Raw genomic sequence first — 62,280 nt, 5'->3', positions numbered from 1 at the left:
ACCCAGGCCCACGTAGGAGCCCAGGTCTAGATGTCCCCTGCGCCGAGCTGACAATGGGGTCAGGGGGAGGGGCCAGGGTCCTGAAGTGGCTCCAGGTGGAGGAGGACAGTTGTGCAGTGGGCGCTGTAGCATCGGCCCTGGGGCTGGAGATGCTGGAGAAGATGCCCCTCCAGCAGTGAGCGAGTGAGGGCCAGCTTGCTGCAGAGGGAGGTTGTATTTCTCAGTCAAAAACCAGGACATTGTGGAGAGTCTGAGGGTGTCCCATGTGTATGAAGTGAAGGTTCCTATATAAAACCATCATAGAGTCCTAACTCAAACATCACACATGGCAGGAGGTGTGTCTGAGGGTCCTTGAGGGGCTAAGGCCGTGGTCGGCAAACTGCGGCTCGCGAGCCACATGCGGCTCTTTGGCCCCTTGAGTGTGGCTCTTCCACAAAATACCATGGCCTGGGCGAGTCTATTTTGAAGAAGTGGCGTTAGAAGAAGTTTAAGTTTAAAAAATGTGGCTCTCCAAAGAAATTTCAATCGTTGCACTGTTGATATTTGGCTCTGTTGACTAATGAGTTTGCCGACCACTGGGCTAAGGGATGGAGACATGGGGCTCAGAGTGCAGCCCCGAGAGGGGCTTGGCACTCTGGCCCTCTGGGAGGTTGGGGCTCCCAGTGGAGAGCTCAGTGGACACCAGCATGGCCTGCACTCTGTGGGGCTCAGAGTTGGCCTGCACCCCCCCAGGGCCCAGCCACCCACTCATGGGTGTTGTACATCCCTTCCTAAAGGACAGAGGTTCTAGCCTCCTGAGGGCCAAAGGCTGGACATGCAGGGGCCAGTGTCAGAAGAGGACGTCTTTTCCCTACGGAGGGGACCCTGGGCAGGGTCTGGTGGGCAGAACTGCAGACACACGGAGGGAGGGGCCTGTGCCTCCCGCCTCCCTTCGACCTGGAAGTCCACAGGCATGAGTGCCGCGGGGAGGCTCTGGGTGGCTGCAGGTCTCTTTTTCTTTTGCTGGCAGTTTGTACGGTTGTTTGGTGGCAGGAAAAAGGGGCAAAGGAAGAGAAAATGCTTGGTTTCAAGTCCTGCTCCAGCTGCAGGCTGTGTAGGCAGATGATGAGAGAGATGGAAGTACCTCCAAAGGAACGTCATCCCCACATGGGGACGGGCAAGGTGTCAGCATGTTCTGGGCTGAACTGTGTGTCTCCCTCTGCCCCAATTCACATGTTGAATTTCTAGCCCCCAATACCTCAAATTTGACCTTATTTGGAAATAGAGTTTTTGCAGATGTAATTAGTTAGGTTGAGATGAGGTTGTACTGGAGTGGGATGGGCCCTAGTCCAAAATGTCCTTATGAAAAGGGGAAGCATGGGCACAGACATGCATGGGGGGGAACAGCACGCGAAGATGGAGTGATACTGAGAAACCCAGGAACTAGCAGGAGCTGGAGGAAGCCTGGAGCAGATCCTTCCCAGAGCCTTCGCTGGGGCCTCCAGGCTGAAACAGTCGGTCTCTGTGATTTAAGCCACAGCCTGTGGCACTGGGTTAGGGCAGCCCCAGGAAACTGTGAATGGCGAGAGCAGAGCATTGGCCTGTGGGAGCCAATGGTTTAACAGGGCACTTCCCAAAGGGTGAGCTTAAAACACCTGGGAGTGGAACAAGAAGTCACCGAGGTTGCCAGGAAAAAAAAAAATCCGTCTATCTAGCTATACACAAAACATCCTCCTGCAAACCAACAGACATTTTTAAGCACTTTGGCCCTGGTTTGAAGATAGAGGGAGGCTTCATTGACCAAGTAACATTGTTTCCAGCCTAAAGCTGACGAGACAGGTGTGGTTGAGGCTGTGAAAATGAACAAAGGAAACCTCATTAAAATTGACGTGGGGAAGCCCTGAAGGTGGAACTCTCACGCAGGACCACCCACTGCCATCTGTAGACTCCAGCAGGAAGAAAGCTACCTTGTACTCCGCAACAGGAAGTCCATTTTACTATCCAGGAAAGAGGAAGATTTTCTCCTTGCCCAGCAACAGCCTGACCAATGAGAAGCCACCCGAATGCTCACTCTCCTCCAATGGACTTCCACTCCTAATTGCCTCTCCCAATTCCTCCTTTTTTCTCTATAAAGTAATGCTCCTCTCCTTTGTTCTCCAGACTTGCCTATGGGTTTGCCAAAGTTTGCATGTCCTGAACTGCTATTCCCAAATAGACCCATTTTTGCTGGTAAAACGATTATTTTAAGGTTGACAAGACCATTCTATGCACTTGGGGACGGTGTGGACAGTCAGTGCTGGAGGCAGCACCTATTCTTATGAGAGGGGGCCAGGCCAGACATCATCTCCATGCACAGAGCAAGTGTGTGTGGGTGGGTAGGAATGGGGTTGGGATGATAAATGCTGGTGGGCATGTGAACGGTCAGAGAGTCCAGTTGGTTTCTTGGGGGTCCCAGTGGGCACAGACACATGGAGGCTGGAGAGCAGGCGGTGGTTCAAAGCCTTTATTGGACTGAGGTGTGTGCATACAGGGACATGGAGGGCCTGCTGTCACAGCTATGTCTGATGGGGACATGACCCTCAGAGGTGAGGCGGAGGCCTGGGAGCTGGCCAGGAGGGCTGGCAGAGAGCCTTTGGGGGCCCTGGAAGGTGGATGAGAGCCAGGGATGACACTGGGCTGAGGGGGAAATGGGCCTGTTGATGAGGGTCTGACGCACGTCCTGGGAAGCCTCTGGGGACCAGGAAGGGTGTGGAGAGTAGGGTGTCACGGGATAGAGAGAAGGGGTGGAGGGCAGCAGGGCTGCAGGACCCTGGGAAGAGCTGGGTGGGGAGGGGAACTCCACTCCTGACTTTATACCCACACCTGGAGAGGTCGAGTCTGCAGCGCTCTGCACCTCTCTGGGCGGGATCTGAGTAGCACCACGGACAGGAGGACAGAGCCTGCAGGGCTGGGGGGTGCGCGCCGGGGCGGGTGGGGCGCTAGCAGATCCAGCGGATGAACCTGTCGAAGAAGCCGGGCTGGGCCAGGCTGTCATAGTTCTTCTCCCGGAAGACGGCAGCCGTGTCGCCCAGGCTGATCTTGGAGAGCACATCCATGTCCACGTCGTCGCCCACGGCCACCACGGTGGGCACCACGTTCTGCTTGCGCATGGAGTGCACGGCCTCGTCCAGGCTGTCGTTGCCCGTGACGCCGTCCGTGAGGAACACGAAGGACAGCTCGGCGTGGCGGCGCGCCCCAGCCCGCGTGCCGAGCACCACCTGGTTGATGGCGTGCACGATGCCCGAGCTCACGTGTGAGAAGGAGTTGAGGTAGCGTGCGCTCTCCAGTGCCTCGTGGATGACCGTCAGGTTGGAGGTCAGTGGGAAGGCCACCTGCTGCTCGCGAGGGCCCCCGAACTGCAGCATCGCCACGCGTGCGTTGAGTGGGTCATCGTCCCTGCGTGCCAGGGTCAGCCGCCGGGACACCTCCTCCACGAAGTGCCGGGCCTTGTGGAAGTTCTGCTCACCTAGCCGCTCGGAGCCATCCAGGAGGAAGACGATGTCCACGGGCCGCTGGGTGCACTGGGCCACGTACAGCTCTGGGGGGGAAATAGGGGTGGTGGGCAGGGGCGACCCAGGCGGGGCCCTCACTAGCCCCGCCCTGGCCAAGCCCCTCTGTGCCACAACCCACCCAGGCCGTATCCCCTCTCGGGCCGAGCCTACTCTGCCACACCCTGCACCGCATCCCTTCATGCGCCCGCCCACTGGAGCAACGTGAACAGCTGGAGCTTGGGGGGCTGTACCCAAAGTCACCTGATGCTGGAGCCCCCCCCACAGCCCCTGGGTGGGGGTGCAGAGCCCCACACTGTCTCCTCAGACCCCCATTATCTTTCTTGGTTGTGCCCCCACGAGGAAATGTCTCGAAACATGAGGACGGAAGGCCCTTTCCACCCTACAAGCACCATCTCTGCCAAGTGCCTCCTCCAGGCCCTCCAGGCAGGCAGGGTCAGCAAAGCCCCTTCACTGGGCCCAAGAACTGGACGCCCCCGAAGGGCCACCGTCCATGGGGCGCGGGGAAGTGGGGGTGGGAGAGAGGGGCAGGAGGCTGTCATCAGGTCTGTAATTAGGTAAAAAGACCTCGTGAAGACCCTGGCCCTGGAGACCTTGGACGCAAGGACCCACCTATAGCTGTGACCCCCGTAGTCCCCCCTGTCCCAGAGCTGCCTGGTGCTGCCCAGGCCACATCTCTCCTGGCCCTCGGAGCATCGGAGAGAGAATGGACTGGACAAGGCTTTGGTGGGGGTGGGCACAGGTGTGGCCAGACCCCTGCGGTAGCCTAGGTCCGTGGTCGGCAAACTGCGGCTCGCGAGCCACATGTGGCTCTTTGGCCCCTTGAGTGTGGCTCTTCCACAAAATACCATGGCCTGGGCGAGTCTGTTTTGAAGAAGTTTAGAAGAAGTTTAAGTTTAAAAACATTTGGCTCTCAAAAGAAATTTCAGTCGTTGTACTGTTGATATTTGGCTCTGTTGACTAATGAGTTTGCCGGCCACTGGCCTAGGTGACTCACTGTGACCTGAGGAGACCCTTGTCCCCTTCCGGGCAGTGGACAGTCCTGGACATGCTGGATGACATGGGGGCAAGGCTGCAGCCGGGACTGAGGCCAGGCCTCTGGGGGGTCATAAGCACCAGCCTGAAACCCACTCCCCACACACGTGGACCACCTGCCACAGACACGCAGCCCGGCTCCGGCCTCAAGGCCTCACTGGAGACCTCCGCCCCACGGGCACCCCTCCGGGACGTGGGCCAGCAAGGACTCTCTCACAGCCCAGGTTTGCCCACCGCTGGGGCTGGCTGCTCAGGGATCCCATCGGGAAGGCGGTCCTGACTCGCAGCACCAATGCCTGAGGCCTCAGCCCGGGACCTGGCTCTGGAGCGGCGCCCACCCGTGCAGGTAGGTGGCTGCTGTGGACCAGCCCAGCCAGCAGCAGTCCCCAGCACATCACTCAGCCACAGCAAGGCGCTCACGATCTGTTTTTCAGCTTTTATAGAACATTGAACATGTGCTCAGCACCTGAGGGACGCCCCCTCCCGGGGTGTGTCACCACGCGGTGCCGGGCGCCAGCGGACAGGAGGATGCTTTCTTCAGGAGCTTATTAATGATGTAGCTTATTTTGGTGGCAGTGCAAACGAATAGCAGCTTCTTCTCTAAACACACCCAGTTCTCTGGGCGCCTGACTTCAAGTCCTACAAGCAGGCAGATGTGGGGAGGGCTCTGGCTTTCGGGAAGTTTTCCTCAACAAGGGGTGCCTGGACACAGAGGCCGGAAGCTGAACCAGGAGTGGTGGGGTGTTTAGGGGAGCTCTGCTGTTCCCCTTCTTTCCCTCTGCTGACCCCCACCCACGGCAGGGAGCCTGTGCGGCAGGGAGGTGAGACCCTGCCCCTGGAATCGGGTGGGGGCACAGGCAGGAGCAGTGACAGGGCCCAAGGACGAGGGCTTCTCCGTATTAATCCGGCTTCTGGGGAGCGGGCACGCATGGGTCTGAACATGCTCCGGCCGTCCTTAGAGGGCGCCCCTGACCTCCCTGAGGGCCCGGGGCAGGAGGAGGACGAGGAGGTGGTGTCTGCGGTCCTTCCCTAACTGTCGGCCAGCTGCGTTGGCAGGTTTGCCCTAATGGGTGACTCTTACGTCCCCTAAATGTGTGAGACAGCTAGATGGGGGAGGGGGGTTGTCAGCTGAATACTGTCCCCCAAAGACTTGAAGCCTGCAGATGTGACCTTATGTGGCAAAACGGGGCTTTGCAGAGGGGCCTGACGTACAGACCCTGAGATGGGAGATTGTCCAAGGCTCTCTGCTTGGCCCTAAATGCCACCAGTGTCCTTACAAGGGAGCAGAGGAAGGTTAGGCTACAGAGTGAGGCCATGTGACCATGCAGGCAGCTGGGAGCTGGAAGCTGGGAGGGCCCTCCCTGGAGCCCCCGGGGCGGGGAACGAGGGCCTGCCGACACCTTGATTTTGGTGCCTGACCTCCAGCCTGAGAGATTCCTGTTGCCACAGCCCCCAGCACGGCGGGCAGCCCCGGGGGCAAATGCGGCCCAGCTGGGGCAGCCCGTGGCTTCAGCAGAGCGCTAGCACGGTCTCGGGGTCGCCCACAATGTCCCTGTGCACCAGCTTAAAGGTGTCAATGAACAGCTCCATCCAGTCCTGCCGCTCGCCTCCTGTGGCGAACTTGGCCCGCTCAGCGGTGTAGACCAGCACGGCCACCAGCCTGGAGTAGGCGGCCGGGTCCTGCGTGAGCTCCGTGGCGTTTAGCAACTGTTGGATCTGGGGGATGGTCGTGGGGAAGGAGGCGTCCGGGCCCTCTTCCGTGCGGAGGAAGGTGACCGGGGGCGCATCGCCAGGCCGCGGTCCATCTGCGGGGCATCCAGAGAAGGCTTTAAGGGACTCGGTCAGCGTGAGCGGGCCTCCAGCCGCCCTCCTCGGGCTTCTCTCCTCGGAGATGACTTGGGATCAGAGCCAGGAGTGAGGCTGAGGCTCAGCCGGGGTGGGACGAGGAGACCGGGACGCCGCGGTGCCAGAGCTAAAAGGGCTTTGGGGCCAGCAGCGGGCACATGCCGAGGAGACGGGAGAGACGGCCTCTGGTCCCCACAGGCCTTAGAACTACAAGACTCTTGGCCCCAACAGCTGCACTGAGACTTGACCAGATGCCAGTACGGCTGCTGACCGCTCAAGGCCGTGCCCTCGGATGACCCAGCTCCTTAAAATGCTCCACGCTGCCATGAGAACTTAGTCTGTTGCAGCCCAAACCTGGTGACAGGACCCTCTCAGCACAGTTACGGTAGAGAGCTTGCAGTTACAAAACCTTCTCTGTCCTTGGGGACATAGATCCCCCCTCCCGAACTGTCCCCTCGAGGACCCAGAGCAGCAAACACTCAGGGATGCTCTCGCTCTGTCTCGCAGGGCCTCACTTTCTTGGGCATCTTACAACAACGTGCACCCTGGCCGCCGGTCCTAAAGGTTTGAGAAGTCTGTTTCTCTCCTGCGTATGTGCCAGTCAACACACCCAGGGGGCCTGGTCACAGGGACCCCCTCCCCACCCCCCAGGCCACTGTGCAGCAGCCATTAGCCAGTCCCCTGCCTCTGTTTGGGGTGAGTGGGGCTCAGGTTACCCTGGACCGCCTCTCTTGCTATAGCAACCTTGGAATGAGATCTGTCTTTGTTGCCTTTACCCAGAGCCCAGCTTTGCTTCTCTTTGACAGCCTTGTGGTCCTGACACAATCAGGCATGGCCTCTGGGTGGACGGGGCCACTTGGCCTGAAGGTGGCAGCCTCACCCCAGTGCCTGTCTGCAGCCCCAAAATGCCAAGGTGTGAGTCTCACCCGCCCGCCCCGCCCCCCCCCCCCCCCCCCCCCCCCCCCGCCGCCCATGTCACGGCACATTCTATAGTTATGTCTGCTTTCTTTTCTCTGGTCACAATGTCTATTTCACTTGGAAATTTCTAGTCGCTTTAGAGGAGGGTGAGTTTGAGTTTAGTTCTGGGCGGGGGGGGGGGGTAGTTAAAAGAGGGCGGGGAGGGGTCTCCCAGGGGCCCCTTCCTTTTCTCTGTCAGGTCCTCGAGGGAAGGGAGATCACCATCTTGGGGGCCAGCGTTGAACGCTGACACCAGACAAGGACATCACAAGAAAGGGAACTGCAGCCAAGATCTCTCATGAGCAGAGATAACAAAAACCCACAAAATATCAGCAAATCGAATCCAACAACATATAAAAAAACCGGTACTCCGTGACTAAGTGGTCTGCAAGGCTGGTTCAACATTCGAAACCAGTGGCCGCATCTGTCACAGCAACAGGCTGAAGGAGCAGCTCCGATCGATCGTATCTACAGACCAGACAGGCCACCACACATAGCCGTTCCCTTAGGGACCCCACGCCCAGGCAGTCTCTGGATGACTCCACAGCGGGGTCACAGGTATGACTTCCATGAGCATTTCCTCGAACGTTCTCTGTCAGAATAAGTGGGAACCCTGGCCCCCAACTCAACACGTTCCTTTCCGCAGGCACCTCAGCACCTTCAAACCTGCCTGGTGGGCCCTGGCTGCCGGGCCAGGAGCCTGTGCACAAGCCCAGTGCACATGCAGATGTGGGCGCCCTCTGCCAACCTGCCAGCACGGCCCCGCCCCTCTACGCGGCTCCGCCTTCCAGAGCCAGCTCCAGTCCCACCTCACCGCTCCCGGGAGGGCATAGGCAGGTGCCCATATCCCAGCGGGAGGGGCCGGCAATGGCTCCAAGACCCAGGCCGGCAGGACGCCCGGATTGCCAACGGGGGCTCAGCTCCTGCCACCCCTGGGGCAGAGGTGGCCGCATGATGCCCAGAGGAGTGACAACGCTGTTTTGAGGGACCCCTTGGGGACAGCCTCTCTGTGCCTCCAGGGCCCAGCCACGCACACAGGGCACCAGTTGGGCGGGTCCCCTAAACACAGGCTGGAGTCCTTCCCAGAGGGAAGATGGATGAGCCCTCAGGGGCCTCAGGGAGCCATCAGCCTCTGTGCTCACCTCCCAGAAGGTTTGAAATTAGCCATTTCCTTTACTGGATCCAGGGCTTTCACCTGCGGCGGCCGGGGGCATGACCCTGGGTGTCTGTCTCTCCCCTGGGCAGGGCGATCCGCAGGCCCGAGCACCTGGCACCAAGTGCAGGGCCAGGCCCTTAGCACCCCCGCCCCACACGTGCCAGGTGGATGGGACAGCAAAAGCTCTGGAGATACCAAACCCTGGGCCCCCCCAGCCCCCTTCTCAGACATGCTGAGGCCCAGGGGGCTGAGAAACCCACGGCCTCACTAAGGAGGGGCCCCCACAGTGCATTCCTTGAAAGGTCCTCTGGGCCCCCGTCACTGCTAGTCTGAGGGGTGCTCGGTGGCTCCCCGTGTTACCTGTTTGGCAGGGAAGGTCCGGGCACACGATCTGGGGGTCTAGGAGAGAGGAAAGGAGGCCAGGGGTCCCGGTCAGGCTCCACTGTCCAGGGCCCACAGACGCCCAGCCCCTGCCCTCCCGGGGTCCTCTTCCCTCCGGCAGGGACAAGGGCTGGGCAGGCCGGGGAGGCGGGAGGCCCAGCGCCGCTCACCCGGGCACAGGACGTCCTCCATGTCGTCGATGAACTTCTCGGCCACCAGGTCGGAGAACAGCGTCATGTTGCGCACCTGCTGGGGCTTGTCGCACGCGATGGAGTTGAGGTTCTCGCTCTCGTGTTTCTCATGGAACATGTCCCCGATGCCGATGGCCGTCACGGTGACCTCGTGGTTGCACAGCGCCCGCAGGTTGAGGTCGTCGTCCCGGGGGTCGTGTCGGCCGTCCGTGATGACCACTGCGAACACGCGGGTCTTCTTGCGCCGGCTTTCCTTGATCAGCTGGTTGTAGGCGAACTTGAGGGCGGAGGGCGTCCAGGTGCCGCCCGCGATCCACTCGAGGTTCTTGACAGCCTCCTTGAAGCTGGACAGCGAGTTGATGCGCTCGTCGTCCAGCTGGATGGCCTCGAAGGTGCCCTCGTGGCTGTACTGCACGACGCCCACTCTGGTCCCTGTGGCGGCGGGGTGCGGGCGTGAGAGGCTGGCTGCGTCACCCCACGCGCTCGCCACCTTCAAGTGGGGGCCTTGGGACCCTTGGCCAAGCTAACATCCCTCCCAGGACTGGGTGTCAGGGTGTCCTGCCCAGGGTCTCCTGCCCCCGCCCCCGAGGGTGCAGCTGACCTGTCTCGGACTTGGGGTCCTTGGCGATGGCCCCCAGCCTGTTGACCACGTTGATGACGAAGTTCTTCTCCAGCGTGAAGTTGGTGTAGCCGATGCTCTCAGAGCTGTCGATGACAAACACCACGTCCAGGGCGCCACACCGCTTCTCACAGTCTGCGGGCCGGCAGAGGGGTGATGGCTGTGTGCGCTGGCCCCAGCCCAGAACACCCCCCCACACAGCGCACAGCCCGGTGCACCATGGGAAATGATCACCACCAGGGGGAGGGTGGGATTCTGATGACCCTGACCTCTGGGCGATGACCCCAACCCCTGGACGATGACCCTGACTCCTGGACGAGGGCGGGGGGGGGGAGGGGGAAGGCAGCCCAGCAGCACCCCCGTGTGGGGGCTGAGACTCACCACAGCACCCGCACGTCTCCCGCACGTAGGTCATGACGTCGCACTCCTGCAACACAGTGGGTCAGTCCAGCCAGGACGGCAACCCGAGAGGGGCCAGGGGTCTGCAGCCCTGCTCCCCTCGCCTCTGACCTCGCCCTGCTGACCTCCTGCTGACCTCCCCCTGCTGACCTTGCCCTGCTGACTGTGACCTGCTGACCTCATGCTAACACCCCTGCTGACCTTGCCTGCTGACCTTGCACTGGCCCCACTCCTTCTGACCTCGCCCTCTGACACTGTCCTTGCTTTTCGGTTTTAGGAGGGAGGACACTGATTCCATCCCCAGCTGGTACCTACCGTGAGGCCGGGGTCTCCGGGGGGTCCGGGCTCTCCCTGGAGGAGAAGGATGACAGTGAGAGGTGACCACTGAGGCTGAGCAGGGTCCCTGCACCTGACCCTGGGCTTCCACCACAGGCAGAGCCCCGTGGTTCAGGGTGTGTGTTGGCCTGACTGGCCCAGAGGCTATGGCCTGAGGGCCCTATGGACAGGGAACTGACCTACCTCGGGTCCTGGGGATCCTCTTGGCCCCCGAGGGCCCGGCTCACCAGGGGGACCAGGATCTGCCTGAGAAGGGAAAAAAGCAGGTCGGCTCAGCAAACACCTATACATCTCCCTTGCTTCTAGGATGAGGAGAGATGAGGAGGAGAGATGACGAGAGAGGAGGAAAGAGGAGGAGGGATGAGGAGAGAGGAGGAGGAAGAAAGGAGGAGGAAGAGAGGAGGAGGGATGAGGAGAAAGGAGGAGGGACGAGGAGAGATGAGGAGAGATGTGAGAAGAGGAGAGAGGAGGAAGAGGGATGAAGAGAGAGGAGGAGGAGGGCTGAGAAAGGAGGAGAGAGGAGGAGGGATGAGGAGAGAGGAGGAGAGATGAGGAGAGATGAGGAGAGAGGAGGGATGAGGAGAGAGGAGGGATGAGGAGAGAGGAGGGATGAGGAGAGAGGAGGAGGGATGAGGAGAGAGGAGGGATGAGGAGAGAGGAGGGATGAGGAGAGAGGAGGGATGAGGAGAGAGCAGGAGGGATGAGGAGAGAGGAGGAGGGATGAGGAGAGAGGAGGAGGGCTGAGGAGAGAGGAGGAGGAAGAGGGCTGAGAAAGGAGGAGAGAGGAGGAGGGATGGGGAGGGAGAATGAGGGCTGAGAAAGGAGGAGGGAGGAGGAGAGATGAGGAGGGAGAATGAGGGCTGAGAAAGGAGGAGGGAGGAGGGTCAAGGAGGACACTTACAGGCTCGCCCTTTTCTCCTTTCCGCCCAGGTGGTCCTTTCACTCCGAAGTCGCCTCTGCCCCCCTGGGACACAGGACACAGGTTAGCCCCGGCGGAGGACCTCGTGGGAGAGCTCTGCTTGCCCCCCGCCGCCCCCAGTCTCCCAAGACCTCCAGTGGGTCTTCCGGGGACACAGACGTGTTTGTCCAGGAAAATCTGTGCCTGGCTCTTGGGGTCAGTGAGGTGGCAATAGCACAGGGCGTTCTGGGCGAGCACGGGTTTTGGTGTGAGAGAGACTAGCCCTCAGCCAGCTGGCGACCACACTCAGCACTCAGCATGGGGCAGCGCTGGTGCCAAGCCCGGTGAGGGGTGCGGCGCTCCAGCCACCGGAGCAGGGCACTGACCACCCCAGGCAGGTGCAGAGGGGCCCCTCCGTACCTCGGGGCCAGGTGGGCCTGGCTCGCCTTTCTCTCCCTGGAAGAAAGCACAGGTGGGGGTTACTCAGCACAGACCCCCGAGAGCTGATGTGCTGACCCCTGGGGCATAGCTGGGGACCTGGAGGTTTTCTGCTGCCTCCTCCCTTCCCTCCTGGGGGTCTCAGTTGTCACAATCTGTGGGCGAATGCTGTCTGGGCTGCATCCCAGACAATTTCTGGGGACCTGCGTCTGCACCCAATGTGTGACTCCTGAGCCCCTCGCACCCTGTCCCCCGTGGGGAGGCCCTCCAGGGAACTAGAGGGAATCTTCAGGGCCCTCCCGGCAATGCCCACCCCTCCCTGGGGGCTCCAATCCCACGCCAGGACTCACAGGCGCTCCTCGGGGTCCTGGGTAGCTGAATCCAGGCCTGCCAGGGTCTCCCTGGAGGAAGGGGGAGGCCGGTCAGGGAAGGTCCAGAGGGAAATGTGAATAGTCAGCATGGACCGAGGCCCAGGGGTCTGGGCGGCTGGTCTGCCTGGACGGGGCTTTGGGGAGGGTGTGCTACCCCCCAGGGTGAGGACGGGAGGGCTGCCTGGCCCCCTGCCGTCCTCCCACACCCAGGACTGGCAGGCACACTCCAGGCGGTCTCATGCTAGAGCTGAGAACAGCCTACCCCTCCCCCACCTCTTCCTAATCCAGGCAGGAGGGGGTGTACCTTTGGGCCAGGCTGTCCGGAGTCTCCGCGGGGACCAGCATCACCGGGGTCTCCCCGAGATCCCTGAGGTCAGAGAGAAAGCGGGGAGTTGGCACCAGCAGACTGACTACGTCCAGCTCTGACCACTAGGCAACACTGCCCTGCTCCCCTGCTGCCCTCAGGGTCACTGCCCGGTTCCTCCTCTTCCACATGCCCCCTCGGGGCTCCCAGGCCACACCCCTGCCTCTGGCTCACCACCACCCTGACCTGGTAAAGCTGGACCCCTCAGGGCAGGGCCAGGATATGAGGGGCACAGGGACCCTTGGCCTGAGTTTGCTGTGGGGACAGTGTCCTGCTGAGGACAGGAGGACTACAGAGCAGGGGAGTGAGACACTGAGGTTGAAGGACAGACGGGGGCCTGAGTCCCAGAACCACAGGCCCCTCCCAGGTGTCCTGCCACTGACCTGCTTTCCAGGCTCCCCCAGAACCCCAGGGGGGCCTCTGGGTCCAGGCAGGCCGCGGTCTCCCTGGAAAGAAAGGGCGCTTCAGAGATCCTGTCATCAGCACTGTAGACGGCGAAGGGTGGGGGGGGGGGGGCGGGCGCTGCCCCCCAGGAGGTCCTGGCATGGCCTCGGTCCTCAGCCCTGACCACAGACCTGGCAGGGTCTGCAGGGAGGGAAGGACAGGGGGTCCCAGGCTCAGCCCCCTCCAGCCAGGGTGCTGGGTGCCGCCTGCCACCCCCTTACCTTGGCTCCTTTGCCGCCAACCTCTCCAGCCAGGCCCCGGGGTCCCTCGGGACCAGGATCCCCCTGTGAGAAGAGAGGCCCAGTTATCTGTGGTGTGTGTGGGGGAGGAGGTGGCCATTAAACTGCCTGGAGAGGACCCCAGGTTGTGGGGGGTGAGACTGAAATAGCAACCCTGCCCGCTCAGCCCCTCAGGGCAGGGGTCCCCACACATTCCCAGAGGAGGGGGCCCCTCTTCCAAGCCCTTCTCAGACCTCACAGGAAACTCAGATTTATCACCGAGACAGGACCCCCTGCACCAGCTCCGGGAGCGCGTGTGGCGGGTGCTGTGAGGAGCAGCCCGCAGCCTGCACAGCTGTGCGCGCCCTGCCCGGTGCCCCAGCAGGCAGTGCAGGTGGGGCTACCCTGGCTGCCGCCTGCTTTCCCCGACCGCGCAGAGGGTGTCCCCCTGACAGAGGCCCCGGGTCCCTTCTGTTCTCCCTTGTCACGGGGTACCATCAGCACCACCGTGAGAACCCGGTGCAGAGGCCGACGTGGCTACGGCACCCCGTTTCCCCGACACGAACACTCACCTTCTCGCCTTTGGGGCCCTCGCTGCCTGGGCTGCCCTTGGTGCCAGGGTCTCCCCTGCGCCCCTGCAGAGAGTGGGTGTGTGGGTGGGGGCCCTGATGGTGGGGGCCACAGGAGGACCCACACTCCACCCATGAGGGCTCTGGCTTTGGGGTCCGGAGGCCCCTCAGGAGGGCTTCAGCTCAGATCCTCATTCTCTGCCGGGTGGTTTGGTCCCGGCCGAGGGTTTAGGAAATGAGGGAGGGCTCCTGGTCAGCTGTCAGTCCAGGGTGAGTGTCAGTGGACTGACTGGGACCTGGCTCGGACCGGCTATCGGTGTAGTCACTCAGCCCCTTCCGGGCCGGGCCAGGCCTCAGGACACATCCCCTGGAGGATCAGCCCTGGGCTGGGCCCTTCCCGCCCTGAGGCAGGACACTCCAGGTTGGCGGGGTGTGGGGGTGTGTGGGGTGTGGTGGTGGGGGAGGGTGGTGGGGTGGGGGGGGGAGGGTGAGGATGCTGTGTGGGACCCATGGAGCATGTGTCCGGGTTTACGTTGATCCCTCAGAGGTGCCCTGCCAGGAGGGCAAGGTGGGGACGCTGGGCCACTTCATGGGCACTGAGTGTCCGGCAGGGAGATGGCTGAACCCTTCCTCTGCTGCAATGGGGTCATGGAGGCACTGGAGACCCCTCGGGCTCAGAGAGGCCCCGAGCAGGGCACAGCCAGGAGGGCTGGGCAGGCGGCTAGAGGAGACATGCTCTGGGCCCTGGGCTTGAGGGGCCTGAGGGGCCTGAGGGGTGTGAACTCACAGCCTCGCCTTTGGGTCCCCGGGGCCCGGGCCCGCCTTTGGCTCCTTTCACGCCGGAACTTCCCGGGGCTCCGTTGTTGCCTTGATAGCCCTGCGGAGAGGTGACAGCTCAGCCAGGCAGGATGGCCCGGGCCACCTCAGCAGGCGCGGCCTCCCGTGGTCTGGCAGTGGGACAGAGGCTGGTGGCCTGCTCAGGGCCTGGGCTGTCCCTACTGCTTCCCACTGCGGTGGGTCCAGTGGGCACTGCCGGTGTGTGGCTGGGGCAGGACACAGGGACCCTCAGGGGCACTTGCCTTGCTTCCCTTGGCCCCGTCCTCTCCTGGGGGCCCTCTGCGTCCTGGGCGGCCAGCGTCCCCCTGGAAGGATTTGGAGAAATCAGCGTCACACCCTTTGGATGCTGGCCATGGGGCAGGACTCTGGAGGCGCTGGGGGCCCGTGCCTCTCCTCCCATGTAGGCGGAGCACACTCTTGGGGCAGGGCCCCCATGCAGCTCCAGGTGAATTAATCAGACATGGGCCTTGTCTGTGCGTGCTGGCTTCTCGGGGGGACAGGCTGCCGTCCTGGTCCTCCAGGGTCCTGGGCAGCCAGGGGAGTGGCTGCAGGCAGGCACAGCGGTGCCTCAGGTGGCCTAAGAGGCAGAACCCCAAGGCATCGGAGAGCCTTGCACAGAAGCCCCCTGGAGGCCTGGGAGGAGGTGGGCTTGCTGCTATGGCCATTCAGGCACCCCGCAGCAGCCTGAGCCGGGACACACCGTCCTGAGGTAGACATGAGCTGGTGAAGCTCCAGGAGGGCACCCCCTCAGCATGGGCACCCCACAGCCTCCCAGGCAGGACACCCCTAAGCCTCCCCCCCCCCCCCGAATGCCTGGTCTGCGGGGACAGGTCCCCTCCGCTGTGCTTCTCGGCCCAGATGCCTCCCCCAGAGGCTGGGCATTGCAGCAGGGAGAAGGCCACCTGGAGGGCAGTGACCCCGTCTGCTCTGGCCGCCGCCACCCTGGCTAGGCCGCCTACCTTGGCACCTTGGTCTCCGGGTTCCCCAGGGCTGCCTGCGTCCCCTGGGTAGCCGTCGAGGCCCTGTGAGGGAAGGGGGAGAGAGGCTGTTCTGGGTCTCTTGCTGCAAGCTGCACTTGGGGTTTCCCCGTTAGCCCAGGCTCAGCTGACATGGGGAAGGTGACCAGTGTCCCCCGCAATGTCTGAACTGGATGCTCTGCCTGGGTCTCAGTGGCCAGAACCCACCGGGGCTGGCCAGGACGCTCAGACAAACCTCAGAGCCGAGCTCCTCGGGACTCTGGGAAGCCCCAGAGGCCATTTTGTCCTGCTGTGGCCCCAGCCCAGGCTGATCCCTGGGGGTCGGGGATGGGCAGGGCAGGGCTGAAGGAAGAATCCAAGTTCAGGGACTCCCAGCTTCCCCACGCCCACCTGGCGCCTGGTGCCTCTAAGGGATTTAACCTTAATGTGAGGAGGAGCAAAGGCCATGCTTACCCGACTCCCGGGGTCTCCCTTGCAGCCAGGGGGTCCAATGCGCCCCAGCTTGCCCTGAAAGACGAGAGGGGAGCAGATGTGTCAGGGGCCAGATTCAGGGGACGATGCACCAATGACAGGTGTAAGTGGCGGGCAAAGTCCATGCTGGTCTCTACCCAGTGGGCACATGCGTGCGACTGTGTGCTTTAATGGCTTCAATGTTACGATGGCATCTCTATGGAGGTGGGAGAGTCCCTGGCTGCAGCTGTGAGCACGAGTGTCCACAGTGCCCCCTTCATGTGTGTGCATGCCTGTGTGCATGTGAGACATGTGTGCATGTGTGAGTGCACTTGATGCTTGTGTACATGTGTGTATGTGTGTGAACTACCACTCAGGCCATTCTGAAGTTCTGCAGAATAGATTTGGAAGTTCCTGCAAGGCTTGGCCTTGGTTTTCAGAAGCAAATGTCTATTCATGCTCTTGTAATGCCCTTATTTGTCCTGCATCCCCTGGACAGGTAAAACTGGGGTGCTGAAGCCACAACTTGTGGGCAGTGGCCAGTGGGTCAGGTCTAGGGGCCCGGCCCCAGGGAGGGAATGAGAACGTTCTGCTCATTCTTCCATTTGAGATGCCGCTGTGCACGACCCTCATGCCCAGCCCAGGACGCAGACCCAGGAGCACTACCTTCTGTCCATCGGTCCCGTTCTTGCCGGCCAAGCCGGAGGCGCCCTGCGGGGAGAAGGAAGAGGAGAGTCCCGTCAGCCCTGATCGTCATCTCCTTAGAGCAGCAGGAAGGGGGGGTGCCCTGCTCGCCCAGCCCACCACCTGGCTTACCTTCCGCCCATCAGCTCCGAATTCTCCCTGCAGAAGGAAAGTGAGGCCTTTAGCTCAGGTCTCCAACAACACAGACCCGCTGCCTTAGGGACCCAAGCCTGCCCTTGGCCAAACACCAAGCCAGAAGGACCCCAGACCAAGGCCACCACCAACACGAAGCCCATCACGCCCCCAGCAGGAGCCACAGGCAGGCTCGCTGAGGACACTGGGGAGTTGGGGCCGAGGCTCACACAGAGGCCGTGGGCAGTCTGGCTGCTCAGACTCTGAATCTCACCTTCTCTCCTTTGAAACCAGGAACACCCTGAGGTCGGAAGGAAAGAAAAGCAGCATTATGGCGGGGCGTGTGCACGGGACCCAGCAGGCCACCAGAGCGGGCGGTGGCCGGTGGCCTCGGGCAGGGAGGCCTGACCGGGGCTCAGGCTAGACGCTAGGTTTGGGGACAACACTCAGAGTGGTGCTTCACGTCCCTGGGTCGGGGGGGAGAGAGAGGGAGGGCTTGCTGGGCCAGAGACATCTGGATCCTATGGGCTGGCCCCACCTGGAGCCAGGCAGCCCTGGGTTTGTCCCCAAGTCCCCCGCCACTGGGGCAGGGCCAGGGCCAGGGGCAACTTGCCTTGGGTCCTGGGAATCCGATGGGTCCTTCAATGCCTGGATCCCCCTGTGGGAAAAGAACAAAGGCCGTGGGTGTAAGCTCAGCCTGCAGAGCGGGAGCGGCTGCAGCGGGTGGGAGGACACTTACCTGTCGGCCCTTCTGTCCCGGCTCTCCAGGCTCCCCCATGTTGCCCTTGGCGCCCTGCAAGCAGACAACACAAAAGGGGTAAACCAAGGCAGGGAGGGGCAGGCTGGGCCACCAGGGACCCTGTCACTGGCTTCTGGGAGGTGGAAGAGTAAGCCTCAGGGTTAGAGTGACTTGGCTGCTGGTCCCACCCAGGTGACAACGGCAATGCCACATGGAGACGTCCTAGAGTAGGGCCAGCTGCCCCTGAGGACCCTGGCCTCTGTCAGACCAGGGCCCGTTGGATCCTGTTTCTCTGAGCTCTGACGGACAGCCCCGGGGTGGGCACCCGCCAGGCCTCTGCAGCAGCGGCACCCACCCTTGAGGGCACACTGCTCAAGACACCAACTTGTTTACTTTATAAGAGTATTTTAATGGGAAACCTTAACTTAAAAAGTATCCCTACTTTTCTCAAAATGCCATTGAAAAGGAAGTAGATAAAAATGGAACTTCAGTTCCTTCAGGGTCAGAAGTGTTGAGCCCGTGGAGGTTTAGTTGGCCCTGAATTCATAGTTCAAGAGGGGGCGGGGGCTTCCTGGCAGGGCAGACCCCAGGGAGGTCTGGGTAGCTTACCTTTTGTCCGCGGTAGCCCTTGGGGCCAGGGGGCCCGGGGATCTCCAGACAGCTCACCTTGTAGCACTGAAACAAGAAGGAAGTGAGGCCAGAATGATGGGTCCCAGTTGAGAGGGAGGGAGAGAGGGAGGGAGGATACTGCCCAGGTGCCCGGCCTGCTGGGGGTGGGCCGTCCCGAGCACGGGGCTGGATAAAGGACCATGCTCAGGCCCACCAGGGTGGGGCTCTACATAGGCTCTAGTCAAGTTTTGGAAACTGAGGCTGGATTGAGCAATGATTGACAGTAGCAAGGACTACATAGCGGTTGGCTAGGCATCCTTGTGCTTGCGTGTGAGACCGCTGTGTTGTGAGCAGCTTTCTAGGGGAGGGTGTGCTTGCAGGAGCCTCGCTGAGTGGGAAGCACTCCGTCCTGGGCTGTGAGCTGGGATGCACAGGAGCGGGGCGATGTCAGGGGCCCAGGGCTGCAGATCCTGCGCTGGGCACCCAACCGTCGCCCATCTTCTCTTGGACTGGCTCAGGTGGGCGGAGCCCGTCAGTCCAGAGAGCCACCCTCAAACTCACGCTCATCCACTTGGCGTGTGCTAAGTGAAGGACCCTAATGCCGACCTCCTGGGTTTAAACTGCCTGCTTCGGGTCAGAAGCCCTTTGTCCCAAACTCAAGAGTCTCAGGCCCTACATGGAGCAGAGGGGTCTCTCTCCCTTGCCTCCGGGGAGTGCCAGGGAACTGGCAAGGAGAGGCGTGTGATCTTTGCTGGGTCAGCGCCTCAGAGGCCCCAGGGCACACCCGGCGGGGCTGGCATGGACAGAAATGCCTCTCACCTCTCCATAGGCCTCATGTTTCTGCAGAAAAGACAGAGAGAAACCCTGGTTAGCCACAAGCTGGTGATCGGGCAGCTCCGCATCCAGCAGAGAATGCGGGACATTGGAGCAGGCAGGGCCCTGACCAGAGCTCACCCCCTTCATTCACCGAGGGGGTCACTGATGCCCAGTGACCAGGTCCCAGGGCTCTGCACCCCACTCCCCACCCCACACCCAGTGGGAGGAGGGGGCGCTGCAGCTACTCACCATGACCTTGATGATGCGGTTGATGGTGTCCTGGTCGATCTCGGTGGAGTCGGGCAGCATGGTGGCGTAGTTGCTGCGGTAGAGCTCCTGGGGCGTGCTGGCGATTTCCCGCAGGCCCTGCTCGTTCAGGTTCCTGTTGGGGGCCACGGCGAAGAGCCGGATGCCCTCCTCGCGGGCCCGCTCAGCCTGCATCTTGATGCCGCCGCATGGGCTGCCGGTGACGTGGCCGTCGGTGATGACCACGGCGAAGTTGACCGCGCCGTTGCTCCTGTGCTGCCGGATCTGCTGGGTCATGTTGGCCAGCGCGCAGTCGGTGAACGTGCCGCGGCGGAAGGAGCGGATGCTCTGCAGGCCCTTGGTGAAGGAGGCCCTGTCGCTGCCCGGCGGGCTGAACACCTCCACCTGGTCGGAGAAGTGCAGGCCGCCATAGCGCCAGCTCAGGGCCACCTGGTCCAGGTACAGCTCGTCCTGCAGCTGGCTGATGAACTGCGGCACGAACTGCTGCATGTGGTAGAGCAGGCTGTCGGTGGGGGACTGCATGGTGACGCTCTCCGAGGTGTCCAGCACAAAGTACACGTTGACCGGGCAGTCGGCTTTCTCTGGGGGACACAGGAGGAGTCAGGGGGCTGCACACGGAGGGCCTGCGGTGAGCCATCCTGGGGCTCTGTGCACACGGGTGGTCCTGGGCTCTGCCCCCCACCAGCCTCACTGGCACGCTGGGCCCTGGCTCCCAACAGGCTGTTCCTGCTGCCCTCTTTGGTCGCCCAGGAGCCCCAGCCCCTGCGGCTGTACCTGGGCAGTTGCTGCCTCTCTCAGATGTGTCGGGGGCGATGACCTCCTGCTGCTGGGCGTGCAGGGTCCCCAGGAGGCCCCAGAGCAGGAGGATGGAGCGGGAGCCCCGGAGCATCTTGGCAGCACCGGTGGGTGGTCCCTGACGTCCTGCAACAGGGAAGAGCAGCCGCTGCAGACAGTGGCTCATGAGTGGGTCTTGGAGCCCCTCCTGGTCCCGATGGTGGGGGTGGCACACACCGAGGGTCAGCCAGCACCTGGGCTAAGGGACCCTGGATGGGGCCACAAGCATTTAGTGGGCACAGAGACTGTGGGCTTTGGGCTCAGTTCTGGGTGGGATTAGCACGTTCACCGCTGTCCCTGCCTGGGAGCCTCTGTCGGAAGACAGGCTGACTCTTGGGAACTGAAAGCATCGTGAGGACCACGGGGAGGATGCCGGGGGCAGGGCAGAGGGGTCAGCTGGGGTGACCGGGAGGAAAGGCAGCAGGGGAGGGGGTGAGTGAGGTCCAGGCTGGGGTGGGGATGGGCCTTGGTACTTGATTCCTATTTGTCCAAACAACCCCACACTGACTGCTTAGGGAGAAAGGCCTGGGGGTGGAACATAGGGGCCGGCAGGCAGTGGGTGCTCGGGATTGGGGGACCTTTCCCAGAGCCGATGACTGTGCCCCGGCATGTGTTCACGGATCTGCTTCCCTGTCGCTTGCTGCTCCCTGTGCCCAGGCCCACCCTGTGGCCACACAGGCAGGGAGAGGACCTGGAGGCTGGGGCGGGCTGGCTGGGCGTAGGAACCAGGTGTGAGAGGAATGAGAACTCTCTGTGGGAAGGTGAGGAAGGGGCTCGGCCCAGATGTTCTGGTGGAGACTCCTGCAACCTGGTTCACATCCCCCTGCCCCCAAGCTGCCTCCCAAAGCCCCCAGAACCCAGGCAGGCCCAAAGAAGATGGGGCCTCGCCAGGAACTTGGGGTCCTGCTGGTGGGGGCAGCACTAGCTGGCTGGGCCCTCGCAGGGCTAGGGGTGACCGACGGAATAACCTGGAAGAGATGGTGTGTGACATCCAAGACTAGGCCATCAGACACTGTGGCTTTTGCCTGGTTCTCTTGGATTGCCTGCTAAAGGGGAAGCCAGCTAAACAGGAACGCTCTCAAGCAGCCTTTGCAGAAGCCCCCGGGGGAGGAACTGAGGCTTTTAGCCAACAGCCGGGGAAGCGAGCTGACTTAGAAGCAGGTCCTTATCCCAGTCAAGACATCAGATGACCTCATCCCTGGCCAATTGCACCTCAGGGCTCCTGAGCTAGAATCACCCGGCCAAGCCACTCCTAAATTCATTAACTCAATAAATTACGAGATAGTAAATGCTTATTGTGTTAAATCTCCAAGTCTTGAGGTAATTTATTATGTGGCAATAGGTAACTAATAGAGGCATCAAACTTTTCTCCACTGCATTGCAGACAGAAGACAATGAAATGATAACCTCAACATTTTTGAGAAAAATGAAATGAACCGACAATGTCTTCCCAGTCAACTTATCTTTCATGCACAAGAAGGAAAGTCTCAGGGGAAAACAGGTTCAGATCTATGACACCTTAAAAAATTCTGCAAGGAATTTGTGTAGATAACATAGAAATAAATAAAAAAGCAAAGAAACTTGAGAAATACCATCAAATGTAGAAAATGAAGGGGAAAGAGTCAGGAAGCATAAAATTACATGTCAGAAATATTACATAGGTCAGTTGGACAAGAAACGTGAATGGTTTAAACTCTCCTGTTAAAGATAAACATTCCTGAGTTGGGTCAAAAAATGAAATCTATCCCAATGAGGTTTAAGAGCGTCACACTTTAAACATGTCAGATGGTACAAAGACGTGGGGAGAGGTGGATGCAAATAAAAAGAGAGGGGCAGTGTTAAGACTAGGTAGAATTTAAGACGGAAGAATGAAGGATGGGGCCAAGGTACAGATAAAGGCTGCAGACTATTATACATCTTTATTTACTAAATTTCATAAAATGAAATTGTATAAAGCAAAATCTGAAAATTCGAATAAAAAACGAACAAGCTGAAATCACGGTAGAAGATTGACTCATCTTTGTAAGTCATTGACAGATCACATAAACAAAAAATAGAGAATCTGAATGTCATGTTTTATAAATCTTTGATAGTAACAAATATGGCATATATATTTTTAAACATAAAGGATTTGGATAATAATAAAACACATACATATTATATATTTATGTCTTTGAAACCTACAAGTAGGGAATTCATATTCTTAAAAAATTTTACAAAATTTGACCCTAGAGTAAGCCACAAAGAAAGCTTAAATTTAGTTTTTTTAAAAAATTGGAAATTATATGGACAAATTCTCTGAGTTACAGTGTAAAACCAATCACTAATAAGGCACAGACAAAAAAAAAAAAAAGCAAAGCATTTGGAAATTAAAAAAACTCTCTCTTGTAAAAACTACACAGGAATTTGTGACAATGAGTATGTTACATATGAAAACAACCATGAGAAGGCCAAAGCTCTAATCAGAGGAAAATATATAGCTTTAGATACTTTATGTTATAAAATAAGAATTTAGTGACAAGTTAGGCATACAGTTGAAGTAACTAGGGACAAAGAAAATTAACAATCTCAGGAGGGAGGGAAGGAGGGAGAGAGGGAGGAAAGGAGGGAGGGAGGGAGGGAGGGAGGGAGGGAGAGAGAGAGAGAGAGAGAGAGAGAGCGCAATTGATTTAAAAAGAGTAGAATAAATATATCTCAGAGCTGATTCTTTTAAAAGGCCAACAAAATAGGAAAAAATTTGTTAGCAAGACTAATCAATAAGTACAACTACAGAAATATATAAATTTAAGAATAAATAAAATAATACAATATAGGAGGACGGTTTTTGTGGCTGTTTGTTTTTAAGAGCACATACCACATGCACCTCTAGGCTAATAAATGTGAAAGACCATTTTCTGGGACAAGTCTTGAGAAGAGGTGAGGATCTCTGTCCTGGAAGGAATGGACACACCGGGAGGAAATACATCCCCAAAGGCTGTGGCCCAGACAGCGCTTAAATGAGTTCTTTTGCATCTTTTAGGACAAACATATCTGCTATTTAACCTGCTTTAGAACATAAAACTATAAACTTCCTTTCAATTCATTTTTAAACTTGGGAAAACCTGAGACCAAAACTTGACAAAAGAAATCGCTATAAGGAGCTCTACAAGTAAACCTCACTTTTGAATATAAATGCAAAAATCCTAACTAATATTAGAAAATAAAATCCAGTAGCATATTAAGGACCACTCTACCAGAACAAAGATTTAGTTAAAAATACAATGATGCAACACTAGGGAATATATTAATGTAAGTCACATTAATAGAAACTCATGATACGTTTTTTAAAAAAATGTATTTTATTAATTTTTTAAAGAGAGGAAGGGAGAGGGAGAGAGAGTTAGAAACATCAATGAGAGAGAAACATCCATCAGCTGCCTCCTGCACACCCTCTAATGGGGATGTGCCCGCAACCAAGGTACATGTCTTTGACCGTAATCGAACCTGGGACCCTTGAGTCGGCAGGCCAATGCTCTATCCACTGAGACAAACCAGTTAGGGCACATGTTACTATTTTAATAGAGCCCCCAAATGTCCATTTCTGATTAAAAAAAAAAAAGACAAGGCAAAGTCTCATAGAAATTTAGGAGTTGGATTATAGAGGATATACATTTCAAATTAAGACCCAATATTCTATTTTACACAAAAATGAAAATAAAGGTTCTTTTCTTTGTGGGTCACAGACCTCTTTAAGACTCTGGACAATTTCACCTGACACAAATACACAGATATACATATGTCAGAAATTACATCCTTTATGACTTCTGGGAGTCCATCCCTGTACCTGATCCTGGATTAAAAATTCCTGCACTCAAAGAATGCTCATGAGGGTACCAATAAAGAAAAAGACAAAGAGTGTTCATCTCACTATGAATTCAGTGTTGTGTTGGAAGCCAATGCAATAAGATGGGGAGGAAAAAGCCAAAATAGAAATCTTAGAAAGGAAGAGATGGAAACTGTCCTTTTAAAGATAGGACTGTCTACCAAGAAACCCAATGAAATCAACTGAACAAAGTTTAGGGGAGAGAGAAAAAGCGGGGAGGGGAGGGAAATGCAGTGAAGCAGTTACATATGTATACACATATATATACACACACATACAAAAAGCTATAGATTTTCTTCCATTAGCAACAAGTAATTACATAAAGTAATGGAAGAAATACTATTTAAACTAACAATCCCCCCCCCATAAATTCAAGGAATAAACTTATCAAGAATCTATTTTTAGAATGCATAAGACTTATGAAAAACTAAAATATATTCTAAGGAACATGATGAAGAGACAAATCTTGTTTTGGGATAAAAAACACAAGTGCTCATCAATAGATGAATGGATTAAAAAATGGTGGTATATTTACACAATGGAATACTATGCAGTTGTAAAAAAGAAGGATCTCTTACTCTTTGAGATAGTACGGAGGGACCTGGAGAGTACTATGCTATGTGAAATAAGCCAGTCAGAGAAAGACAAGTATCACATGATCTCACTTATATGTGGAATCTAATGAAGAAAAAAATGGATGAACAAAACAGATCCAGAGACATTGAAACATGCAACAGACTGATGTATTTTAGAAGGGGTGGGGGGAGCAGGAAGAGATTAAACAAATAACTTCTATGCATAGCCCATGGACAAACAATAGAGCAGTTAAGACCTGGGGAGGGGGGGGCAGGGTAGAGAGGGTCAACTTGGAAAAAACAGGGACATTTGTAATATTTTCAAAAATAAAGTAAAAAAGAATACCAGTTATTTCTAACTAAATTTAAAATTGAATGAAAAATTTGATTAAAATCTTCAAGAAAAGTTTTTGCTTTTTTGTTGGTATATGTAGACAAAATATATCTAAGATTCACCTGGAAGCATAAGTAAAAGTAGCTCAGAAACATAAAAAATAAAGGGTGATGAGAAAACATGTTATCAAGTACAAATGATACAATAACATTACAGTAATTAAGCATTTGTGGTTTTGGTGCTGGAATGGAGCAACAGACCACACAGCAATGGACATAGCAACATACACAAATTGAGAAAACGAGATGGTGGCAGGGCTGGGACAAGGGCTCTCAATGTGAGCAGAAGTAAAGGTAATCCTATCTCACACAGGAAACCCAAATAAATCCCTGGAGAAGTAACTGAGTGAAAACAAGGACCAAAAAGTCCTTGAAGAAAATAGCAAGGATGAAATGACAATGAAATATCTTCTGTGGTTACTCTCCATCAGACACTATGCTACATTATTTATTTATTTTTGTTAATCCTCACCAAAGGATATTTTTCCATTGAATTTAAAAAAAAAGAGAGAGTAGAAAGGTGGGGGAAGAGGCAGAGAGAGAGAGAGGAACATGGATGTGAGAGAGACACATCGATTGCTTGCCTCCTGCATGCACCTCGACCAGGACCAGGTATGGAACCTGCAACCGAGGTATGTGCCCTTGACAGGGAATCGAACCAGGGAATCTTCATCCACTGAGCCAAACTGGCCAGGGCTATGCTACATCATTTAGCACTTAACAACAGTCCTCGGATATAGGTACTATTATAATACCATTTCATAGCCAAGGAAACTGAGAGTAAGTGTAAGTAACTTGTCCAAGGTGTTCAGCTAATAGCTGAGGTCCGAATCCAGTAGGGGCTTTACTATGGATTCAACAGAAATGAAAAGGGTTGTAAGAGAGTATTATAAGTAACTGTATGCCAACAAATCAAGTAACCTAGATAAAATGGACAAATTCTGAAAAACACAAAAACTCTAAAGACCAAACCATGAAGAAATAGATATTCTGAGCTGATCTATAAGTAGTAAGGATGTTGAGTCAGTAATTGAAAATCTCCTGACAAAGAAAAGCCCTGGACATGATGGCTTCACTGGTGAATTCTACCAAACATTTAAAGAAAAACTAACACCAATACTCCTCAAACTTTCCCCTTCCAATTCACCAAACTTCAATTGAAGAGGAGGGAATACTCCCTAAGTCATCCTAGGAGGCCAACATTATCCTCCTTCTACTAAAGTCAGACAAAGACACTACAAGAAAAGAAAACTACAAACCAGTATCCCTTGTGAACATTGGTACTAAAATCCTCAACAAAATATCAGCAAACAGAATTTAGCAGGATAGTAAAAGTGTTAAACACCATGACCAAGTGGGATTTATTTCTGGAATGCAAGGATGGTTCAATGTATAACAATCTATCAATGTAATACATCACATTAACAGAACGAAGGAAAAAAACCCCTCATAATCATCTCAATTGACACAGAAAAAAACTTGTGATAAAATTCAACACCCTTTTATGATAAAAACACTCAACAAACTAAAAATAGAAGGAAACTACCTCATTGTAAGAAAAGCCATAAATGAAAATTCCATAACAAACATACTCAATGGTGAGAGACTGAAAGCTTTTCCTCTATGATCAGGAACAAGGCAAAGATGCCCACTTTTGTCACTTCTACTCAACATAGTATTAGAAGTCCTACCCCCAAGCAATTAGGCAAGAAAAAGAAATAAAAAGCACTCAAATTGCAAGGATGAGATAAAATAATCTGTTTACAGATGTTATGATCTTATATGTAGAAAACCCTAAAGATCTCACAAAAAGAAACTTAGAATAAATAAATTCAGCAAAGTAACAGGATACAAAGTCAACACTCAATAATCAGTTGCAGTTTTGTGCACTAACAATAAACAATGCAAAAAGCAAATTAAGAAAACAATTCCATTTACATTAGCATCAAAAGAATAAAATACTTAGGAATTACCTTTACTCAGGAGGTGAAATACTTTTTCACTGAAAACTGTAAAACATTCCTGAGAGACATAGATAAATGAAAAGATATTCCATGTTCATGGATTAGAAGACTTAATATTAAGATGTCAATACTGCCGAAACCGGTTTGGCTCAGTGGATAGAGCGTCGGTCTGCGGACTGAAAGGTCCCAGGTTCGATTCTGGTCAAGGGCATATACATTGGTTGCGGGCACATCCCTAGTAGGGGGTGTGCAGGAGGCAGCTGGTCGATGTTTCTCTCTCATCGATGTTTCTAGCTCTCTATCCCTCTCCCTTCCTCTCTGTAAAAAAAATCAATAAAATATATTTAAAAAAAAAGATGTCAATACTAACTAAGTGATTTAAAGATTTAATGCAATCTTTACCAAAATGTCAATGTTGATTTTTACAGAAATAGAAAAATCCATTCTAAAATTCATAAGGAATTGCAAGAGACTTCAAATAGCACAAACAATCCTAAAAGACAAGCACAAAGCTGAAGAACTCATACTTTCTCATTTCCAAACTTACTATAAAGCTATGATAATAAAAATAGTGTGGTAATGGCATAAAGACAGATAACAGACCAATGGAGCAGAATAGAGAGTCCAGAAATCACTCGCATATATATATATATATATATATATATATATATATATATATATATATAGTGAAATGATTTTCAGCTGGGAAAACTGGATATCCATATGCAAACGAATGAAGTTGGAATCTTACCTAACACCATACATAAAAATGAACTCAAAATGGCCCTGGCCTAATGTAAAATCTATAAAAATTTAGAAGAAAACATAGGGCAAAATCTTCACAACATTCAATTTGGCAATGATTTCTAGGATATGACACAAAGAGCACAAGCAACTAAAAAGATAGACAAATTGGACTTCATAAAAATTTTAAACAATTGTGACTCAAAAAGCAACCTACAAAATAGGAAATAATACTTGCAAATCATTTTTCTGATAAGGGATTAGTATCCATCCTACCTAATAAAATAGTAATATGCAAATTGACCGCACCTTCGCTACGCCCAAGCCACGTCCACTATCCAAAGCCACGTCCACCAGCCAATCAGGGCGAGTATGCAAATTACCCAACAAAGATGGCGGTTAATTTGCATAGGCGGAGGGAGGGAGGAGTGAAGACTGAAGACAACTTAGAAGGAAGACGGAGGAAAAGCGGAAAGCAAGGTGGCTGCCAGAGGGAAAGCCGGGGCGGGGTGGGGCAGGGCGGAGTGGGGCGGAGCGGGGCTGGTGGCAGCAGCGCGCAGCCGCAGCGGCCGCTTGCAGGATTTTTCCTGCAAATGGGCTACTAGTAATATATAGAAAACTAAAAATCAATGACAAAAAACCCAAACAACACAATTCAAAAATGGGCTAAGGACTTAAAATAGACATTTCTTAAAAAAAGAATTATAAATGGCCAATAAGCACACAAAAAGATGCTCAACACTACTAATTAGGGAAATGCAAATCAAAATTATGAGATGCCACATCACACTCATTAGGATGGCTACTATTAAAAAAACCACAGAAAATAAAATGTGTTGAGGAGAATTCAGAGAAACTGGAATTGTTTGGTGGGAATGTAAAACGGTAGAGCTATTGTAGAAAACAGTATGGTGGTTCCTTAAAAATATAAAAGTGGATTTACCATATGATCCAGCAATTCCACTTCTGGGTATAATTCCACTCAAAAGGATTCAGAGCAGGGTCTCAAAGAGATATTTGTACACCCATATTCATAGCAGCACTATGCACAATGGGTAAAACATGGAAGCAACGTAAGTGTCCACTGATGGATGAATGGTATATACATGGTATATACATACAATGAAATATTATTCAGCCTTAAAAGGGAAGGAGATTCTGACACACACTACAGCATGGATAAACCTTAAGGAAATTATACTAATAAAACAAGCCAGTAACAAAAAGACAAATACTGAAAGATTCCAATCACATGAGATACTTAGTATCATAGAGCCAGGAGGTAGAATGGTGGCTGCCAGGGGCTGGGGGAGAATGGGAAGTTAAGTGTTTCATGGGGACAGATTTCAGTTTTGTGAAATGAAAAGAATTGTGGAGATCCATGTGGTGATGGGCACAACAATATGAATGTACTTAATACCACTGAACTATATACTGAGTGGCCAGATTATTATGATCTCTGAACACATAATAATCTGGCCACTCAGTGTATATCCTATATAATAAAAGGCTAATATGCAAATTGTCCCCTCGACCAGGAGTTTGACCAGCAGGCAGGCTGGCCAACCGCCCATGTCCCCTCCCCTTGGCTAGGCTGGCAGGACCCCACCCATGCATGAATTTATGCACCGGGCCTCTAATATATCCTATCTAATAATAGAGTATTATGCAAATTGACCATCACTCCAACACACAAGATGGCTGCCCCAATGTGGTCAAAGATGGCTGCCCCCATGTGGACACAAGATGGCCACCAAAAGATGGCCAGCAGGGGAGGGCAGTTGGGAGGGAGCAGGCCTGCAGGGGAGGGCAGTTGGGGGCAATCAAGCCTGCAGGGGAGGGCAGTTAGGGGTGACCAGGCCAGCAGAGGAGGGAAGTTGGGGGCTACCGGGCCTGCAGGGAAGGGCAGTTGGGGGGACCCAGGCCTGCAGGGGAGAGCAGTTGAGGGGACCCAGGCCTGCAGGGGAGGGCAGTTAGGGGTGACCAGGCCTGCAGGGGAGGGCAGTTAGGGGTGACCAGGCCTGCAGGGGAGGGCAGTTAGGGGTGACCAGGCCTGCAGAGGAGGGCAGTTAGGGGCAAACAGGCTGGCAGGGGAGCAGTTAGGCATCAATCAGGCTGGCAGGGGAGTGTTTAGGGGTGATCAGGCTGGCAGGCAGAAGCGGTTAGGGTTAATCAGGAAGGCAGGCAGGCGAGCAGTTGGGAGCCAGCAGTCCTGGATTGTGAGAGGGATGTCCGACTGCCCCTATCGGATCGGGCCGAAACGGGAAGTCAGACATCCCTTGAGGGGTCCCAGATTGGAGAGGGTGCAGGCTGGGCTGAGGGACACCCCCCCCACCCCCCCCCCCGTGCGTGAATTTCGTGCACCGGGCCTCTAGTACACACACACACACACACACACACACACACACACACACGCCACTGAGTGGCCAGATTTTTATGTGTTCAGAGATCATAATCATCTGGCCACTCAGTGTATAGACACTTACAATGGTTAAGATAGTACATTTTATGTTATGTGTATTTTACCACAATTTTTAAAAACTGAAGGGAAAAAGTTCTTCCATATTAGTAAAAATAAGCACTCATGAGACAAATGGGAAAATCGTAACCTGGCAAGTAACAACAAACAGTCAGTGATCAAAAGTGTTGAACCACACAAAAACCAAGAACTCACACAAACCAGCAAGACGCCATTCCTCATCCATGAAATTGGCAAATAAGAAAAGAGACAGCAACACGGCCCATCGTCTGCCCTGGTGACGGACACCCGGGTGCTTCTCCACTTCTCTGGTGGGCATCTGACAACCGCCTTGAAAGCCTCGACCCCTTTCAGAAGTTTTGGCTCAGACCCTGCTCTACCGGGAGTAGGGGCCCCTCACAGCTGGGGTCCCCGCCCTCCGCCTGCTCATCACAGTGTCTGCAATGCGCCACCACGAGGCTGACCCACCGGTGTGGCGTGGGTGTTGACATGTTTTAGGTCCTGGCGGGTCTGTGGAGGATGTTGCTTTAGGATATGGCTTGAACCCAACGTGTGCCCCTTGGAGGGGGTGTCCCCCTCCCCCCGGGCCTGTTCACTGAGCTGATGAACCCTGCTTTGTATAAATGTGCAGAAGGAGCCACAAGAGAGACCGACCCATTGAAATGTTTAAAAGGAATCAAACTGTTTAAAACAATCCTAAGAGCTAGTTTCTTCCCGCCAGCATTATAAGGTCTTTTGTGGCTGTAAACATGACCTACCTACACCCCATGCACCTGGAGACCCCTAGCAGCCCCGCAGGGAAAAGGGCAAGTACTATTAACCCTGACCTCATTCTACAGATGAGCAACCCGAGGCTGAGGAGGAGTGTGGGCGCGGCTCCCTCCACAACAGAGCAGACCTGCTGGCTGGCAATGCAGAGTCGCCATTGGGCGTGGGCGTGCCCTGCCCAGTGCAGGGGCCGGCGCCCCACCCGACCAGGTGGTCCAGGGGACCACGCCCGACTTGGCACCTGGACGTTGCCTTCCCCGTGGCTTCCACTGCAGACGAGCCCCACAATTGCCCCGGCCAGCTGTGGTCTTCCCGGGCCTCCCAGGTCACTTTCAGCTAACAGCACAGCATGGCAGCTTAAAGCTGCCAGAGAGGCCCAGAGGCCTAGGAAACCCATGTCCAGCCCAGGTGACACACCTGGGTCCCGGGTGCCCAGCCCCTCCAGTCTGGCCAGGAGATTCCGAGTCACGTGTGCCCGGGGGCCCAGCCCCACTCGCCTTTCTCTGAATGACTGAGGCCAGGCAGACGACTTCCCTCCTGGAGCCCTACATGCCCGTCCCCCCCCTCCTGGCCGTGGATGTTAAGCACATGTAAGATGGCCTCTTGGTCAGAACGGTATTAAAAGGAAAAAACGAGGGAAATCTGTGGGTCCCCAGCCTCCTCCTTTTTGGGCGTCCATCGAAACGTGCAGTTCCCCTCCGCTGGGACAGCGGCTTAGACCAGGGGTGTGGGCGCGGGAGCCTGCAGTCTCTTTTCTGGGTACGGGGGCCATACAGCGGGTGGGCACTGGGCGGAGAGCGGGGAAGACCAGAGCAGCCACATCCTGCGGTTCTGTGTTGTTACTATGTAACTGGGGTCAGTAGGCCTCTCAGAGGTTGACCCCCCCCATGCCCTGAGGGTGCTGGGCTGCTGGAGTTCTGCTGGATGGGTGGGGTGAGGAGTGCTGGGTGGGGCAGGGCCCGCCCGCATGGGAAGCCACCCAGGTGAGACCAGCTGGGCTCCCACCTCACTCCCTGCTGCGACCACTCAGCCCCCTGCTTGTCTCCCCCGCAGACTTTGAGGGGGGAGGTAGGGGTGTAGAGGGCACCTCCAGCCTCAGAGAATGGGGGGAAGGGTGGGTTGTTGCTGATACTGAGGGTAGGGGTGTGTGACTTGTCCCCACTCCCCTCCCTGTTTCTACCCTTGGGGTATCTAAGAACCCGCCTCCCCTGTTTCTCCCCCTCCCCCTCCTCCTCCCCCCCCCCCCCCAGATCATTCTATCCTGGCCATTCTTTCCAGGAGGAGTGCCCTCTCTCTCAGCCCAGGGGAGAGGGGCTAGCACCCCTGGAGACCCTGTGCCCAGTCCCACATCAAAGGGGAAGACTTCCCAGGGGTGACGGGAGCCTGAATCCCTCTGAAGGGGTCCTCCAGGCCACAGATAACCAGAGGTGCCAGGGCCCAGCATGGGTCTGACTGTGGACAGCCCCTCCCGCTACTTGGTAACTTGTGGAGGGACAGGGTGAGGCCCCGACAGACAGCCCGAACTGCAGCATCTTACTTAGCCGGGAACCAGGACTAGGGAGGAAGCCCCATTCCCAACTCTGTCCCAGGAGGGGCCAAAGTGGGGGCAGTACACAACTCGGCACCCCCTGCCCCCCTGCCGAGGCAGCTAAGGCGTGGACGTGAGGAGCTGTGATCCAAGGTCCAGTGGTTGAAATGGGGCCGCGAAGGGGGGCCATTACCGCAGGGAGAGCTGTCGGGGCGCGGCCCGGGAGAGCCCACCCGGGGCGCCCGCGGACCGGGTCCTCCGCGTCCCGCACTGTCCCGTCCCGTCCAGCAGGACTTGCCAACCAGCAGGACGCGGCTGCCGGCGGGCTGCCCGGGCTCCGGGCTCCGCGGCCGGACCACAGGTCCCCACTTAGCGGGTCCCGGGCCCCAGGGTCTAGGGGCGCTTACCTGACCCCGAGCGCGCGGGGCGCCCTCGCTGTGCACGTCCGAGGATCAGGTCCCGACCGCGGAGAGCCGCGCCGAGTGGGCAGGAGGGAGGGGACGCGGGAGGGGCCGCCGTCTTTATACCACCCCGCCCCCTCCCAGCCCGCCCCCGAAGCGCGGCCACGGGGAGGCGCTGCGGCCCCGCGGATGGGCTGGTGGGGGGACGGGCGGGCAGGGGGACAAAAGGGAGAATCCGGGAGGCCAAAGGGAGTGGGAGCGGGAGAGCCACCCCCAGCCCAGACGCGAGGAGGGTGGGGCGCTGCACCTCTCCAGAAACAGTCGTGGGCGCAGTCAGAGTCCCCCCGCCCCCACCCCCATCCGCCCCGCTGCCCCCGCCCCACTTCCCTGCCGTTCACTGTGGGGTGGAGGATGGGGACCACACCCTGCACCGAGGGCCAAGGAGGGGAGACCAGCACTCCCCCTCGAAGAAGCTGCGTCCCCCAGCTCAATCCCCTCCCCCCCGCCCCCCCCCCCCGTCAGCGTTCCTCAGCTCAGTGCCCCCAGCTCAGTGCCCCCAGCTCAGTGCCCCCAGCTCAGTGCCCCCTGCTCAGTGTCCCCTGCTCAGTGCCCCCTGCTCAGTGCCCCCAGCTCAGTGCCCCCAGCTCAGTGCCCTCTGCTCAGTGACCCCTGCTCAGTGCCCCCTGCTCAGTGCCCCCTGCTCAGTGTCCCCTGCTCAGTGCCCCCTGCTCAGTGCCCTCTGCTCAGTGCCCCCTGCTCAGTGCCCCCTGCTCAGTGCCCCCAGCTCAGTGTCCCCTGCTCAGTGCCCCCTGCTCAGTGCCCTCTGCTCAGTGCCCCCTGCTCAGTGCCCTCTGCTCAGTGCCCTCTGCTCAGTGTCCCCTGCTCAGTGTCCCCTGCTCAGTGCCCCCTGCTCAGTGCCCCCTGCTCAGTGTCCCCAGCTCAGTGCCCCCTGCTCAGTGTCCCCAGCTCAGTGCCCCCTGCTCAGTGCCCCCTGCTCAGTGTCCCCAGCTCAGTGCCCCCTGCTCAGTGCCCCCTGCTCAGTGCCCCCTGCTCAGTGCCCCCAGCTCAGTGCCCTCTGCTCAGTGCCCCCTGCTCAGTGCCCCCTGCTCAGTGTCCCCAGCTCAGTGCCCCCTGCTCAGTGCCCCCTGCTCAGTGTCCCCTGCTCAGTGCCCTCTGCTCAGTGCCCCCTGCTCAGTGCCCCCTGCTCAGTGCCCTCTGCTCAGTGACCCCTGCTCAGTGCCCTCTGCTCAGTGCCCCCTGCTCAGTGTCCCCCTGCTCAGTGCGCCCTGCTCAGTGCCCCCTGCTCAGTGTCCCCTGATCAGTGTCTCCAGCTCAGTGCCTCCTGCTCAGTGCCCCCTGCTCAGTGTCCCCTGATCAGGCACAGTGGGGTTCCAGCCTTTCTCCTGGGACAGCTCCCGCAAGGCCACCAGTCAGAGCATATGCCCTTGGTGGGCTCAGCCCTGCGCAGAGGGTGACAGAGGCGGGTTAGAGGGCAGGGCTGGGAGAGGCCAGGGCAGCCAGGACAGCTAAAGCCTCAGGTGCGATGGGTGGGGAGTGAGGACCCTCTTCCTTGCAAAAACCCCACAGGTACCCTTGGCGCTGGACTCCGAGGCCACTGTGAGGTCCTACCTGTGAGGATCTGGGAGAGGAGTATGGCAAGGCTGTGGTGGAGCGGGAGGCCCCCAGGACCAGGGCTTCTGTTTGAGATGGGATGTTGGCAGGACTGGGGGCGAGGTGCCTGGGCTATGGGACAGGGCCACATCACCGCCATCCTTGAGGGAGCGGCAACACCATGCAGCTCCAGCCTCAGATGAGCAGCCTTGCAAATCTCTGATTGAGTCTCCCCCCCACCCCGCCGCCACCAAAAGGAGAGAGACCCCAGAGCTTCCAGGTCACCTGTGTGTGCCCTGGTGGGGGGGAGGAGGGTCTCTGCATGTACACCCTCTGATCTTCCTGAACACCTTCCATTTGGGCTCTGATTCTCGGCACCCCACTTCCCATCTCCTGGCCAGATAGTAAGGTGCCAAAGGCAGGGGTCTGTGGAGGCAACTGTGTTCTTAGTGAGCCCCGCAGTAGTGGCAGTTCCAGCAGAGGGGGAGCGACTTCCTGGGTGAGGAGGGACAGGACGCCCCTGCAGCCCCAGGACAGGACGCCCTGCTCTGATGTCCAAAGTCCTGCAAGTTTGTCCTGACCCCAGCACACGGCCTCCCACGGGTGTCCAGCTCCCAGAGACCCTCAGGCTGGACATCCATCAGCACCCACTCTGCTTTCCACTGCCCCCTCCCTGGGCACCAGTCACTGCTCTCCTTGGCCACAGCGCCTTTCCTGTGGGCAGTGGGTGCCTGGAGCCAGGAGGCACTGGAGAGAGTGTGTGTAGATAAGTGTGTGAATGTGTCAGTGTGTATGCGTGCTCCTGGTAGCGTGTGAGTGCATGTGTGTATGTATACATGTGCATGTACATGAGTGTGGTAGCCTGATGATGACTATGCTGCTGCTGGGGCCTACTGACCGAGGGCCTGTGTGCTGCCCTCTGCATGCACCTGCCCTCTCACAGGGCGCTTCCCACAGGGGCTCCGGGGGTAGAAAGACAGGCCAGCTCCTTCAATTAGGGGTTAATTTGGCTCCAGGTGTTCCCATCAGCCTGCTACTCCTCCCACCAAGCCCTCACCTTCCCTCCCACCCCATCCTTCACAGGGCTCTCACCTGTGGTCTGTAGGCTCCTCCATCATGCCCTGCCCTGGTCCCTTCACAGCCTTTGCCCCAGAGATCTTTAATCAGATCCAGCCCCTCCTCCTTCTCAGAGAAGCCCAGTGGACATGGAGCGCAGGAGGGGATTCCTGTATCTCACCCACCACTGGCAGGTGAAGGGGCCGCCGTCCTTGGTGTGGGAGGTACAGGTAGTTCCTAGCACAAGGTGGAGGCCCAATTGCTGGATTTCATCAAGGGTGCCCTGGGAAACCATCCCTGGGGGAGGGAGCAGCTCGCTGGTATGAGGACTCAGGTGTGTGAAGGGGGCGGTGGGTTGGCTGCTGAGTTGCACTGAGGGCCCTGCAGAGGGATAAGGGAGACCAACGCCATTGACCAGCAGTGAGAGGCTCAGCGTGAGGACCACAGGCCTCTTTGGCCTGAAGGGAAATCCCATTTCCAGCTGAGGACGCGATGAGAGGGCTCCAGCTCCAGGTGTTTGAATGCTCGCCCACGCTGGTCTGCGAAGGTCAGGACCCCAGCTGGGATAACCTGAGACTCTAAAACACGGACCGGACTGGGACATCCCAGTGGAAGCCTGAGGACGAGGGTCTGTAGGCCCCTGACCTCTCAGGGCTTTGTAAGAGCCAGCACTCCCTCTGTGCTGGGAGATGCTGAGTCCCCCGCCCCAACAAGGCACCAGGTGCCCTCATCAGATGCCACCCCACCCTGTCCTCTGGCTGGCAGGCCAGTGACAGCAAGCCAGGCCAGTGTAACCTGGATGGGGACGTTCTGGGCCCGATCAGGGAAGCAAGGAGCTGCCAGCACACAACTGCAGGAGCCAGGGGAGCCACTGGGGAAGGATGTGGGGTCACCAAGTAGAAGATGGGAAGCAAGCATTATTCACTTGGAGGCACTTTCTCGGAAGATGGAACTTAATCGCCTGGCAAGCTCTCAGGCCATGAGCAAACTCAGTTCTGGGGAAGGTGATGGCCGGTGCCGAGCAGCGTGGACATGCACAAGCTGTTCTGGTAGGTGGCCAAGGAGGAACGAAGAGGCAGGGGCTCCGGGAAGAAGGCCCTGTTCTAGGACTAGAGCTAATTTTCCCACTCGGAAGTGTTGACTTCTGGGCACACCTCCACACACATATACTGTGATATACCCCAGTTCTCCCCCCAAGAGACCTACAGCATTTCCTGGGTGACTGAACATGGGGGAAGGGACTGTCAGAATATATATACTGTCAGGTTAATCCTCACCTGAGGGTATTGTTCCCCACTGATTTTCAGAGAGTGGAAGGAGCTGGGAGAGAGAGAAACATCAACATGAGAGAGACACATTGATTAGTTGCCTCCTGCATGCACCCCGACTAGGGCCGGGATTGGAGCCTGCAACAGAGGTACATGCCCTTGACCAGAATTGAACCTGAGACCCTTCAGTCCAAGGGCTGATGATCTAACGGTTAGATTCTAACCATTGAGCAAACCAGCCAGGGCTGTCAAGACATTTTGAGGACAACTGGACACAGAACCTGAGTGGACACTGACTCCTGGAGACCCAAAATGTCATCATGGCCCCCTGTTGGAGGAGGGGCCAAGTAGTAAAAGGAATCCTGGCTGAAGTGTTGGCCACTGTGGGTGCCCTAGTCAACAGACCACTCATCGTCCCCAAGTGTGTAATGTGCCCGCACACTGGGATCCTGGCCTGTGTACTCGAAGACATTATAGGAGAGACGCCCAAAACAAACCTTGAACACGGCCCGCCTCCACGGCTTGGAAGAAAAACCACAAACAGCATGGCGTCCCTGGAGCTCGAGGCCTGGAGGACGCAGGTGTGGTGGGCCGCCATGTCTCTGTGTGGTTAAGAGCTGGCCTGGGCTTTGCAGAGAACATCAGATCCTGGAGAGTGACCCTGAGGCTTCACCAAGTAGCAGCCCAACTGCATCTGCCAGTGCCGGGCACGGTGTCCTGGTCACGGCAGATTAATAAGGTCATTGGTCGGCAATCACATTCTTTTTCATCCCATTTAGAAAAGAGGATTAGGATTTCCGTTCACATGGGAGGGACAGTAATACACATTTGCAGTTGGCTTCAGGGCTGTGTTAACTCCTGTTCTGTCCTTATATAGTCCGAGGAGACCTGGACCACCTGGACATCTCACGGGACACGAGCCAGGTCGTTACAGTGATGACATCATGCTGACTGAAGAGGACAGGTGAGAGGGGCCTAGTGTGCTGGCCACAAGACACATGTGCCTCCAAGGGTGGGAGATGAGCTCTGTGTAAATCCAAGGAAGTTCATAGGGGTCTGGTGGTCAGGGGTGTGCTGGGATATCCCCCCAAAGTAAAATTAATTGCTGCATCTTGCACCCCCCAAAGGAGGAAGCACAGGGCCTTAGGCCTTTCTGGGTTCTGAAGGCAACACAGTCCATTCTGGCCCATATCTCAGGTGACACGGAGGCAGCCAGCTGGGAGGGGCCAGGAGCAGGGGTGTCTGAGCAGCTGGCCCAGGCTGGGTGCTTGGACCACATGGTGCAGGAGATGTCAGTGTGGGAAAAGACACCTTACGCAGCTCAGGGTGAGTCGGGTCTGCAGCAAGGCCGTGCATCTGCAGAGCATTCACCTTCAGGGAAACGCTTCCTCCTCCTGGCAGGGCAGCTGTCACCTCCAGCCTCCGCCCTCGGCGACACCAGACTCTGGCTTTGGGTGGGAACCGTCGGGGATGTTGGGTACTTGCTTTGCGGCCTTGCTGGGACAGATTTGTTTCCCTTGATGTGCTAAGAGGTAGACTCGTTCTGACGTTCTAGAATCGCAAGTGGGCTCCGGCCGCTCTGTCCTCATCATGCCCCTCTTGGCATCCCTGTTTGCCTGGCCCACAATCATGCCAGCACCCACACTGCCCCCTTGTTCCTGCAGGCAGAGGCAGGACAGCCCAGGGACTCTGAGGTGCAGAGGGATGGTCAGGCACCTGGCTAAGTCCTGCCTCCACCAGGTGTCCCGGTCCCGAGGTCCTAGAAGGCTTCACCTGGGCTGCCGTCTGTTTGAAGTGCCCCCAGTTGAGGTAGGCTGCCTGATGCGCATGTGCCCCATGTGGGTTGTGCTGCTCCCTGTTTCCAGTGAGGAAGCCCATGCCAAGGTCACGTGACTGTGCCTTTTCATGCTCCCAAGCCTGTTCGTGGGAGATGGTGCGCAGACGAGTAACACAGTTATGCCTCGGTGCTTCGGAACTAAGGGATACCTACAGGGACATGTGTGAGCCATTAGCGCAGGAGCATTCTATATTTGGTCTGTCGGCTGGAGGAGCCCTGAGTAATGCCATTTCCGTCTGTCTGCCCACATGTTCAGGCTGAGGAGGCAGTAAGTGGTTCCGTGTGGACCAGCCCTCTGTGGCTTTCTCATGCTCAGCACATCTTGTGGGACCGTTCTGGGTGGCGGGGCGTTGCTCTGACGGCCTTAGAAACACATTTAAGAAGACGTTTCAGAGCATGACTCTGCACTCACATTTTCCTTTGCTCTGGAGAGTAATTTTCTCCTCCCCCACCTCCACGGTTCTCAGCTTTCTCCTGGGACGCCTCAGAAATTGCAAAACCCGCTATTAACGGGCAATGGGCAGTGTGTCCCCGTATGTGTTCCAAGTCGGTGGTAGAGCAGCGGGATTTTGTATTTCAAGTCCAAACGAAATCACCAGTCTCAGCACTCTTACCTGGTCTCGGGCGGCAGGCCCCTGTGCTTCCGTCTAGTTCATGACAACACTCGCACGTTGTGAGGACTCTGTACCGATAATTGATCACTTCTTCAGTGGGAGCCGGGGCAGAGGCCGGGCACTGGGGAGGGACCTCCGGTGGTGGACGAGGGCGCCAGGTGACAGGAAGGTTGAGGGACACTCGCTGGTGGGCAGCAGCTGCCCCTGGATGGAAAGGGGCCGCGAGCGTCTGGCGAACTCAATCCAGCCCCGGCGATGCTCTCTCCCGAGGCGTCTTTACTTCGCCTGGTGTCGGCGTTGGGCACACAGTCATTTCTCAGGAAGCGAAGCCAGCCTGAGGGTAGCAGCGCCCCAACGTGGTGTCCACAGAGCTCCCCTTACACCCGTGGCCTATCAGATCCTGCACCAGGACAGCCTCCCAGGAGACGGTGCTCACGGGGGAGGTGGGGGAGGAAACTTCAGGTCTTTGAACCTCTGAGTATATCTAAACTACATGAAATTAGATTACAAATATTTCAAAATATTTATGTCTCATCATGAAAAGCTCCTCTTAACCAGCTGTGCTGTACTACATGGAAAGGGTCACCAGAAGGCCATGATTTCTCTGCTGGCTTAGGAAGACCACACCGACGGCGCCCCGGGGGCTGGCCTGGCCGGTGGGCATGAGAACGCCAGGTGACAAACCCATAGGACTTCTCACTGGGGGTCCCTGAGGCATCAGGGACACCAAGCCCCAAAGTCTGAGAAAAACCTTGTGTGCATTTTCCTGGGATGAGGGCCTATAGATCTCAATGGATTCTCAAAGGTACATGCAATTCTAAAGACATTGCATATTTTTAAAGAACCGGGACACAGCAAAATACACAAGAAGCATATTGAACGAAGATGAATCTTTCTGGGATGACGTAGGAGGTCCAGAGTCATCATCGTCATCCCCATGACCACTACCATCACCTCCCCACTGCCGTCACCCACCACCGCCATCACTGCCATCTTCATCACCATCATGACCACTGCCAGCCCCATCACCACCGAATCGGTCATCGGTTTCTTCATAACAAACCATCCCCACACTTGATGGCTTAAAACAACCACTTGATTTGCTCCTTTTTTGGGGTGGGTTGGCACTTTGGGCTGGGTTCAGCTGGGCAGGTCACCTGATTGCATTCATGTAGTGGCAGCCAGCTGGAGGCTTGGCGGGGGTTGGGTGACCTAGGATGGCATTCCTATGGGTCTTGTGGGACCGGGGTCTTGTTTCTCCGCCCTGTTGCTTCTCTGGAAGGACACCTTAGACTGGAGTTCGTGGTGGCAGTATTGTGACCGAATGAGAGCGGAAGTGCAAAGATTCTTCTTCTTCTTCTTTTTAAAATAATATATTTTATTACAGAGAGGAAGGGAGAGGGATAGAGAGTTAGAAACATCGATGAGAGGGAAACATCGATCAGCTGCCTCTTGCACACCCCCTACTGGGGATGTGCCTGCAACCAAGGTACATGCCCTTGACCGGAATCGAACCTGGGACCCTTCAGTCTGCAGGCCGACGCTCTATCCACTGAGCCAAACCGGCCAGGGTGAGTGCAAAGATTCTTGAGGTGCAGGCTCAGATGCCGGACCACATCACTTTGCCATATTTTGTTGGTCAAAGCCCGACACAGGCCAGCGGTGACTGGAGGATTGGAGAACTAGACTCCAGCTCTTGTGGGACGTGACCACAGGTAGTCTGTACCATCTCCCACTGTGGCCTCCAGCACCTTCATCCGGCCTCGCCACCCTCTCCCCAAGGCGGGCTCTGACCATGTCAGGGGCTGATCTTAGAAAGACACAGCCTCTGTTCTCACAGGTCTTGCTGTGCAGGAGAGGTTCAGACATATTCATGACGGGTAAACAATGGTGGTGTGGTGCTCCTAACATACTCTCCAGTGACACTCAGAGCCTCGAGGGAGAAAGAAGGGCAGGGTCCTGGGTGTCTAGGGTCCTACTATCTTGGGGCAGGAGGTAGGGCCTCTGTCTGATGCAGGAGAGCAGTGTGCCCACCTACAGGACTGCCCCATGCACATCTCCGCTGCCCAATATGGGGGGAGGGTCAGGAGGCAAAAGGGCTCTTTGGGCCCTGGGAGCGGGCGTGAGGCCAAATGTTGCCTGGAAACTGGAACACCACCTAGAAGGAACCCTTGGGGTCACCTGGAGGGACACACATTTCACAGACCCTCACTCCCAGCTCCTGCCAAGACTCAGGGATTGTGTGACAATTCCCATCCTCCAACTGCAACACTCCCTGTTGTTCGGAAGGCCAGGGCTGTGGCAGGGCCAGTTCTGTGCCCTGCTGGGATGCTTGCACAGACCCCTCTCCTGGTTTGCGCCCTCAGGTTGGCCTGCTGCACCGCCCCTCCCCGTGGGCTGACTCTGGGAGGGAGACTCAGCGACATCAGCCACAGAGAAGAATCAGTTCCCTTTGATGGAACCACTTTCTGGCAGGAAGAAATTTTAAATTGTCTGGCAAATCAAGCCCTAAACAGAACCAGCTTGTCTGAGGGTGAACAGCCTTAAGAGCAAATGAGCAGCGCTGACGAATTCCCACAGGCCTGCACTTGGGGTGAGCTGCGCCGTGGGCGAGTTGGAAGTGACTTCAAGGCAGCACAATTCAAGGCTCTGGGTAATGATGGTGCGGGATGCTCTGAAAGGCCACCAGGGCCCGCGATTTCCCCTCCGGATCAGGGACTCCCAGGGCCCAGAGAGGCTCAGGCTCAGCCTCCCTCAAAGCCCAGAGCCTCCCCTCGGCTACCCAGGCCCTCCCTCCTCACAAGCACAGGGCCACCATGGATGAGGTGATGTGAGGTCAGCAACATGCCGGCCACCTCCCTCTCTCCCTCAGTCCACTCACTTATCCGCACACCGAACCTGTCGCATGTGGGCAGGCGGGAGGGACACTGGTGGCCACTGCTTCCATCTGTAGGGGAGGTGGCGCCGTCCAGGGTCTCATGAGTAAACAACCTCACGTGGGAAGGACGCTGCTGCAAACAGGTCCCCTACCCCTCGGGACACGACCTGTGAAGCAGCCCAGGTCTGCTGATGGGGGTCGGAAGGGGCTGCCAGGCCGAGGGCCCCACCTGGTTGGCCCTCAAACTCATGTTGAGTCTGGACTGGGGTCTGGATGCCCTAGTCTGAGAACAAGGTCCCCTGAGTTGGGGGTCAGATGGGGGCTGGAGGGGCAGGCCGCTGTTGGTGGTCCGGGAGGGCACAGTGGTGCCTGGAGTGAGTGGGTGAGACCAGAGCACCTGCCCCTGAAGGCCTCCTGGGGCCTCATCTTCAGCATCAATATCTGAGCCACGGCTTGTGGACCCAGAAAGCTACTCCTGGAGCAAAGCCACTGAGGTCCCCATCTGCAGGCCTCCTGCCCCACCCTCTCGGCCCTACCTGAGGAGGGAGCTGCTCCCCAGGGGGTGGGCGCCTGCGCTGCCCATGCTGGCTGGAAGGCGCCGGGGCTCTGAGCCAGTGGCTGTTGGCCCAGGCAACCTGGGCAGGGGAGCACCAGCAGCCTGGGCGCCAGAGCCGGGTGACTGGCCAGCCTGCCAGCCCCACCCACAGCAGAGGCCCTGGGCAGGGCCCCCCTCCCCTCCTCTCCCTGCTCAGGGCCCACCTCTCAGTTCCTAGGGTTGGGGACTGGGGTCTTCTGTGGGGCCTAAGGGAAGTGTCACATTGTTGGAGGGGTGGGCGGGGGACACAGCCACAGCCCGTCCCCAGGGGCCAGCTGAAGCAGCCATAGGGATTCCTATAATGACACACTTTCCAGACCTGGATCGTTGAGCCGTATTAGTCACGCCAAGAAAATGTTCCGAAGGTGGTGGGATCCAGGTGAATGTGTCACAGCTAATTTACCAGGAAGGAATCTGGCTGTTTGTGAGTAACTGTGGAAACAAACACCCATGTTTTCTGTAGAACAGGCCCTCATTGTGGACATGGTAGAGGGGAAGCGTGTGGCTCATGCCTTTGTGTCTTTCCATGAGGCCAGGCCTGTGGGGTCCATATTGGTTCACACCACTCCCTGCCTCACTGTCCCCTGGAGCCAGCCCTTCTGGGTGCCCGGCTCAGGGTCCGGCTTGTGTCCTGGCGGCCGAGTTCTCAGGTGGCCCCTGGGGTCAGGCCTGTGAGGGTCACATCCCATTTGCAGGTGCTGTTAAGGTGGCCGAGCAGTTGACTGTAGGATGGGAGACCACCTGGGTGGGCCTGACTTGGCCACACAGCCCTCGGGGCCAGGTATGCAGGAGGGGTTCTCTGGTGCTGAGAGGAAGGGGACACGTAGAAGGAGCCACAAGTGTCCCATGCCAACAGACGGTCAGGAGTACTCCAGCTGCAGGAAACTGAATTCGGCCAAGGACCCCAATGAGCTTGGAAGAGGGTTCTCAGGCCCACCGGTCGGACCCCAGCCCGGCTGTCACTATGATGTTAGTGGTGAGGACCAGCCGAGTCCGGGAATTCTCACCAACAGACTGTGGGCTAGGGTGGGTGCCATTTAAGATGCACTTTGTGGAAAACTGATATGCCCCAGGGGTGCCTCCACCCCCCAAGCCCAGTGCTCACCCTGCCTGTGGAGCTTTCATTTACTACCTACTGGGCAGCACCCGGGACCTCACTAGCTCGCGGGCTGCATCCGCCTGACTCTCAGTGAGTGGGCTCCCAACTCCCAGTAAGAAGCTCCCGTTCCAAGGAGGACATGCAGATGGCAAACAGGTACATGAAAATATCCCAGTCACTAATCATCAGGGAAATGCAAATCAAAGCCACGGTGAGATATCACCTCACACCTGTCAGAATATGGAAGTAACCTAGGTGTCCATCAGTAGACAACTGGATAAAGAAGATGTGGTACATACATACAATGGATTATTACTCAGTTATAAAAATGAATGAAATCTTGCCATTTGTGGCAACATGGATGGACCACTTGAGGGCATATGTTAAGTGAAATAAGTCAGAGAGAGAAAGACAAATGCTATACAATTTCACTTATATGTGAAATGTAAAGAAACCAAACCAAACCAAAACAACTGAGCTCATAGATACAGAGAACAGATAGGTGGTGGCCAGAAGCGGAGAGTGGAACCGGGGAAACGGGTGAAGTGGGTCAAAAGGTACAAACTTCCAGTTATAAAATAAGTAAGTCCTGGGATGTAATGTACAACATAGTGACTGTGGTCAACAATACTATATTGTATATTTGAAAGTTGCTAAGAGAGTATATCTTAAAAGTTCTCATCATAAGAATTAAATTTTGTGACTGTGTGCGGTGATGCTAACTAGACTTGTTATGGTGATCATTTCACAACATATACCGATATTGAATCATCACATTATCCACTTGAAACTAATAGAATGTTATATTTAGTTATACCGCCATAAAAAAGAATCCTATATAATAAAGAGGTAATATGCAAATTGACTATCACTCCAACACACAAGATAGCCGCCCCCATGTGGTCAAAGATTGTCTCCCCCATGTGGACACAAGATGGTTGTCACAAGATGGCCGGCAGGGAAGGGCAGTTGGGAGGGACCAGGCCTGCAGGAGAGAGCAGTTAGGGGGGGACCAGGCCTGCAGGGGAGGGCAGTTGGGGGCAACCAGGCCTGCAGGGGAGGGCAGTTTGGGGTGACTAGGCTGGCAGGGGAGGGCAGTTAGGGGCAATTGGGCCGGCAGGGGAGCAGTTAGGCATCAATCAGGCTGGCAGGGGAGTGGTTAGGGGGTGATCAGGCTGGCAGGCAGAAGCAGTTAGGGGCAATCAGGCAGGCAGGCAGGCGAGCGGTTGGGAGCCAGCAGTCCTGGATTGTGAGAGGGGTCCCAGATTGGAGAGGGTACAGGCTGGGCTGAGGGACACCCCTCCCCCCCATGCACGAATTTCATGCACTGGGCCTCTAGTAATGATAATAAAGAGCACAGCTACTCCCCAGTCACCTGTAGTGGTTACTGGAGCTGGGAAGCCAGAGGTCAAGTGGGTGTGGGCAAGGCAGTCCATCTCAATCATCCTCCAGGAGACAAGAGCGGGTAGCACAAGCCTGGGCTACAGGAGATGAAGGTGCTCAGGCAAGTCTGGGGCAGGTGGCATGTGTGTTCTTTTTTTTTTTTTTTTTTAACATATTTTATTGATTTTTTACAGAGAGGAAGAGAGAGGGATAGAGAGTTAGAAACATCCATGAGAGAGAAACATGGATCAGCTGCCTCTTGCACACCCCCTACTGGGGATGTGCCCGCAACCAAGGTATATGCCCTTGACCGGAATCGAACCTGGGACCCTTGAGTCTGCAGGCCGACGCTCTATCCACTGAGCCAAACCGGTTTCGGCAAGCATGTGTGTTCTATCAGAGGTGCAGCACACGGCACACTCATGGTATGCACACCTCCCATGGTGCACACACCTCCCATAGTGCACACACCTCCCATGGTGCGTACACCTCATGATACACACACTTCATGGTGCACACATCTCATGGTACACACACTTCATGGTGCACACACTTCATGGTGCACACACCTCCCATAGTGCACATACCTCATGGTGCACACACCTCCCATAGTGCACATACCTCATGGTGCACACACCTCCCATAGTGCACATACCTCATGGTGCACACACCTTCCATGGTGGGTACACCTCATGGTGTACCTGATTCCCTGTGGCATGCTCCCTGCATGGCACACACATTTCCATGGCACATAGCCCATTGTATAAGCACCCCACAGTGCACCCCCACAGAACTGGGGCTGATTTGCTATGAGCATGAAGGCTGCTTTTTAATGTGGAATGAGGTACAGTTGTGTGACTGGGAAGAGGGTCTTGGTACTCCTCACATCCCCATGGCAGACTGTCTCTGTTGCATTTTCCCAAAGCTGAGCCCCTGGATAGGGACCCAGGGCAGGGTGGTCACTTCAGTGTGCTGGGATCCTATGTCCTCACAGGCAGGAGGAGCTGGTGGAATGTGCTATGTGTATGTATGCATGTATGTTTGTATCAATCGGTATGTATTTATATAGGCACGCACACACACAAGCATGTATATTTGCACATGCATGTATATGTATGCACGCACTAATATATATGCATTCGCACACACATGTATGCATGTGTATTAATGTTGGTATGTAAGTGCATGTGTGCATGTATTCATATGTATATGTGCATGAATTTATGCACATGTATGTGCATATGTCTCTCTGTGTGTATGTGTGTGTGTGTGTGTAGCCAGATACTCTTGGAAGGAATGAGGAATTGTGGTGACCACTCTCCCGTGTCCTGCATGGGAGCAGCGCCTTCTAGAATGCTCCAGCTGGATGAGATCAGCTGTGTGACCTACACATGTCATCCAGACGCAGCCAGGGGCTCACAGGAAGTGAAGCCCCTGGTTAAAAAGCCTGAGTGAGTGGTGGGGGAGGGAGGCACCAGCTTCCTCTGAGTCACACATGGGGTCTGTTTCCAATTATGCGTCCTGCTGGCAGAGACCGCATGTGGGGAGCTTGGTGTTTGAGAGAAACCCTGTGCAGCCTGGTGAAGCCCTCAGACCCTCTCAGCTCTGTGGTTAGTCAGTCCCACGCCCCTGGGACTGCGGCTGTTTAGTCTCCAGCATCGGGAATTTTCTGACGATTCTCTATAGAATCCCGGAGGCCCCAGTGGGTTAGAGTGACCCAGGCCCAGCTGGGTCCTTGGTGCCTTAGCCCCAGAACGAAGGTTTGAGCCACGGCCCCCCCACCCCAGGAAAGCCATGGAGCTCTGCTCAGGTGATGACTTCCCAGCGTGAGGGGTTGCAGAGTGGATGTGGAGGAGGGATAGGATGAGTGTCACGGTCCTCAGACCTACTGCTGTGATGGGGCTGTAGTTCACCCCACTGACCTCCCTCCTCTAAGTGTCCCCCTGAGAGAGAGGCATGTGGGGCTGCTCCCGGGCCTGAGCAGAGAAGTGGGTCCCTGCAGTGCACAGTGTAGTGTCCACGCAGTGTGCGCTAGGAGAGCAGAACCGTGATTGACAACCCCCAGGCGCCCTTCCTGGATCTGCCACACCCCGGCCACACCTCAAGGGCATGATCTGCCTAGTGACTCAGTTTGTGGAGGTACTAATGCAAGTCATTCCTGTCACAGGACCCCATGAAAGGGGACCTGGGTTCCAGAACCCTCCACCGCCTGCCTGAGCCTTCCCAGCCAATGTGGCAGACCCAGACTTCCTGCCTTCCCCCACCCCTCCCCCGGCTCCTCTCGTTTTATCTTTCACAGATGTTTCCCCAAGACATCTGCACTAATCCCATCTTGGCATCTGCCTCTTGACGGACATAAGCTAGTACTTCTTGTCTCTTTTTGTTCGGATGCTAGCATTTTTTATTAAGCCCAGGGATTAGTCAATGTTTTTGAGGGACGTCTCTGTCTAAATAGTTCCTTGCATACAGTCGTTTTAGAGCTGAAATGGACCCTGTCTGAGATTGACGTGTGCTACCGTCAGGATTCCTTCAGAGTTAGACGAAGGGAGAAGGATTTACCCTGGCTGACATGTGCACTTTAAGGTTCAGCTGCCAATGAGGAAGGCCGTGGCAGCAGGCACTCGGATGTTCCGGAAGGGAACAGAAGCTGTGCCAGGGAGGCTACTGGTCCAGGAACAGTCCTGGGTCTCCCAGCTGATGATGTGACTCACAGGCCGCCACCTCGCAGCAGACAAGACCATCTGGGCATCCATGTTCCCCGACTCTCCCAGGTCTGTCTGCTCTCTGGACCCATGTCCTGGGCCGTGGTGACTTGCAGCAGCAGGAGAGCGCAGACGGCCTCAGCTGGTCCTGATGGGCTTATCACTTTCCCCGAGGCTTTGAGGCTGCTGGGCCGCAGCCCAGCCTCGCCCTTGGCTTCTAGTATGAACACATTTTTAAGGGGTGGATGGGGAATTTGTAGCCTAGATATTTTTATAGGGCTCTTGGTTGGGAGAGCTACACATTGCTTTTCAAAGTACTATTTTGCTGGAAATTCTCTCCCCAAACTGTACTGTAAAATCACCTTGGACTTATCTTTGTATGTATCTTCATTGAAGGTACGGGAGGTGCTCGATAGGATCGCGTTTGGCAAGCAATGCTGAGATAATCTGAGAGTCTTCTGCTGTTGTTCAATCTAACCGGGGCCTAGAGTGGTTGAACTAGTGCCAAAGGTGACACAGGGAAGGGGGGGCTGGGAGAAACGATTGCACGAAGGATATGAGGACACTTGCGGTTTTGGCTCATGGCGGGTTGACGAGTACAAGTGGCCATTTGAATGATACGCGAGTGTGTGCGAGAAAAATTGCCGTATTATCGGAGTCCAGATCTGAGATTCAAAACTGCGTAGACATGTGAAATTCCTTATTTAGGACCACGGTGGACCAAGTCAGCCAAAATGAACCGGGGAAGCAGTTTGGAGCCCCGGGCTTTCCAGCCTGCCTCCTCCGCGTGGGCCCGTCGCGGGGGTGAGGGTGGACAGGAGCGCAGGAGTGAGGCTTCCTCTTACTGGCTTTGCCACTAATTTGCTGTGTGGCCTCTTGGCTCCTCAGCTGCTCCCCTTCGCAGTGAAACAATTGGAATAAAGAAACCTATTTTCCTAGCAGCCAAATTCTGTGATTTCTAGAGACAAGGATTCCTCAGCGGCAGGGTAGGTGCAGCCTGTCCGTCACCCACAGCTCTGGTGGTGAGAAGGAGAGGAGGCAAGAGCTATGGACGATTTTGTTCTTCTATTTACATCAAGAGCAGGGGTGGAAGATGTGGGAGCAGAGACCTCCCCTGCCCGGGCCTGGGAGGAGCCCCGTGCCAGGGTGGAGGAAAGATCACCAGGACCCTTTGTCCTCGGTGCCCCGGGAGGCGGGCGTCTGCCCTGCCGGCTCTGGCGGGGCGAGGCCCAGAGCGAAATGGGAGAGGAAGGGCAGTGCGAGTTGGTTTGGGTTTCTGGAGCCCGCGTCCTGCTGGTTTCCAGCGCTAGGTGTCTGCTGGAAAAACGGAGTGGGAGCCGGTGACACAGCTGTGTGTGTTTGTTTTTGATGTTACCAGAGAAACAAGAGGGAGAAATAAAAAATGAAGTTTCCACACAAATCCAAACCGACTCCAAAAAACGTCTGTGTGCCTGGAGAAAGCAGGAACGCTCGGCCCACGTGCCAATAACGCCGCTCTCTGTCCCCGCCGGCCCACACCCACACGCACACATGCTCACTCACACACAGAGCGGAAAAGCAAGTTGGTTTTTCCATGCGGGAACGGGCTGCCCCTCAGACTCGGTGCCAGGAGCCGTGCCACCACATGAAGTAACTCTTAGCCAGGGTCGGGAGAAACACACTGCGCCGACTGTTATATTAGATTACTCAGTGGGTTAAATAAAACCACCCAACCTCAGAGAGCCACACTGGTCTGCATTATTAAGTGGTTATAAATAGGAGGGGAGGGATTGCTATTAGCACATTAAACGTCAGAACTCAGGGGACCGGAAAGGAGGAGCCTTGATCTCTTCTGACTTAAAGAAAAGGCAAAGAGCCAAATTCAACAGGCCAGAGGGGCTGTAATTTCTCCCCCGGGACCCGACACGGGCCCTTTACAACTGCAGGTCTTTGCAGAGCAGATGAGGTGCGAGGCCTTGCCAATGCCCTCTCCACAGCAGGGAATGGGGTGGGGCCAGTCTTCTTCTAACCAGGCCCCAGAAAAAAGGGCACTGCGTGTGCAGGGTGCCAGGCAAGCGTGCCAATGGGTGGGTATCTGGGCAGTCACTGGGCTCTTGTGTATCTGTGAAGTGACTCATGGCCCCCTCTGTGCCTCAGCATGTACATTTCCATCGCTCCTGCACAGCTATAGGACCATCACTGTGCCTCCTGAGGGAGGGCTCCTCAGAAAGACTAAGACATGGTGCCTGGTCTCAGGCACCCACCATAGACACAGTCTGCTTAGGCCTCTTCTTTTCTTTTTCTTCCTTTCACTGAGATGAAATTCATAATTTTAAGCTTTTTAAAGTGTATACTTCGTTGGCATGTAGTACAGTCACAATGTTGTGCAACCCTCATCTCATCACCCCAAGAGGAAACTTTATCCCCATCAGGCAAGAGTTCCCTTTCCCCTCCTCCCTCCCCTAGCCTCTGGCAATCCCCAATCTGCTTTCTGTCTCGGTGAGTGTGCCTATGCTGGACAATTCATGCAAATGAAACCACACGATATGTGACGTCTTGCGTCTGGATCCTTTCACCACGCAGAATGTTTTCAAGGGTCAATGGCTGTAGCACGGTCAGTCCATCATTCCTTTTTGTGATTGGGTAATACCCCAATGGATGGATGGTTACGCCACAATTCAGTCATCCACTCAACTGTCTTTTGGAGAGCCGTGTGAAATTAGCTTCACTCCCTCCCTTTACTGTGTGAGAGGAGCAGAAATGGGGAGGTGGGACCATTTCATTCTGGACAAGCTCTCAGGCAGGGCCCGAAGACCCTCAGAACCCACTGAAGTTTCCACCATCAGCGCCTGCATCTAAGGTTCCAGACCTACAGGGCTCCCTAAGCTTCCAGTCTGGCCCATGTGACTATAGATGGGTGACCCAGGATTCTGTAGTTCCCAGGGCGTAGAGCCCAAGCCCAGGGGGCCTCTGATCCCAAACACACCCATGATGGGCCTGGCAAGAAGGAAACATGGAAGTCACCCAGTCCCAACAGGAGGAAGTCCCGCCCCTGGAAGTCAAGAGGGGAGGGTTAGAGCCTATGTTTGGGAGGCTCCCATTCTGGGTAATGAGGGCTTACACTGGAGGAGAAGCTGGGAAGGTGTCAGAGCTGCAGCAAGGAGGGAACTGAAAGGCAGCTTCGGTCCAGGGTTGCTGTGCAGAATCAGCCAGAGAGCAGCCCGCACAGGGTCACTGCTGACTTCTTCCAGGCCCGAGGGTTTAGCCATGAAGGCTTGGACCCCTTGTCCATCGATTCAGGACTGTTCCTCGTGCTCTTCTCACAACGTAGCTAATGATGCCAACGAGGGGTGCACATCCCTGAAGTATTGACTGCACTCTGCTCACTTTCCTCCAACTTTGCTTTTTTTTCTCTTTTGAAGACAGTGCCTGAAGAGGAGGGGCTGAGGGAAGGCACAGCGGGGGTGTCACCTGAGCTCTCTTCATTAGAACCTGCCAATGTGACTCCATAAACATTTTTGGGGTCAGTCCTGTCTAGAGGACCATGCCTGGTGACCAAACACGGTACACGCGTGTTTCTCAGTTGCCGGTGGAACTGAGTTGTCTGATTTCATCCCTACTGCCCACACTGAAACCCAACGTTCAGACAGGCGCCTTTCCCTTCTGGAAAGCCAGAACCAGAGCCCATGCTGCATACAAGGAGGTGATCACTGCAGCTGGAAATTAGGGGAATGTCTGCTTGGTTTGGGAAAAATGTAAGAATGTCTTACAACAGCCCAAATGGGGGTCATGTAGAGGACTTAAGTGGTATGGGAAAGGGAAAGGAGGTGGAGACGGGAGGTCCCCTCTGACGCAGGATCTACACTGACAGCTGGTTGATGGTTTAAGGGAGAGGAAGAGGCAAGCGCAGCCTGAGACTGAGCCTGGAGACTCTGGGATTATGGGGGAACCAGGACAGTCCTAAGAAAGTCAGGATGGAGGGAAAGCATTATCATAAAGGGTAGACTGTGAGGGGGTGCTCTCCGCCCAAAGGCAGCCTGAAGCTGAGCGTGGGCAACGTGGCCGGTACTGGCAGTTTTCCTGTCAAAGTAGTGCTCTCCGTTCTCCAGGGGCTGTGCATGAGGCCCCCCCTCCCCCACCCTGACTTTCCCACCGGCTTCATCTATGTGAATGTCAACCGCCTTTCAAGACCTATATATCATTCCTGCACGGAAACTTCCTGATACCATCCAAATGTGTGTTGCCTCTGCCCCGCTTTGTGGTAACACACAGGGCTTGGCAAACGTAGACTCATACAAGCTCGATAAGCATTGAAGTGGAATTGAGTGGCATTGATTTCCCTCAGTGCTCCCAGTGGGACAGGCCATCCCATCCTTCTTGGTCAGAAGTGGAGACTTTCCACTGGAAATTCCCAGAGGACCCAGTAGCCGGGGTGGGGGTGTGTGCTGTACCCCATCCAGAGTGACTCACTGTGGTCACCCTGTGACCCATTTTCCACTGTAAGCGTTGGCCGAGTGCATTCTCATGATACTTCTTGTTCATTCCGGTCAAGCTCCCCACTGAACAAGCAAGGCTAGAGGAAGCCAGTCAGAGCTGGAAACACAGCCTCACAATGACACTTTTGAGGGTGAAAAAAAAGTGAAAGGCAGGCCCTGCAACACTGTGGTATTACCTGGATTGCTCTTCTCCTTCAAAATAAAATAGTTTCCTCCATCTCTTCATAGGACCGCTAGTCATGTGACAAACAGAAGAGGAGTCTGGGTGGGTGAGGGGGACAACCTGCTTAAGGATACGAAGACAGTGAGTCCACGTGACTGTGGGAAAGTTGGGTGTTTCCTCCCCCACAGAATCATCTAAAAATGATTTCTTAAATGTGGGTAACATTTCAGCAAATGCTTCTACCCTGCGACCTCTTTAACCTTCAGAGAGTCCTAGGATGAGGTGCCTCAGCTTTACTGGTGCCTATTTGTGCCATGGAGCATTTCATGGTGCATTTGGGCTTAACGGGGTGTTGAAGAACTTGATTTTTAATTGTGCTCCATCAAGCACTCCCTTTTGAAATATAAAACATTCTGTCAATTTCTCAAAATTTAGAGTGTGGTTTATACACTCTGCCAAGCTAATCTATATATATAAAAGCCTAATATGCAAAGTGTCCTCTCGGGTGTTCGACTGACCAGGAGTTCGCTTGCTTGCTATGATATGTGCTGACCACCAGGGGGTGGTGCGAAACGAAGGAAGGCCCCAGCCAGCAGCTGGCAGCCGCTAGGGACCCTACCTGTGCATGGATTTTGTGCACTGGGCCTCTAGTACTATAATAACAACAGTATTCTGACTCTTTGAGATGGCCACCTGTGAGAAAAAGAATAATGAGCGGTAATGAACATACAAACCTGCCCACATACACACTGAAGGATGCGGGGAGCTCAGGAAGCGTTGATATTCTAGTGTCCTTGATTGTAGCCTTTGAGTATTTAATATTGGGAAATAAGGCAACAAGGTGAGTGATGTGTTCTTTCAATGTCGTACTAGGGCATTGCTCAATCAGTGCACCCAAGGACTCTTTAGGACTGCGTCTTGTGTGTGACATTACCATTCACTAAGGGTGCAGGCTCTGGGCACTTTCATGTTGGCATGCAGGCTCTATCCAGGACAGATACAATAGTCCCTGTTTGGTGGGAAGGATAACCCTAAAGGTTATGACTCGACTGCTCTGTAGGACATAGCACTTTGGTCTCTAACTCGCACACTCATCTCAGAAAGTCTATCCTGACGGACGGACCATCCCTGCTCTTCTAAGGCCCGCCTGACCGGGCCCCAGCACCTCCCGGGTTCCTCCCTGAGGAGACTTTGCCATGTCCTCATCCCTTATTTGTGTCAGAGCCATGTTTTTACTTTTTTGAAATTGTACTCTGACAGTGAAGATGTGCAAGTCCATGTGGGGTCTTTGCAGCTATAGATGAAAGGCCACGTCACTTGACCCACGAGTCATTGGAACTCAGACCCAGTCTGGAGTAGTGATGGACCCATTATGCTTTCATTTGGGCGTCTTCTAGGCACACAGACACCCACCCAAGCCGTAATGACAGGTCAAACCTCCCGCCCTGGGTGAGAGAGGAAAGCCCAGTCCTAAGTGGGAAAGCTTTGTTCTTTCTAGGAAGAAATATTGGTGCAAGGCACAAAAGTAAGTCTCTTGTGGAACAAAGCTAGAGAGCATGCAATAAATGCAATCATTCCTTTTTTCCTTCTTTCCATCCTTCCTTCCCTCCATCCCTCCATCCACTGAGCATCCAGCATGGTGAAGAAGACAGTCTCAGCTTTCATGGGGCTTGTAGTCAAGAGATAAAAACAGTACTTCATTCTTTAACCAACCCGTAGTGTAACATAAAGGAAGAGACTGTTATTTTGAAAACTGGATGCACTCGAGCTGATTGAAAAGTCCTGTTGGGGAGAGACCCTCGTTGGCTTTGTGGTTTGTGGAAGGGAGCTCCTGCCCCATCTGTGCCTCTCACTGGACTGCATGAAAGAGGACCATGTAGAAGCGGACTGCGTGGGAGAGGACTGCGTGGGAGAGGACTGCGTGGAGAGGAGGGCTTGCATGGAGGGTCAAACCACAGGAGTGCTGAGAAGTCCCTGAGGGGATGGCATCCTCAGAGAAAAGAGAAGGGAGCAAGATTTCTGGGCATGAAGAAGGTGCAGGGCTCAGGGACCACGTCCACAGGCTTGGATGCTAGCTTGGGTGCTGGGGCTTGATGTACATACAGCCCACTGCCCTCCAGAAGTCTGGAACCATCATGGTCAACCCAGCCCTGATCAAGGTGTGCTCTTGGGCTGGGTTTGAACGTGGGCTGAGACAGTGACCAGTCTGAGGGGCTCCCCACCCTTCACCATCTGCCCCTCCTGAGAGTGGGCAGGGTGGTTCCTGCCCCAGTGAGCCCATAATCTCCTAGGAGATTAGACATGAAATAAACATGGAAGAAACTAAGCAATAAAACTAACTACCAAGCCCCGTTGTGGCACTGACTCCCAACTGGGCACGTGTTCCATGTGTGATGGGAGTGGGTGATGTGTGCTGGGGAGGAGCATAGCAATGGTGCAGACTTGCTGGCAGGTGGCGGCCTCCCCTGGCCACCCCTGCCCTGCTGTGGTCTGTGCAGTCCCAGCTGCCACGGAGCCCCCTCTTGCCACGGGCCCCCAGGCTCTCGCGTTGGCTGATCTTGAGAGAAGCTCTTGCTGCTGCCTGTTCACTAAGCTTTTCCATCTGTGGGACCAAACCGGGAAGACCAAATTCTAACCATAAATGGAAACATTTTGAAGGGGCCACGGACAACTGCCAAATGACTTGGGAGATGACTAAGCAGCCAAGGGAAGGAGAGACACTGCGTGGTCCGGAGGGCTGCAGGGACTGGGTGCCAAGGACAGTGTGTGAAACTCCCACACGACACGGCAGCAGCAATAATTTAGCCGCCTGGCTTTCTCAGAGCGCCTTCTAGTAAAAGGCTGAATTGGAAGATTCTCAGTGGGAAAAGGAAATCTCAAGTTTGACCTCCTTAAAGGCAGTTGAAAGTTAATGAACGAGGACTTTCTTTTTTAAAGTTAGGGCTGAGTGATGCTGGCAGAAATCAAAGTGAAGCCGTCTCTCCGTAGACTTACACAGGGTATGTTTGTACATACCACAGAGCAACCAGGCATCAATGGATTTGGTCAACTTAATGAAAAACAGGCGAGAGAGAGGATTATGTAGTGTTTATTTTAAAAAAGTTTTAAATCGATTGCTATGTGGTCTCAGTCCTTTTAGTTTCAAAATGGCATTTTCTTTCTTTCTTTGTTTCCCATTTGGTCCAATTCTCTGTCTAGAATCCTACACGGCATGGACAGGCCATTGGTAGTTGTACAAAAAAGAGGCAACAAAGCGAAGAGTGAGGACAGACTCACCAGACAGAGGAAACGCTGGGACTCATGGGAGGCATATCTAACCCCTAACACAGTGACCCCAGCTTCTGGGCCTTCCCAGTTGGATGCCTGTCAGGCAAGTGAGAGTTCACATGTCGGGCATGTGGGTGGCTCTCTGTGGCTCCCGGGGACCAGCAGAGAGGCCCTGGAGCTCACCATCTTTATTTATTTATTTATTTATTTATTTATTTATTTATTTATTTAAATATATTTTATTGATTTTTTACAGAGAGGAAGGGAGAGGGAGAGAAAGTTAGAAACATCGATGAGAGAGAAACATCAATCAGCCGCCTCCCGCACACCCCCTACTGGGGATGTGCCCGCAACCAAGGTACATGCCCTTGACCGGAATCGAACCTGGGACCCTTCAGTCCGCAGGCCGACGCTCTATCCACTGAGCCAAACCGGTTTCGGCGAGCTCACCATCTTGACAGTGAATCACAATGGAAGAATCAAGGTGGGGAATCATCAAAGGGGAAGCTCAGGAAGGAAGAGATGCTCTTGGTACTCACCCTCCCCTAGGTGTTGAGTAGACTTCACCCCATAGAGGCAGCTTGTGCTGAGCTACACAGATCAGTCCCCTGAGGGCAGGTCGGGGACTTGAACTCGGGCTCACTGTGCATGTTCTCCCACTCTGGGGCACACAGCTGCACCCTATTTTCCAGCCTCCTTCCTGCTGGATGGAGCCACATGGCTGGGTGGTCATGGATCGCAGGTGGAAGTGATGGGTGCACTTCCAGGCCTGGCCCGTGAACCACCTCTGTGCGCTCCTCCACACTTTCTCTTTCTTCTCACTTGCCTGGGTGCAGAGGGCTCCAGTGATGAGGGCCCCAAGGCACTACTGGGGACCGAGCCATCCATGGAAGGATCCTGACACCCCAAATGACCACACGGGTTGAAGCACCCGTGTCCTGATAACTTGTGCTGACTCATGGCAGGAGCAGCAATAAGCCTATACGAGCTGAGCTGCTGAGGTACTGGTTACCTGCCTCAGTGCTAAGCTCACCAGCTAACTCGAGAGCGCCTTCCACTACTCCATGCTGCCATCCGGGCTCTGAACTTGGCCAGAGCCTGAGCACTGGCCTGGTGAGGCTCCTTGTACAGGGGACACATAAGAGGTTGTTAACTTTGAAGTTTTGATGGAGGGACCAAGACGCAATAAATAGAAACTCAAGCGAGGAATGTCCAGATGACCAAGCAAAATCGCTCCCTGGGTGACCGAGACCGTTAGGAGGCACATGCTCACAAGCTGTCTATGGACAGGCCCAGAGTGGAAAGCGGGGGATTTGTGCAGCTATTTCCTTAGAGGCAGATGCTGCTACTGGTGCCTTCACTTCCCAGCTCCTTGGTCGGGACCAGCTGGACCACTCAGTCTGAGGGGTTTCTCTGTTGTCGGTGATTGACAGGGAGCCGAGCCTGCCTAGAACCTTTGGGGCTCTGAGGAGGCTGCACAGGGCAGAAAGGATGCAAAGAGCTGGGCTGGGGACAAACCATACTCCATTCAGAGAAGGGAGAGTAGGAAGGAATGCGTGTATTTGGCCAGATGTGGGCCATGTGGGAGAGGAAGCTGGTGGGTTCCTCTGAAGTCCTGCCAGAGGGGGTGCCTGGGATGGGGAGAGGACTTTGACAGAGACAAACTCTGGGGACAGGCTGACCTCTGGGCCTCTGGGAAATGGGGTTGGCAGAGGGAAAGCTCATCACCACATCATGAGAAGAGTCTGAGAGGGCCTCGGGCCGGGCTGGGCACTAGTGCCTTCAGAACCTTTCTCCACCTCTCCACTACTCTGCTTGTGCCAGTGTGGAGGTGACCCACAGATTCCACGCCCAGGCTCTCCTGCAGGAAGCCACGCTAATACAGGAGTCCACCAGGTTTTTATATTCTAGCAATACAAAATTTATAAATCATATCATTTACCGTAGCATCAAATAATACATATTGCTTAGGGGTAAACCTAAGAAAATGGGTGCAAGACTGAAAACTGAAGCCATGGCCGAGAATAAAGAAGACTTAACAGCAGAGAAATATACCATGTTCATGAATTGGAAGACTCAACGTTATTAAGCTAAGAGTTTCCCCCAAATTGATCTTTACATTTAATGTGATCTCAATCATTCCCTCCACGCTTGTTTGTAGACATTGAAAAGCTGATTCTAAAATTTAGATGAAAATTCAAAGACTTTGAATAGACAGTCGTTAAAAGAAGGAAGTTGGAGGTTTTAAATCACTCGATTTAAGACTTACAATGGTTAAGACTGTGTTATTGGTATAAAGATACACACACACACACACACACATATAATAATATATCTTAACATATATAGGGGTGGGCAAAAGTAGGTTTATAGTTGTAATATAAATAAAAGTAGGTTCTTTATAGTTGTAATATAAATAAATAATAACACAAGAGTAAATTCTGTGTTTCCCATACTCACAACTGCAAACCCACTTTTGCCCACCCCTGTATAATACATATTATATCTAAATAGTTAACATAAGTAGTTAATCTAATGCAAATTAAAACCACAATGAGATACCACTGCATAACCACTGGACTATCTGCAGTTGAAAATACTGACAAGACTACCAAGTGTCAGTGAGGTCAGGGAGCAACTGGGAGTTTAAAGTGGGACAGTCACTTGGAAACTGGCAAATCCTATATAATAAAAGGCTAATATGCAAATTGTCCCCTTGACTGGGAGTTCAATCAGGAGTTCAACTGGGAGTTTGACCAGGGGGTGGGGCTGGCCAACCGTCCGTGGCCCCTCCCTCTAGCTGTCCCCCCCTCATTGCCCCCCCCACCCTGCTTGGAGGCAGGGCTGGCCAGCAAACCACCCACAGCCCCTCCTCCCGCCTGCCCTGATGGTCTGATCAGGGCAGGCCAGCCGGACCCCACCTGTGCACGAATTTGTGCACTGGGCCTCTAGTTTTGTATAAAGTTAAATTAACGTGTTCCCAAACGACCCAGCTGTTGCACATCCAAGTATTTCCTCACCACAAATAAAAATATATGTCCATACAAAGATCTGTGAAAATGTTACCATAGTTAGCTAATTACTGATGGGAAAGGAAGCAGGGGAGTCGGACATTGTTGAGCATCTTCAGTTGGGAAGCAGAGCCTGTTTGCTTTTCCAGGAATCTAATGCTTCACACCCCAGGGAATGGCAGCATTGTTCCTCTGAGGGGATGAACACCCTCCCTCCCCACTCCGGTACCCAATTGTGTGTGTGGGAAAGCAGGGGGCGTTAAGGACATGCCCAGTAAAGTCAAAATGGCACGGGGGCGGGAGGGTGCTAGACCACAGAGGGCCTGTCAGTCTAACCTGGGAAAGTGATCATTCGTCAGGGAGTAAACCCCATCAGAAGCCCCTGAAAGTTTGGGAAGCTGATTGGCTATTTTAAAAAAGCTCCTGGTTCTTCCCAAGCTTGAGAATATATAATTTCAGGTGGACAAAGAAGCCCCCCACCTCTCTCTCTCTCTCTCTCTCTCTCTCTCTCTCTCTCTCTCTCTCCACCCATACTCACCATGTTTGTTCCTGTTTTCTCCCACCCGGGAACATGAAACCATGTGGGTCTAGTGACCACCTGGGGCCCCCTACAGACTGCAAGGGCTCCCAAGAGCTATGAAGCAGAAATTCTGGGCATTGGCCTTTGCCTTGGCCCTGCTGACGTTTTCCATGGCAGGATGGAGGAAGATGGGAAATTGGAAAGCCAGGAGAACTCTTTAGATATTGCATCACAAGTAAACCATGCCACACCACAATCTCCCATGCGTGGATGCTGGAAGTGCTTTTCTCGCGATTACGTGGAAGAACCTGTTTCCCACCGATGACACAAGGATGTTTCCCACCGAAGACACAGGATGCTCACAGCAGCTTTATTCATCACAGTCAGAAAGTGGAAATAACCCCACGACTGTCAGCAAGAGAGAGGATAACGAAGTGGTCCCTCACATGATGGGTCGCTGTGCAGCTGTAAGATGACCAGCTAGTGATGCAGGAATCTCAAAACATTTTGCTGAGAGAAAGATGTGATCCCAAGACTGTGAGATTCTAGAGCAGGCAAAAGTCATCTTCAGTTAAAGGGAGCAGATGAACGGTGGGGAGACCGACAGCAAGGGACGCTGTGTGCACTTGTAAAATGTCATCAGACGGCATTAAAATATGTACGTTCATTTATGTGAGTTGACCTCAATAACTGACTTCCATCCTCACAGTCACCTCAGGGACCATGATGACTGCTGAAGCTGCTGCCCTCACTTCTGCATCCCAGGAGGTCAGCGAGAAACACTGGGGCCAGAGGGAGCTCTAGAATAGTTGGCTTCCTCCCAGTGACCTCCCTGGATGTCCCCTTGCTTCCACTTACGGCTCCTGGGCCATGACTAGCTGCAAGAGAGGCTGGCACATGTTGTCTTCTAGGTGGTGCAGTGTTGCCCTGAACACCAAGGAGGAAGAGGAGGGTAGGTAGATGTGGGGTAGCATGCAACAGCCTCACCTCCTCCTCCATCCACCCTGTTAGATGAGGAGGCCCTAACATCCCTCTTCCCAGACCTACCAGGAAGCTCCCAAGGGGCCCTGGGCTGGTTCCCTTCCCAAGTCCTGATTCTGTGCATCCTTTGTAGAAAACAGATAACAAGCCTGCATTCCGCCTGCCCCTCGGGGCCTGTCAAGAGTCCCCATGCTCCCTGTGGACCTTCCAATGATGTGGGCTGTCTGGAGAGGCCAGTGGGTCTCTGAGCCCCTGAGCCCCTGGCCTTCCTGCCCTCTCTGCACATTTTGAAGGTGAATCATCCCCTCCCCACCATGTTCCCAGATCCCCATCCCTGCCTCTTCCCCTGAGTAGCATCCCACAGTGGAAGGCAGGCCCTGAGCTCCATTTTGTGGGTGAAGAAGAGTCAGAGGGAGAAAGAGGGTGCAGCATTAGGAATCACCCATCTTGTTCTGGATGCTGGAGGCCAAGAAGCCTGCGTGTCAGTGAATGGGCAGGCCTGAGGGGTTCCAGATGTGCGTTTCCGCGTGACTTGGAGGCGGCTGGGCTGCGATAGGCTGTCCCCAAGGGCCCTTTGTGCAGCTGTAGGATGGCAGCCCTGCCGCCTGTCCTGCACCCTCTGCCCCTGGGCTTTCAGCAGTGGGCCACACCCCAACCCGCTCTACGATGGGTCCCCTCTGAATGCAGCATGCCTTGGGGGGCGGTCTCAGGGCCTGGGGTGAGCACAGTGGTGCTTGCCTTGGGAGGGCCTGCAGCTGAGGCAGGAAGAGGCCTTCTGTAGGGTCCTGGGTTACATCGCCGGCCTTGGTGAGCCTCCTGCACATGCCCTGCAATGGAGCAGCTCAGGGGCAAAGCTCAGAGCCCCCTAGGACCCCTCCCACCCCAGTGAATGACTCTTGGCCTGAAAGAGGGGTGCTGTGTGGTGGGATTGGGGGGTGGTGCTGACAGCAAGGGCCCTTTGTCTAAACACACTCTGTCTACTGCTGGGCGCTGGCGAGGCTCCCGTGAGAGCCTTGCTTCTTCATCCTGCGTCTTCTTCTTTCCTGCACATTTTTCCAGGTCAACCCCCAGCAATGTTGCAGGTAAAGGTTGAGGAAGACCAGACTCCATACCCCCACTCCCCGCCTTGCCACACTCTGTTGGTCACCAGGTCCTGAGAGCCTGGGCCATGGTGGGCACATTCTGTGGGGAGTACAGGAGTGCTGGGGTTGTGTCCTGCCCAGCGGAGGAGAGGGGGCTCATTTTGCTGGCCTGTCTCCCCACCTCCTGGTGGCAGGACTTGAGGCACTCATTCTGGCTCTCTGCCATCACTCATTTTTTCTTCTTCTTCTTTTTTTTTTTGAAATAACATGATCTTCCATGTCATCCATTAAAAACTGCTGTGACCAAGTAAACCTAGCATTTCCTCCTCAGGGACAGGGAGTCTCCAAGGATGCACCTTGAATTAAACGTTTTTCTGGATGAAAAAAAACTACGTATTTTAAAATAAGAGTAGAACGCCTATGACTAGCATTGATAGAAAGAATGAAAAAACAAATCCCCTCCCTGCTGAGAGGAAGCAACAGGTGATTGTGTGAAGAGCAGGTTTGGTCAAACGTTTTTGGAAGAGATGGTTAAAATTTGTAATCAACTGTGAAACGGTCCGCTGGAGTTCCACGGTTCAGCGTTCTCCCCCCCACCCCCCACCCCCTGATAAACAGCTACAAACTAAGTGTGGCCAAAGGGGAGGGAGGTGAAGCTGGCTTATCTTCTTTTCTTTGTGAGTTCTTCTCTAACAGCCCCGCACCATTTGCCTGGATTGTCTCTGGGTTCACAGATGTCTGGTTATGCAAGACTCTTTCCCATTTTTGGCAAAGTTACTCAAGGGGGCTCTGGAAGGAGCTTCCTTTGGCTGCCGGCCCGCTGGGCTGCAGCAGAGGCCGTGGGCTCCCTGGGACAAGGAGCGAGGAAGGACCCACGGCTGGTCTGGTAACGCCTCGCCCTGGGAATGTCTCGTAGGCGCCAGAAAGCCTT

At 54.9% G+C, this 62,280-nt stretch overlaps 1 protein-coding gene across 2 annotated transcripts; it reads right to left on the bottom strand.

The window, feature by feature from the left end:
- Positions 1-2,468: 2,468 nt before the first annotated feature.
- Positions 2,469-32,947, bottom strand: COL6A2 (collagen type VI alpha 2 chain). 2 transcript variants are annotated; one of them, XM_079766253.1, is made up of 28 exons: positions 32,814-32,947; positions 20,034-20,180; positions 19,242-19,840; positions 18,996-19,016; positions 18,177-18,242; positions 17,568-17,621; positions 17,442-17,486; positions 17,103-17,129; positions 16,829-16,855; positions 16,679-16,723; positions 16,016-16,069; positions 15,545-15,607; positions 14,828-14,890; positions 14,536-14,625; positions 13,752-13,814; positions 13,183-13,245; positions 12,901-12,963; positions 12,458-12,520; positions 12,133-12,183; positions 11,765-11,800; positions 11,348-11,410; positions 10,630-10,692; positions 10,426-10,461; positions 10,093-10,138; positions 9,694-9,846; positions 9,072-9,524; positions 8,881-8,919; positions 2,469-3,556 (listed from the first exon to the last, which is right to left on the bottom strand). In XM_079766253.1, the coding sequence occupies exons 2-28, from the start codon at positions 20,146-20,148 to the stop codon at positions 2,958-2,960; spliced, it is 3,060 nt and encodes a 1,019-aa protein (XP_079622379.1). In that variant the 5' UTR covers positions 20,149-20,180; positions 32,814-32,947; the 3' UTR covers positions 2,469-2,957. The 2 variants fall into 2 exon arrangements, with proteins under 2 accessions (XP_079622379.1, XP_079622380.1); XM_079766254.1 differs by lacking the exon at positions 2,469-3,556 and adding an exon at positions 4,984-6,367.
- Positions 32,948-62,280: the final 29,333 nt, after the last annotated feature.

The sequence above is a fragment of the Cnephaeus nilssonii genome (genome assembly GCF_951640355.1).
Source record: "Cnephaeus nilssonii genome assembly, chromosome: 3".
Lineage (NCBI taxonomy): Eukaryota > Metazoa > Chordata > Mammalia > Chiroptera > Vespertilionidae > Cnephaeus > Cnephaeus nilssonii.
This window is presented reverse-complemented; position numbering and strand designations above follow the sequence as displayed.

Bases quoted from the DNA above. Each gene is read 5' to 3' on its own strand.
- COL6A2 (XM_079766253.1), bottom strand. From the start codon at position 20,148: ATGCTCCGGGGCTCCCGCTCCATCCTCCTGCTCTGGGGCCTCCTGGGG. The intron at 17,622-18,176 runs GTAAGCTACCCA...GTCTGCTTGCAG, and splicing joins AGGGCTACCGCGGACAAAAG to GGCGCCAAGGGCAACATGGG. The intron at 16,724-16,828 runs GTAAGCCAGGTG...TTCTCCCCGCAG, and splicing joins TCGGAGCTGATGGGCGGAAG to GGCGCCTCCGGCTTGGCCGG.